Raw genomic sequence first — 62,483 nt, forward strand, 5'->3', positions numbered from 1 at the left:
CCAGGTTCTTTGGTTAAATGCAGTATCTTTTATTACACCAACTAAATAATTGGAAAACAAAATGTTCTTTGCAACCTTTTGAGCACAAACATCTTCCTTAGGCATAGGGTGTTTGTGCCCGAAAGCTTGCGAGGCGGAAGACTCGCGAAGAGGTGCATCGCCGGCAGAAACCCCGCTCCCGCCCGCGGGGTTGCCCCGTATTCCCCCCTCCCCCAGTGCGCATGCGGAGGGGGGAGGGGGAGGGGAACGAACACACGCGCGCGCGCGCGCAACCAAAATGCCAGGCTCGGTGCAACCACTCAGCCCGGCGCAGCGGGTCTATGGTGTACGTCGAACTCAAAGCACGGGCTTCTCCTCCCTTAGTGCGCATGCGGCGGTGTGTGTGCATGCGCGCGCATGCCACGGCCCGGGCTTAGTACAACCTTCCTCTGCCCCCCTGTAGCAAACTCAGGGCACGCTGAAGGCAAGGGCTTCGCTTTCCCCGTGCGCATGCGCAACCGAGGGAGCGGTCCGGCTGGTGACCTGAGCGCCGGGGGCGGAGCTACGGCCCGGCCCGAGTCTGCCGCCATGGTGCTGGACAGCCTGGCCCGCATCGTGAAGGTGCAGCTGCCGGCCTACCTGCGGCGCCTGCCGCTGCCTGAGAGCCTTAGCGGCTTCGTCCGGCTCACAGGTACTAGAGCCGGTGGAGCGGGGCCGGGTCCCGGGGGACGGGCCGGGGCGTCCCCGGGAGCCGCCGGCAGGGCGGTGCGGGCGACTGGGGAGACCGCTCCCGCCGCAGAGGGCCCGGCCCGGCCAGGCCCGCTGTCGCCGCCAGCACACGGAGGGGAGCGGTTATCCCCCCGTCCAGCACTGGGGAGAGGCCGCACCTGGAAGCCTGTGCCCAGTTTTGGGCCCCGCTGCAGAAAGGATGCGGATAAGTTGGAGAGAGGCCAGCGGAAATGGTTAGAGGGGGGGGCACGTGGTTGCTGAGGGGACTGGGCTTGATGGGCGTTTATACACTGGCCTGGGGCTGGAAAATAGCAGTGAGGATGCTTTAATTAAAGCTGGTACAGCGAGTTTTAGTTAAAGTGCTTCCACTGCCATGTTTCAGTGCAGGGACGCCAATACATGTGACACTGGAGTCTGCTGGAGCACAGTAATTGCCACGCTCCAGCAGAATCAGTTAATTGCGTCAGAGCAGCTCGATGCACGTGTATAGGTGCCCAACTTGGTCTGCAGAAGACAAGACTGAGGGGGGATTTGATAGCAACCTTTAACTACCTGAACGGGGGTTCAAAAGAGAATGGAGCTCGTCTGTGCTCGGTGGGGGCAGATAACTGAACAAGGAGCAATGGTCTGAAGTTTCAGCATGGGAAGTTTAAATTAGATATTAGGAAAAAAGTTCTCACTAGGAGTGTGGTGAAGCACTGGAACAGGTTACCTATAGAGGAGTCATGGACTCTCCATTCTTGGAGATTTTTGAGACCCAGTTCAACGAAGCCCTGTCTGGAATGATCTAGTTGGGACTGGTGCTGTTTTCAGCAGGGGTTTGGACTAGATGATCTCATGAGGTCACTGCCAAACCTAATTTTCTATGATTCAGTGGCGGGGAAATTGGGTGATGGGGAAGAATGGCCATTAATACTACCACCTGCCCCCACTGCCAAATTCCCCCCACTCCTTCTCTACTCCCCACACACCAGAATTGGTGTTGGGCCACACTCTTTGTACAGATGGGGTCCTGCTGTGCCAGATCAGGGCCACTGGCTGGATCAGACCCACAGAGGGACTAGGCGCTGCCCATCTGGCCTGCCAAGAATAAAGGTTAAACATTACCTTTAATGTTAGAGGCTGCAGGTGAGAGAGGAACAGTGGTCAGAGCCTTGCTCATACCCAGTTCACTGTCCCTTTCATCATCCACGCTCTGCCCCTGTGTGACACAGGACACTGGGCAAAATGGACCCATGCTCTGACGCAGATGTTCTTAATGTTCGTATCCTCCTATGAGAACACCCATAGCCAAAGACACAGCCAGGTGCACACGGTAATCAGATTGAAAAAGGCGAGGAAATGCTTTCCCACAGAGTCATTAGATGTCTCTTGGACTTGCTAGAGTTATGCCATTTTAAGGATAGAATTGTGCTGTTTGAATTCATGCTCTGTTGAGGTCCTGAATAAATTGTAAATGGGAACTTCATGAATCAAACCTTTTGACTTGGTTGTCATGCAGATGAAACCTGGAAAACACTCTTTCAGCTAGCATTGTTCGTTTGGGAACGGATACAAAGATCATGTCACTGCTTTGGCAGTATTAAAGCTCCCAAAACTTAAGCTGGCTCACTTGCTTACACTGAACACCAGGCTTTTTCAGATTCAGCAGTGTTAGGGAGCATTTGAGTTTTGTCTTCCAGCATGTTTACATTGAGTGTTCTCCCATACTATATCTAACTCTCTCTCCTGAGCACTACCAAGCTATGCTTCCTTCTTTCTAAAGTTTCTCTGGCATGTGGTAATTATTCTGCACCAAGTGAAGGGAAATCTTAATTCTGATATGAAATGGATCAGGTACCATACAGCCATAACATTTGGTATTTCCTGCCTTAAGCTTTCCATCTTGCCACTGTAATGTTGTGTAACAGTATTTTTTTTATTTCATTTCCTAGTTTAAAATATAAAGCTTCTTGACTAATCCCTGTTTGCTTCAGCTGTCTGAGCCTGTATTGCCTGTAACTGAATTGTTGTGCAGTCTACCTGTGTTTATGTACACAAAATATATGTCTTACAACACAATGAATGGCATAACAGAATTTTCTCTTATTAATGCACAGTCCTGCACATGCAACCACACAGTTTTAAAAGCATTTGTGCTTTATATAACTTGAAATACAGACTTCTTGCTGAGACTAAATAGCATTAACTTTGAAATTATAAACTTTAGTCATTTGACAGATTCTGAGAAAACATCAGTTTTTTTATGGTTGGTTTTTTTTTAAAGAGGGAGATGGAAGGGGAGAACTCTTCAGCTTGTTACGTAACTCATTCTGCTTGCACTAAGTCCTTTCTGCCTGAAAGGAGTACGGGGAGCTCACCTCTGGCTGAGTCCATTTATATGACACTTCAGTCCCAAAGGTGAATGTTTCTGTATGTGGAAGAAAGAAGAGATTGGAATGAAAACAGCTTTGTTACTGCTATAGCAATTCACTGAGCTTAGATGGAAAACTCCAGAAATTGTATAAATTTGCTACCTCTGATTCTTACTGTTTTCACTAGTACTTGAGCAGTTGAACTTAGTAGAAAGGCTGCAGATCCAAAATGTAGCCAGAAATACAGAGCTATGGGCTAACAGCATAAATCTGCATACATGATATCCTCCCTCCTCCCCTAGTATGCAGCTAGGCTACTATCCATTGTCACACTTATCTTTTTCTTAAAGGTATAACACGTGTATCATGTTGATAGCACTAAAGTGAGAAAAACAGCCGGAGGTGACATGTGGAAGGCTGAAGTATTCATTGTTAAGGTAAACTTAACATGATCAGCATCATGTTAGCATTAGCATGGTAAACTTGATGTAATGAGTCTTTTCCAAGATCATCCCTCCTTGCAAGCTTCCATCTTGGCCAGCAGTCCTTTCTTTCATAGTAGCAGCCACCTGAAATAACAGAACGTGATAAACAGAATGACCTTGTTTGTGACCCCAGTGGTTCGGCATCAACTAAAATGGATCCTGAAAATACATGACCATATCTAAGTTAAAGACACTTTTTTTCTCCCTATCAGCTGTTCACGCAGCATGAAATGCACACATTCCCAGGCAGTGTTTTGTGTTATCCTAGTAACACTGGTGCTGACATTTCAAATCTCTCGTGTTCATCTCACTACAATATACATAGTCTGCGGTGAAGCTAGTATTTCAGATTAAATGCATTTTAATGGACCTCTGTGATTAAACATGGAGAAGGCCAGATGAAGTTTGGGAGGACTTTGATATAACCCATCCCAAAGTGATTTCTGTGACAAACTTACAGAAAGAGAGGCTTCCTTAAAAATAAAAACAACAACATTAAAGTTAGGAAATGTTTATTTATTTAAGAATAATAATAACAATAATATTTTAAGTAAAGGGAAATATTAAGAAATGTATTATGTTGTTTTATAAAAATAGTCGATAAAAAGGGATTCTCTTTTTAAAGAGGGCAAACAGCCAGCGTGTAGGAAAAGAGCACTCTCAGAGGTGGGTAAAAGGAAAGAGTGCTGTGTTTCTGTGTAGAGCATTGTACTTGGTTCACACCCTCAGTGGACAAGGGCCCTCAGTATGTTAATAATATACTGAATAGTTTGGAAACTGCACGTTACAAAAAAGATTAAAGCAAGCCAAGTGATAGAGCATACATAGATGCAGAGTTCCCAGGCTGCAGTTTCATGCATGCATACGTGAAACTCAATATAAAATGGCACAGCCCCACAAATGGAAATAGTTATATATGTCCATTTCCATATGTCCTGCAAGCACCCAGGACATGGTGGTAACTATAATTAAACAAGTTACTGATTAAGAATTTATAATAGCTCACAAGATACTGATAACCTCATATCCTGTACTATGACTCCATTTTCTAATAATTTTGGTATCATGTATATGGATGTCTGTTTTCTCTTTATCTTTCAGTGCTCTCTCTCTCCTTTTAACCTAACTTCTTTTTAGCCTATGTATTAGTACCTGGAATCAGGGGCAGTCCCTGCTTAAAGTCTGGGAAGTGGCTGCCACAAGTGGCTAGTAGCTAGGCCTGTGTGAATAGGGAGGCATTCGATTCAGATTCAGAGGACAGTGATTCGATTTGGAAATTTGGATCACTGTCCTGAATTGATTCAACCGAACTGGCTTTGGAAGATTTGGCTTTGATTTGGAGAGATTCGAAGATTCGGCCATAGACTATAATGGGGGAATCACTGAAAAACCTATAACTTTGTCATTTTTCGGCAGATTTGGATGAAAATAGGAGGGATGGTAGCCCATTTTGAGGTCATGAAGACTGCCAAGGTTTAAGCAGATAGGTGCAGGGGTTTCTGGGAAACTGCACCTCAAGCTTCTGAAAGCAAAATTGGTGGCGTGACTTTGTGTGTATGTGTTAAGGTGCAGTGGGTTGAAAACAGCAGGGATGGTAGCCTATAACGGGGCCTCACCAGTGCTCAGGCAGAAACAGCTTACAAAAGGGACAGAAAGGCTACAGACAGAGGCTTATGTGCTGTTTCTATGTCCCTCCCCCAGAGCGCTATGATTGGAAGGGAACTTGGGGAAAGATCACAGTTACTGCCGGCTACAGGTGTCAGTCTTTCTCCCACTCTCCCACCCTCTTCTCAGTTTCTGTTCCCCTGCAAGACTGCTTCCTAATCTTTTTCCAAACCAATTCAGAGGGTTTTTTTGGTCTCCCAATTCGATTCAGATTCAGTGATTCAGCCTACGAATCGGGCCAAATCTTATCCAAATCGAATCGGCAATCAAAGCTTCACACACCCCTACTTGTAGCTTGTATGGTAGGTGGTACTGTAACTAAACTGTAACATTTATAAATTGTAGATTAATATGTCATTTTAGAAGCAGGTGGAAGACAAGGCCTCTGCCTTGAAAATCATGTGAGACTCTTAAACATGTGTAGGTCAATAGCTCAAATTCAAGATGGTGGAAATACTGCCAATTAAATTATAATCATTGAAAGGGTGTTATACAATGTAGGTTAGGGTTAAAATCCCATTTATTACTCATGTTCACAACAAAATAAGGAGAATAAATATTTTTTTCAGCAACCTCAAAAGAAAATTTCCAAATTTTGACAGTTTTTTGTCCTGCCTTTGAAAGAATGGCAAGAACGGATTTTTTAATACATCTTAAATGAAAAATCATAGTCTTATTATTTGGGTTGGGGTACCATGTATTGGCCACTCAACTAGGATTAGCATTGTTCGTTTGTCCTTCGGGAGTGAAGATGACTGAATCCGGAGGGCGGGGGGGAGAGACAGGGAGGGGAGAAAAGAGAAAGGGAGAAAGAAGAGAGAGGAAGGGGTATGTGTGGAGGCTAGGTCATGTGGGTACCTACATGACTTATAAGCCCCATCTCTGCCCTGAACAATCTGCTACAGCAGGGGCAGGAGAGTGATGAGGACGGGACATGAGAGGTCCTCGTTTTCCTAGCCACGTGCTTCCTCACTGCCTCTGCCATGCGCCGCTACTCGAAGGCCAGTGCTCTGCTCTGGACTGGTGACTTCCAGGATGGATGGTCATGAGTGATTTGCTCCCATGACTCCAGGTTGATGCTGAAACTCTTTAGGGACACCTTTAGGGTGTCCTTGTACTGCTTCTTCGGTGCTCCGTGAAAGTGTACTCCATTTGACAGTTAGCCATAGAAGATTTTCTTTGGCAGGTGAACGTTGGGCATTCTTGAAAGGTGGCCAGCCCATCTTAGCTGGGAAGAGCTGATCTGCCGAGCACCTCAGTGTCTGAAATCTTGTCTTGCCACTTAATCCTTAGTATCTTTGTCAGTCAGCACAGGTGGAAGTGGTTTAGTTTCTTAGCATGATGCTGGTAGACGGTCCAGGTTTCGCAGGCATAAAGAAGGGTCGGGAGGATGATGACTTTGTAAACTTTCAGTTTTGTTGACATTCTGATGCTTCTGCAGTTCCAGACCAACTTATGGAGTCTGATGAAAGCCATGACAGCTTTTGCAAGCCTCTCATTGATTTTGTTGTCGATGTGGTCAGCACAGGAGAGTATGCTGCCTAGATAGGCAAACTTGTTGACCATCAGCAGGTGTTGGCCTTTAACTGAGGTGTGTGGTTCCTGGGGTGTTGTGCCAGGCGCAGGTTGAAACATCACTTTGGTCTTTTTCGTGTTAATAGTGAGTCTGAAGTTGTTGCAGGCTGACAAGAATAGGTCCATGGACCATTGCATACTGCACAGTCGTTAGTGAAGAAGAAGTCGCGAAGCGCGGCTATCTGGACTTTGGAGCTCGCTCGGAGCCTGAGCAGGTTGAAGGTGTCTCTGTCAAAATGGTACCTGATTCCCATCGTGGAACTGTTGAACCATATTGATGAATTTTCTGGGGCATCTGTACTTCTTCATGATTTCCCAGAGGCCTTCGCGGTTCACTGTGTCAAAGGCTTTGGTTAGGTCGACGAATGTGAGGAGAAGGTCAATTTTTCCTAAAGCTGCCAGGCTGTAAACATCATGTTGGTGGTTCTGTGTACTTTTCTGAAGCCACATTGACTCTCAGGCAGTAAGTTGTTTAGATGGTCGGTCAACCGGTTGAGGAGGACTCTTGCAAGTATTTTGCTGTCAGTTGAGAGAAGGGAGATGCCCCTGTGGTTGTTACAGAGCTGGTGATTTCCCTTCCTCTTGTACAAGTGGACTATAGAGGCATCCTTGAGTTCTTGAGGGACTACCTCCTGTGCCCACATACTGCAGAAGATATTAGTTAGTTTCTCTGTGAGGCCGTGACCACCTAATTTATAGACCTCCACTGGAATTGCATTGGCTCCAGGAGCTTTTCCACTTGACATTTGTTGTATGGGCTTTTGGACTTCCACGATTGTAGGTGGACCTTCAAGTGAAATGTTGATGGTGATTTAAGGCAGCTTGTATATGGTGTCCATGTTTACAGTGGAGGTCTGATTGATTATGACACTGAAGCGTTCAGTTAATCTCTGGAAGATCTGGACCTTGTCAGTTAGCAGCATGGTCCTATTGGCAGACAGCAGAGGGGAGGATCCGAGGACTTGCAGGTTGTAGACGGCCTTTACGGCATCAAAGAACTTCACATTGTTATGGTCAGCATAGTGCTGGATGTTGTCTGCCTTGTTTTTTAACCATGTCCTGCGCCCCTTACAGCTTGTATTGAATGGTCTTCTGTATTGAGCTGTAGGTGTGTTGTGTTGACACACTACTTATCATAGAGGTAGGCTCTGTGGAGATGTTGTTTCTCTTCCAGCAGCCATTGTATCTCCTTGTCATTTTCATCAAACCAGTCTTGGTGCCTGCGGATGGTTGGTCCCAGGGTCTCAAAAGCTCCAGTGTATAATTTAATCGAGCTGTTTCCAGTTGGCTTCGATGGAGCCGGAATGGAGCGGTGTAGTGTGAAGCTGATCTTTCAGATGGTTTGCAAGAGACAGCCTGGTGCTGTCACTTATCAGCCCTGCAGTGTTGAGGCGCTTTGGTCCACTTCGTCCTTGTGGACACTGTCTGGTTTGAATCGTGATCTTTAGTGAGATGATGAGTTGATGATCAGTCCAGCATTTGGCGCCTCGCATTGCTTTGGTTACATGGACGTCATATCCCTCCTTTGGACAGTGACATAGTTGATAAGATGCCTGTGCTTAGAGCAAGAGTGCATCCACAATGTCTTCTTCCAGCTGGGGAGACAGAACACAGTGTTGGTAACCAGTGTTCAGCACATAGTCTGAGTAGGAGAAGACCATTGCTATTGCAGCTTCTGATCCCGTGCTTCCCAATGATGCCATCCCGTGCTTGGCAGTCAGAACCAATCCTGGTGTTGTATTTGCTAAGGAGGATAAGCCGGTCAGACTTGAGTACAGTAGTGATCATGGAGTGGAGGTCATTGTAGAACTGGTTCTTGACTTAGTCAGAGTTGGCATGGTAGGGGTGTATGCACTGATGATAGTGGCGCAATTTTTGCTGAGCAGGGGAAGCTTGAGCCCCATCAGTTGGTCATTCGCTCCCTTAGGCAGGTATTTCAGCTTCTTGGTGAGGCTGTTTTGTATAGCAAAGCCGACACCTGCTTCCCATTTGGCTTCACTGCCACAACTTCTACAGAAGAATGTGTAGCCAGCTTTTCTTGGGAGCTGCCCTTCGTTGGGTAGGGGAGTCTCGCTGATGGCAACAATCTGGACATTGTAACTGCCCAGTTCTCTCCGCATGAGGGCAGTTCTCCTTTCTGTCGATCAATGTGCATATGTTCCATGTGCCCAGCTTGAGGGAGATTGATTTCTTTCTTTTTCGACTGCTGTAGTGGAACCTCTGCCAGCTGCGGTATGCTGGCCAGGGTGAGGTGAAGCAGACAATATTTGGGGCACCTTTTTTAGCCCTTTCCTCACTCTAGGAGGTGAGCAGTGTGGTCCTGAATAGGGCTGCTCAGCCACTCAGGACTGCTGAGTTCTACTGCCACTTCTGTCCAGTAGAAAGCGACCCAAAGCCCTGAGCCACCTGTGTACTTACGGCTACAGCTTCAAGTGTGTCCACACCTGCTGCTTCATTGTTGGCCTGTTGCCACAGGGCTTGTGCTGGATGTAAATTGTGTGAGATTTGGATTTGAGTGAGGAAGAGTTGTGCAGCGTTGGATCACTCTGTCATCTGAGCCAATTGGTAACAACTGGATCAGCATTGTATGCATAGTAAATATGCATTTGTTTGAATATTGCTGTTTTACTCTCAGGTTAAAGGATCCCAACCCCAGAGTCTGGGTAGATATAATATTTTGGCTATTGAAACCTTTTCTACATTTACTTCATAGAGCTTCCTTAGTTACCAGATTGGGGCAGTTTAAATTTACATATCATGGTGGTGAGCAGGGATCCTGGTTTTCGATGATTTAAAAAAAAAATTCCCCAATTTTTGGATATAAAGAAGTAACTCAAAATCCACATTCTTCCGTGGAAGGGTATATATTAGTGGTGGTTCATTTTAATCTTGGAAAAATGGATTTTGGGTTACTTTTTTGCATCCAAAAATTGGAATTTTTTTTTTTTTTTAAATCAGAGAAAACCAGCATCCCTGGTGGGGAAGTCATGTAGAAATAGAGTAAAATATGCAAGATGCTGAGTGGTAAGCATTGTAAATAGAATATACTTTATTCAGGTAAAAACCTTGAGTCTACTATACTAGACATTAAGGCAGATTAGAGTCCATCCATCAGTCCAGGCCTCTCAGCTGTGATGGAGCACTGGTTGCAGGTGTGGAGAGGAACCAACTATTTAGCATCAACTACAAAACCCATTAATCCCTGAAAATACAAGCAGTGAAGGGTGGGGAGGAAGGAAAGGACTAGGTTTTGATATTGACTGTCTGTCTTCCAGTACAGTCCCACCCTTGGCATTCAGAAGTCTCTCTTCCTTTTACTTCGTTGGGGCTTCATTTTTTTCCTCCCCCTTCACATTCATAATAGGCAAAATGTACAGCACCCTCAAGATGACTATGCTTTTTATATTGTTATTTTTTATTAGAGTAGTAGTAAAATATATAGACAATGTTTATCTTTGGGTCAGAATGACTTGTGGTTTTATGAGAGTCAAGATAAGAGAGTTGTAAACTTATTGTAGGAGCTGGCTATACTTGCATTTTCTAGTGGAGGGACCCTAACACTTGGTTGTGGGCTTTCCTTTGTTCTATAAAAACTATGAGATTTTTTGGTAACTGTAACAGGGTGGGGTCACTAGGGATGACCGGGTTACCCCTAGGGCTCCTTAACTGTGCCAGTCTTGCCCGACAGGCACCCTGTATCTCGCCCACCACGTCTTGCTGGTACTGTTAATATAGGGAGGCTGCTCTTTGATCTTTTATGTTTGGACATGGTCTTGCTGGATCTTACTGAGCCCTGGGGTTCGTAGACCCCTTGGCGTCCCACTTCACGGTGGATGTCCCCAAGACACTCTCAGCTTTCTGGGCTATATGCATGGTTCCACACCAACCCTTTACCATGCCCCAAGCCTCGCAGATGGTACTGGCGTGGTCTCACCTAGGCCTTGCTATAATTTGGCCCCCTTGTCCTCCCTGGGCTCTCCGCAGCCGTCTCTGCGCCTCACTGGCACTGGGGCCTAGTTTCCCCCTTGTCACCATGCCCTCTGGCACCTGGGCCTATGCACCCCAAATACTGCACCCACGTTAGCGCTAGGGTCCCCACACTGTAGTGGGCCCCCAATAAGGCTTCCTCCTTCCCCAATAGCCTCACCCAAACCACCAGTATTATCAAACAGCAAACAAACATGAGCCCCTAGGCTGTAATGTAACACAAAAGTTCAGGGTATGCTCTAACCCTTTTAAAAAAAGTAAAACTTCTTCTCTGGTGCTAAGTTCCTAGTAGGCAAGGGTACCTTGTGGGCTCCTGGAGCCCCATTAGCCCTAAGGGCAGTGTATCTGGTGGCTGCTGCGTCTTTGGGCCATTCCTCCCTGGAGGCTCTTCCCCCTTCAGCTGCTGGTAGGGAACTGAACTGCCTGGTTCCAGCCCTGGGGTTTATATGGGCCCAGGGCCCTGCCTCTTCTGGCCAGCTGACCAGGTGCGGCTAATTTCCTCATTAGCAGGTTGTCACCATAACCTGCATCTGGACTCCTGTCTGGCTCTGGGCTCTCTCCCCAGGCAATCTCTGTTCTTGGAGGAGCAGGCACCTTAGTGCCCTGCGACGGTAACCTAAGTAGAACGTCCCACAGAAAGAGGCCTGTCCTGCAGACCCTCTGACAAATGTTTGGTGCTTTGTCAGGGGCCATTTCTTTGATAATATATGCTCTATTTAACTGCACTTGCCATAGAGAAGTGTGAGGGAGTGGGATATACCATGAGCTACAGCCTCTAGCTTACTTGAAAAGTGAATCTCAGACATTGGCAACTCACAAAGCTGTTTGATAGCCTATAGGTGGAATTAAGTGTCTTAATTTATGATTTAAACTGTGATACAGGCACTGAAAGATTTCTCTTCTCTCTACCTCCCCCTCCCCCTGTTGGCTGTTGACCTAGTGAACAGGAATCTGAAATGGCAGGGTAGGGTCTTTGCATTTAGATTGTATACAAATTGTTTGGATATGTTTTAAAAAACCTAAACAGGTCACAGTACAAATATGTTGGAGAAGGTTAACTGCTAGTTAACTGAGGACAGTGTAATTCAGGAAGTAACTTGAATTTTCAGAGAGCTTCTTATGAGAAGCCTATCACAACTGTGTACTTCTGAAGTTTGGCATCCTTACTACCTGATAAGCCATTATATTGCAAAACCACCTCTGGCTGTCTGCCCTTTCCTCCTGCCTTCCAAAGAAGAGAGGGAAAAGAGCAGCAGTTGATGAAAGGTTTGTCTTACGTGGAGGCCATACATTTTTATTTAACTTGACACTGTCAGCTTTGCTTCTTTCTGTGAGCATGTAATAAGCTTCTTGTTACTGTTTTAGGGAGTTCTCTTCTTCTTAAAGACCACGTGGAAAAAACACAGGGATTAAGTCCATCTCCTCAGCTTTTAGGGAGCGTTTTGGAATTCCTGTCATAGTGCTATTCTTGGACACAGTTTAGGGGCTGAACCTTGTTTATTAGCCCCTAGCTAGCAAACTTCTGGTGAGTTTGAAGATCAGCTGATGGCTGGAAGGAAAAAGAAACCAAAGTTTCCTCTCTGGAGGGGCACAGATGGATCTTCATTACACCATGCTCTTCCCACTGCCCATTTTTGGGCACAGTCATGAACAGCTCTTTTGATTGCTCCTATTGCTGCTCAGCTTTCCTAAGTAACAACTAATGGAGTGACCTTATTGTGTCTAACTGCAGTTCTGAATAGCATCAGTAAAAGTGAGCAGTCCTGTTAGTGTTGTTCCATCTGGCTCAGAAAGGCACGAGCAGCCATAGAGGCACAGTAGCTGTTTGTAGACTCACAGCACTGCTTTCAATTTAGATTTTTTTAATACTTCCAAGGGCTACAGCTTCGTTATAAATATTAAGTAAGCATAAAATATTACAATATATAAATAAGAGGTGCGCCTCATGACCCTGTTTTGTTTTGGTGATCAGGAAAGCCTCTGGTGCCACAGAAATCATTGGCTAGTGCGGCAAAAATGTCGCACACGCCAGTGCAGAGCTGATGCTGGAGCCTGGCACAGCTGTTTGGAGCCTCCCGGCTGCAGCCGGCCCCGGCTCTGGGGAGCTGCTGCCAGCTGGGATCCCAGGCTGCTCCCAGCAGGCAGCTGGGATGCTGTAGGCCCTGCTGGGAGCAGCCTGGGCTCCAGCAGCTGCCCAGAGCCAGGGTAGCTGCTGGCAACCACAGAGCCCAGGCTGTAGGGCAGGGGCTTTGGGTTGGGGGCAAGGGGCAGTAGGGCTGGGGGCAGGGGCTTTGGGTGGGAGGCAAGTGGCACAAGCAGGACATCCTGCCATGTACCCCTTGCCCACATTTTTTTCTGGCATGCCAGCACTCCGGCACCTTCTGAGGTAGACAGTGTGGTGTTTTTTAGCACTCCAGCCAAAAAACGTTGCCTACCCCTGCCCTAGGGCCTTCCCAAGTACCCCCAGGGGTATGCCTGCCCGTGGTTGACAACCCCTGGTCTAGAACACTGCACTACGCTCCAGTTATATACACATAATGCCCTTTTCTTATGTACACAGTTAGACTACAAAATGGCTTACATCATTTGAGGCCAACCTTTTTTGGCAGGCTTAAATTTCTCCTGCACGAATTAGCCCTGCATCCTATGCAAGTGCCACTCTGATTGCCTTCTCTTGTCTGTTTTGCTTCTCTGCTTTCTGCTCCCAGCCCTGTACTCCCTGCCAGTTTTGCTGCTTTACTTTGTTTTCCACCTTATCTGCATCTTTGTCTCTTCTCGTGTCTTCTGGGTGCCCCACACGCAAGCTATCTATGCCTGTTGTGACCATCCCTGGCTTCCTGTGTGTCTAGACACAACTCGGTTAGTGTGTAATTCCTAGCTGCAAAGCCCTACTTCAGGATTGCTTTCTCTGAAGTTTTTGAAACTTTGCTTGTTCTGTTACTGGCAATTAAAGGAAAGTGAAGCTATGTCAGGTGATTCTGGAATAGAACGAGAACTTCTTCGTAGATTAAATCAGAGTTTGGGATCAAAAGGAAGCAGTAGATCTGTCCTTAGATAATGCTAATCTGATTATCAAATTGGCAACCCTTGCATTTCAAGCAACTAATCTTATGAAAGGTTTGCTTTGTTTTGGCTTCTAGCATAATTGCTGTGGGCCTAGTTTTTGGCAGTTACAGGCACCCAGCGTACTCAGTAAGAGTAGACTCCCTCAACACCTTGCAGGTGTTGTACATCCTTCTGATGTCGTTTAGCATTGGACAAGTTGACTGGAAAGACATTTCTCTACTGAGAGAATAAGGTGGTTTTTAATAAACATCTTCCCTAAGTTCTGCATACTTGCCTGGCAGAATGAGGGTACTCAAGCCTTCATTTCATGTGGCTGTTGCTTATGCCAATGACAGACTGGTAAATAAGCCATCAGTAGCTGCTGTCTAGCAAGTATAATACATTTTTGCCCACACAGTGAGTACACTGACTGCATTAGAAGTCATTACTGTTGATTTTGCTGAAGACATTTTGCATGGGGGAAGAAAAGAAAAATCAGAAGAAACAGGAACAGCCACACTGCGGGGTTACATATAGGGGTTAAATTCTACAAGGAATCAAAACCCATGCAGATGGAAGATGCAGACAGTTGTGTTTCTAGTGACAATTATGCACTTTATGATGCCTTTGACAGCGAGTGCTGTGGTTTGTACATATGTCCCAGGTAGAATACCATAAACAGAAGTGAGTGATAGTTTTCACTTCAAAGAGTAAAGAAAGAGCAAGCAAGAGAGTATATCTGTCACAGTGCAGTGCTTTCATCGTGGTGTATGCTCTCACATGATAGAATGCACTTCAAAAGAGAAAAGTCCTGTGTTTGTTGCTGGGAAAGTGCACGTTTTTCTTTATCAATCAATCCATTGTCCACAAATGTAACATTGTGCCCAAGAATAGAACTGCTGTGACTTTTGAGTAAGTTAAAACTACTGGGACAGAAAAGGAGAAGTGTTTTCATCTGCTGTATTACATTTCCTTTTTTGTTTTAGTGTTGAAACAGACTGGAGAAGTAGTGTAGCTGCATTTTGACTAAACCAGTTTAAAGAGGAACTTGTTTTGAATACAGGCAAAATAATTTAATACAAGGTCTTTTCTTGCAGTGCATTTATGTAATAGTTTTTGCTCTGTGACAAGTCCATTAAAATATGGTTTGTTTGTTTTTTTTCAGTGAAGAGAGACTTTAGAAGATTACCTCCCTATTTGTATGCCTTTGAAGAAAATCCCAGTAGCAACCTCAAATTAATAGTCAGCTTCTTACTATGCATATCCAGTGATTCATTTTAACAGAAGATCTAGGGAAAGACAGCCAGCTGATATAATCATTGTTCAGTTTACAGAACACAAATGGCAGCTTATACCAGCTGTCTGCTCTGAAGTTCCTTGGAAGCTTCAATGAATGTTACCTCCTTCTGCCACTCTGTGTACAAGCCTTGAAATGTGGTAGGAAGAGGAAGGTAGGTGGGCCTGGGGAGCATCCTCAGTGCAAGCGCAGTTCAAAGAACTTGGGAGCAAGCTAGATCTTTGATGTATTCTTAGAATCGTAGTAAATTAGGGCTGGAAGGGACCTCAGGAAATCATCTAGTCCAAACCCCTGCTCAAAGCAGGACCATCTCCAACTAGATCATCCCAGCCAACGCTTTGTCTACACAGCTCTTAAAAACCTCCAAGCATAAAGATTGAACAACCTCTTTGGGTAGCCTGTTCTAGTGCTTTACTGCCCTCCTAGTAAGAAAGTTTTTCCTAATATCTTACCTAAATTTCCCTTGCTGCAACTTGAGACCGTTGCTCCTTGTTCTGTCATTTGTCACCACTGAAAACAGTCAAGCTCCATCCTCTTTGTAACCTCCCTTCAGGTAGTTGAAGGCTGCTATTAAATCCCCCGTCAGTCTTCTCTTCTCCAGACTAAATAAGCCCAGTTCCCTCAGCCTCTCAGAAATTATGTGCTCCAGCCCTATTTTTGTTGCCCTCTGGTAGACTCTCTCCAATTTGTCCACATCCTTTCTGTAGTGGAGGGCCCAAAAGTGGACACAATACTCCAGATGTGGCCACACCAGTACTGAATAGAGGAAGAATCACTTCCCTTGATCTGCTAGCGGTGCTCCTCCTAATGCGGCCCACTATGCAATTTGCTTTCTTTGCAACAAGGGCACACTGTTAGCTCATATTCAGCTTATTGTCCACTGTAATCCCCAGGTCCTTTTCTGCAAAGCTGCTGCTTAGCCAGTTGGTTCCCAGCTTGTACCGGTACATGGGATTGTTTCATCCTAAGTGCAGGACTTTGCATTTCTTCTCTCCTTATTGAACTCATGGGTGTGTCCAGATGAATTCAAACATGTAGGGGCACACATTTCCCGTGGCACAAAAAACAGTGGCACATATTGGTGCTGCTGGTTGTTGTCTAAGGGCACGCCCCTGCATGCATGCTCTGCCGCGTGACAAAATGACCCAGGTAGGGTAGGGGAGACTGGGGCCAGCACCTGTACTGACCCCTAGCATCTTTACCTGGGGTTCTGGAGGCCTCCTAGGGAAGAAACAGCACAGATCTGGCAGCTTGGAGCCTGGCTGGAAGCCAGCATGGCTCTGGCTGGGCAGGCACCGTTTCTGGTGGCACATGCTGCTGCCATGTGTACTGCACCACTTAAATAAGTGTCAGGTTTTTGACACTGGGATCTCCTGGTGTCAAAAAAAATGTGCGCTGCAAATTAGCAGCACAGTGAATGAGTGCATAAGCGCTGCATGCGGTTTACAGTGCCTCAAACAGATACGAGGTGCTGCAGACTATATACGTGTGCTCATCTGGATGCGCTTCATGACATTTCTTTTAAACTGTTCCTCCAATTTGTCTAGGTCTCTGAATCCTATCCCTATGCTCCAGGATATCTACTACTCCCTCCCACTTGATGTCATCTGCAAACTTGCTGAGGGCACACTCCATCCCATCTTGCAGGCTGTTAATAAAGATACTGAACAAAACCAGCTCCATGACAACTTTCTGTGGCTTAATTTAGCCAAATCTGGAGGGATTTTGAGTGAAATGGCAAAAGGCACCTTTGTTCTTGGGACTCTCCCTGTCAGACTTTTTTACTTTATTCTAACGTTTTCTAACATTATTCTTTGGCAAGGGCTGCACCATTTCTGCTGAAATCATCTTGGAGCAGAAACCAGGAATGGAAAACTTCAGCCAAATGGTGAATTGAAAAGCTGCCAAAAGTAGGATGATATAAAAGGTTCAAGTCTCATGTTCAATAGGCTGCATTGACCCTTTGATAATTTCCTAAATTTAACAATGCCCAGGTTGTTGGAGTGGAGGAGAGCTGGGGAGAAAGTGGAGCAGTGGTAAAAAACTCTCTGTGCTTTCCCCAGACTGGGATCACCTCAGTCTACAGGAGGGGAGAGAGCAGTAGGTTATTTGTCAGACTGGGAACACCATGGTCTGGGGAAAAGGTGGGGAGCAGAGGTGACTGCTCCTTCTCTTGCCTCTTTTCTACAGCAATGCCCCCAACTTGTTCCCCAAACTGGGGATGTTCTAGTCTGGGGAGCAGGCTGAGAGCAGCAGGTGGCTACTGTTCTGCTCCCTTCTCCTGGTGACTTTCCCAGTAGAAATGTGCCTGTACGTGGCCTTCGTTTGCAGAGCCCAATGAATCTCCCTTCCAGTGTTTCCTCTTAAACCTTTTCCGTAGTCCTCTACTAGCCTAGATGCCAAACTTCTCATTCCCCTTTAATCTAAAGCAAATAGGAATACTGCTAATGTTGTGCTGCTGTAAGTCGCTGATACTGAAACCATAACATTCTGGCATCTCTGAAAATTGTGTGTGTTTTGCAGTTTCAGAATGGTTGCGGTTATTGCCATTTTTGGGTGTGCTGGCACTGCTTGGCTACCTGGCTGTTCGCCCATTCCTTCCCAAGAAGAAACAACAGAAAGACAGCTTGATTAACCTCAAGATCCAGAAGGAAAATCCTAAAGTAGTGAATGAAATACACATTGAAGACTTGTGCCTCACAAAGGCAGCTTACTGCAGGTGTTGGCGTTCTAAAACGGTAAGATGCTTTACGGGACTGCCACAGAGCAATGAAATAAACCTGTTGCTATCGTCAGTTCTGTCTTCTGTGAATTGGAGCACGTGCCTTCCACCTGGAGGATGGACACATTAATGTACAATTCTTCTCTACTCTGTCTATATGTGCATAGCAACACTTATGTTCATGAAAGATGCAGCACAAGTCTGTTCTGTGCACAGTACATAGAACTGCTATCCCTTTGAGGTGTGAAACAAGGTTTTTTTTTCTTCCCTGCATGTGTTTTGTTCTAAACCTAGAATAAACTATTCTAGCCAAGAAAAAATGGTTCTATTCAATTAAAAAAAAACCAAAGGTATCATTATTTTGTTTTAGAATGAAAATGAGACTTTTTCAACACTTCTTTCAGAGGAAAAACACTCCACTCACCTCAGAATAGCAGTACAAGTGCCCTAAATCATCCTAACTTTGACTGCAGATGAAACATGGTTGAAGTTGGAGCAGTTTTACTGCACTTCATACTACAGGTTCATGCAGGCATAACAGGTAGCAGCTGCTATCTAGAGTACAGCTCTCCCCTTTTGAAACTGCTATAAGCGTACCTTTGTCCATACCTTCGTAGTTTAGGAGCAGCTGTTTTCAAACTTTGCTAAAGTTTAATTCCTTACTAGCAACCTGCTCTTTGAGTGATCTGCCGGAAGACTGTCATTGCTAGGAAAGAAAAAGAGTAGAATTAAAGAACTTTCAGAAATTTTTCTTAATGAAATCATTTACTACTAATCAGGCTCTAGAATTAATATACTAATCCCTTGTGTATGCTTCTTTTCCAGTTCCCTGCTTGTGATGGCTCTCACAACAAGCACAACGAATTAACAGGAGATAATGTGGGTCCACTAATACTCAAGAAGAAAGAAGTATAGCAAACATCTTTAAATGATTACAGAGCTGAAGTCTCTTTATACATGTGTACTTACAGGACACAATGTTGTGTGTATATGATAGCATTATTAGTCTAATGGTGATTGTAGATTTCCTTTGGGTTTAAGCTGCATTAAGACAGGTTGCTAAGCCAAAGGTCATTCTTTTGATACTTTGTATGTTCTGAAGAATTATGTCTAATATGTAAAACTGTAAAGTAAACATCTCTGTAAATAAGTCTTATTCCAGTAATGACCATACCAATCAGACGTTTAATCTTTTTTAGTATGAACATACAATAAAATAGCCCTACTGCCTTTTCTAAGAGCTGGATGTTTCATTTTCTGTAGCACTGAATTGCCATTCTGTGGCTTGCTTTTCAAAATGTATATATATTACATGTTGTACTTTCTGTCCTATTTAACTTGTAGCATAGGATCTAACTTAGTTGCGTTCATTTCAAGGGCGCTAAGTTAATTTTCCTGAGGATGAAAGTCTGGATCAAAACGTATTCAATGGATAGATATCTTGTCTCTTACTCTCCTTGTGAATCACTGTATAGAATAATCAATATGACATAACTGTGCAGAGGCAGTAGATTATGCCATTTGAACAAATGCTGCACTAGGCTGGCTATCTCAAAGAGATCATGCTTCAGTATTCCAAACAGCAGGCAATTGCCAACCCCAGGCCAGCAATATAAACATACAGATCCTTGGGCAATATCCTGTTGACTGGATAGAGGGCAGCTGACCACATCAGCTTTAATCCTAGAGTAGCTTCAAACTAAACTACTTCTTGGGTTAGCTAGCACCAGCATATCTGTCTTCTATTTCAGGACTCCAGACTTGGAAAACTTCAGCAGTTGTTAAGTTCTCCATTTACACAAGTCAGCAACCTGCCTGCAGCACTCCAGGGAATCTGCTGCATGCTTCAGCCACAGCAGCAGAGGAGGCATCCCCGGTGTCTGAGTGCTGGCCATATTCAGTTTAGTCTTTCTGCTGCAGCAGGGAAGGAATCACTAGGGTCCTACTGCCACCTTTTTTTTTTTCTCCTCCCAAACTATCCCCTTTGCAGCATCTGCTGGTTGTCAGGGGGTGATGTGATGTGGCCTGAGGCAGGTGCTGTATCACAAGCAGCAGCCCAAGGTGGCAAAAGGTTGCCAACCCCTTTTGTAGATGGTAGTCTTGGTTCCAAAGTGAAGCTGCACCTAGTGGTTAAATGATAGTACTAAGATTAAGAGAGGTAAGCTTTATGGCTGTGTGAAACAACACCATTTCGTTTCTACTTCTTGTTTCGCCATTTCGAAGGGACAGTGTTTTGTTTTGTTTCAAAGCACTGCTCCATTTAATTTTGTCAAAACTGTTTCACTGTTTTGACGTGTTTTGATGTTTTGCCCATAGGCTATAATGGGGAATCATGAAAATGCCTATAACTTGGTTATTTCTTGCCTGCTTCAGATGATAATTGCAGGGATGGTAGCCCCTTGTGAGGGCATGAAGTGTGCCATATTTCAAGGAGATGGGTGCAGGGGTTTCTGGGAAACTGAACCTCAAACTGTTCAAAGCAAAACTCATATCACTTCTGTGCATGGGATGACAGCAGGTTTCCGCTGCCAGCATCTGGGGGCCTGTGCCCCCCCGGAAGGGCTGTGGGTCTGTGCCAGACTCTTCCCGGGGGGTGCAGGCCCCCAGATCTGCGTGTGGGATGACAGCAGGCTGCAGCTGCCGGCTGGGGTCAGTGCCAGCACCCGAGCCTGTGTGGTACAGCCCATGCTTAGCGCCAGGAAGAAACCAATGCTGGCGCTGGCCCCAGCTAGCAGTGGCAGCCTGCTGTCCCCTCATGGAGATCCAGGGGCCTGCACCCCCATCCAACATTCCCCCAGCCCCCTGTTCGATTTCCCAGCTCTGATCATTTCACCAGCTCTTCCTGGGGGGCATGGGCCCCTGGATGTTTGCACTGGGTTTCAACAGGCTGCCGCTGCAGTGTCAGCAGCAGCCTGCTGAAACCACATGTACAGATAAGAGCTGGGGGAAGTGATCAGAGAGCTGGGAAATTGGACAGAGAGCTAGATGTCAATATTAGAGAACAGTCCTTCCCACCCACTTCCCCCTCCCTCCTCTCCTTAGTTTCTGTTTAGCTGCAGCACGCCCAGCTTTGAAACTTGAAATGTTTCGAAATGTTTCAAGTGCCCTTGTTTTGTTTTGAAGCTGCTTTGAACACTTTTGTTTCATTTCGATTGCTGTTTTGAGCTTGAAATGTGTCAAAACAGCTTTGAAATGAAATGCCTGTCAAAATTTCACACAGCTCTACCACATACCACATGGCTGCACATGTCTGGATGCGGCATGATCATCTTCCACCCTGCTCAAGTCCCTGAAGAAACAGCTCAACAGGTAGATAGGTTCTCCTCCCACTTGCTGCTTTTTATGACTCAAGGATAAGGTGATGGCATGTTACGAAAGTAGATGTGGTAACAGCTTTTCAGGAACTTGGACAGGATGGAGTAGTATTACACCTATGTGCTTAAGTCTGGTTAGGCCCATAAGAGGTCAGCTTGTGTGATAGGTTGATCTGTTTGTCCTGACCAGCTACACTTGGGGCCTTCTGCCCTTTCCTGGTACTTCCCTCTGAAGTGAACACCCACATAAGTTTTGGGGCACTTGTCAGTGTTTTGGCTGTCACAGCCTTGCACCACCCCCTTTCCTTTCTGGCCATGCCTTTGCCTGGGCCTGTTCAAGGCCTCAGCCTCTGGGGTTGGCCCAGAGGGGAAGTACCTGTCTGTGGCTGTCTCTTCCCCTTGCAATCACAATTCAGTCCTCTGGTAGATACAACCAAAACATAAGCATCAGTCTAGCAACTGTGAAACAAGATTCACAATTCTCCCAAGCTTGAATTAATACTTCCCTGTAAGCTGTGAGTTCCCCTTGACCTCTTCTTCACAGCTCTGGGACTGGTTTGGGCACCAGTCAACCCACCTCCTACAGCACGGGCGGGCAATTATTTCAGGTGGAGGGCTGTTTACTGAGTTTTGGCAAGCTGTTGAGGGCAGCACGAGTAACCTGCCCCTTGACAAGTGCCCTGCCCCTGGTTGCCATCTTGTGAAAAGTCCCGCCCCCTGACCTTTGCCACCAGAAATCCCTCCCCTTGCCCAGCAAGTACTCCTTTCAGCAAGGGGTTTTGCCATCTCAGAACCAGAAAAATTCCAAATTATATTCTAAGAAGCAGACATCTAAAACTTTCCTAAATTTGATTTAAATAAAAATGTTGTCCTTGTTTATATGCATTTGTGTAGTGTACATAGAGGTGATTGTATATATTAACTTAAAATGAAGTCTTCCTCTTGTATGTGGTGGTGGGGTGTCTGTGGGGTGTGTGTATGGGGTTTGAGGGGAGTTGTGTGTGGGGGAAGGGTGGCTGGGGTGTGGGTATGGGACACCCGCCCACACCCCCTCCCACCCAGTACCAGCGCAGGCCCATCCTCCCACAGTCCGACAGTGCTGCTGGAAGCCACATGATGCTGGAGCAGTGCAAGGGCAGGAAGGCAGAGAAAGGACTGGGGGTGGGGCGGGGCTGCTGCGTCCTGCTAACGCTTCCCCCTGGGTCCTACTGCCCCAGACTCCTGTCATCTTTGACAGGCAGCCAGGAGCAGATAAATACTTTCTAAAAATGTGAGGAGCCCTGAATGGCCTGGCAGGCCGGATGCGGAATGGTTTGGCAGGCCAGAGCCAGACTCACCTTTTCCACCTCAAGGACTGGGTTTCTGTTCTTTAGCCCAGCTCCCTTTCAGTCACATGATTGACTCTTTTGCCCCTCTTTCCCTAGTGCCAGGTGCATTTAATTGCCTCAGCTTCCTGATCTCTGTCCTTTTACCTCTTCAAGCCCTCCTAGTAACAGGGGCAGGAGTTCCCAGTTACACCTTGTCACCAATTCACAGTAGCACCTGAATAAGTCACAAGCCTTTTTATGCCACTGATTTATATGTCAAATATAATTGCTGCCAAACCAGGAGAAGTGCTAGGTTTTACTTAATGCTTTTAAAATGTTTTGTGCTTCAATCAGAGGCAAGAGAGGTTGGTTCAAAGCCTAAAGAGACTCTAAAATAAATTATGCCGTTGGTTTGTGTCATAGCATGAAGGTTATACTTCTAGCTAGTCCTTTTATGCATTAGGAGAGCTTTTCACCAGTATTAACACTAATTTGGACAAACCAGTGTTAATAATAGTGGATGCCTACAGTTGGCAGCAGGCAAAGCTGTTCCGTAGCACCCTCAACACAGTCCTGACCATGTAATTATTTGGCAGGCTCCATGATTAACATTAATTTAGGCCCTGAATAAATTAGGGATAACTGCTTATGCATTTCCAGTCTGTCAGTTTAAGGCAGTGGTTCACAACCTTTTTAGGCTCAGGGCACCCCTCTTTAGACTCAAGGCACCCCTTGAAAAATATCAGTTCTTAGCTCTTATTCATTTTTGGACTATAGAAAAATAATAGAAAATGTTTCTATTGCGAGGAACTCAGAAGGACCACAACAGGTCAGAATTTTTATTTAACAATGTATTCTTATGTTAAATCACTTGGTTTATCCTGTGCATCATATTTATGCACCTAACAGTGATAATATTGTATGGCATCCCATGACACCCGAGAACATCTCAAAGCACCCCAGGGTGCCATAACACCCCAGTTTAGAAGCAGTGGTTTAAGGTATTGAGAGGTCTTATTTGCAGTAGAATTTCTGGCATTTTCAAGCATAGTTATAAACATGTTAGGACCTTATGCTTGGTCTAGCAAATGAAGTGATGGAACTAGAGTATAACCTGAAAAATTTCAATATTGATCTATAGTGTTATCTACGAAACAAGGCTAAATAATATTGAAATACTCAGAACACTTTAGTGAAGCAGAGGAACTCTTAAGATGTATTACAGTCTACTCATAATTAAAAGCTGAGCATTATTCTATTACAAGTGACAGTGAAATTGAGCTGAATTTGTATTGCAATATTGGATGTCTTTTAAAAGCTGTGCTGTGAGTTACTGGGCTTAACTGAGGAAGGGCTGGGTAAGATACAGACCTGTGTTGTTTAGATACCATTTTCTCTAAGTCCATGTTATTGAAAGAGGCTATTAAGATAAGTAAGTTGTGTGTACTTCCACCTTTTTATCTATTAATTCAAAATACTTTTGCAATCATGTATTTTTCCTTATTAATTTAGGAAGATTTTATACATCAGCCCTATTTGTACTTCCTTTATTTTGTTCCTACAACCCTTGTTACAGAGCAGATCATATGCCACAGTCTGTTCTTTTTTAGATAAACCTTTGGAAAGGGAACAGCAGCAACACAGCACTGTCATCTGTTGCCACCACACTTGAATACAATTTGAATAGTTAAGAATTTTTTTTTGCAGTTTGAGGTTTCTGCATATGTTTCAAAAGAGTTACAGGAAGAGCCACATGTTCATGGGCTTTTCCTTTTGGGCATTTTTTAAAACTACCGAAAAAAAGAATCTGTCAAGTTTGTTGTTTGCTGTCTCTGAGTATTGCCCTGTGCACTGTATGCATGCAGTCTCATTTCTGTTAAGTTTCCTTTCCTGGGTATTTCTGGAAATACCATTTTAGTTCCAAAAGTTGAAGCTCAGGTGAGAGATTACAAACTCACCTCTCTTTCACTCTTGCATTTCAAAACCCATGAAATTAAAAGTGATCTATGTGCGCCAGATGCAAATCATTTCATTGGGTTTGGGGAAGAGTCTTAATGCATCAAAATTGTACTTGATGGCATGTATTTCTCTGCTCTTTTAGCTAGAACAAGCCATTTCATATGCTGTAGATGCATATCAACCCCTACAGCTGTAAGCCTAAAATAATGAGAAGAGCTCAACAATTCTTGTATAGTCACTCATTTAGCAGTTGTTTTAGCTTATCACCATCTGGAAATTGAAATCTAGTGCATCAATGCAATATTAGGCAAAAAGTAGCAAGCATGTTACCTACGGTGAAGTCAGCCACAGTAGCTGTCATATCTTTGTGCTTCTGGATCTCTACAACTCCTACTCTGTCCTTTTTATTCAGAGAGATAAGACTTTGCTATACTATGCACCTTGTCTAACTAGCTCTTGTGATAACCCAGTAATGAATTCTTCAGCTGCAGCCAACATGCATCAAAAGGTACCTAGTCAAAATAGTGCCTGGACATATCGAAGTTGGAGGAAAAAAAAGACTCTATGATTCCTTTAAAACAATGGGTTTGTGCATGATCTCCCCCTGCCTACTCCCCCATCCCAATTCATGAGACTGAGACTTTGTCATGAATAACTAGCTACTAAAATTACTAGTCTGAAATCATCTATTCATTTAGAAAAATCCTGCTCACAACAGGTATACTAAGACTGCCCCAGTTAATTTTGCAAGGAGACTGATCTTACATCACTGCAGTCAATGGCAGTTTTATGCCAGTTATTTAAATAAGGCAGAATCAGCATCAAAAAGGTAATAATACATCTGAGACCTTATTGCATAACATCATATTTATGTCATCATAGCAATATTCCAACAGCTGAAGGCTATTCAATTGTTTAGTTCTGACCACTTTTTCTGTCATAATATTTGAAAGTTGCCTCTAATTTCTATTGCACACAGTAACCTTATAGATGGAAAACTATTGCACACAGTAACTTTATAGATGGAAAACTACAGCATAAATAACTCTCATGCTGTATTAAAACAAAACCAGTTTATGTCTATCAGAAATAGAAAAAAATGCTTTCAAATATAAGTCTTAATTTAATGGTACATTGGTTAATTCATTTAGCATCTTGGAATCTTTAAGTATCGATGCAAAACTATACATTTTTCTTCACTGAAAAAACAATATTGATGAAATGTAAAGTTTTTAGCTGAAGCACAGGCTACAAACTGATCTCTCACAAAAATCTACAGCCTCCAAAATCCAGTAGTTGGGCAAGTCAGTATATTTGTCACTACCGAGCCTTGTAAATTCAGGCAGCCCATGTGGCTGAGCACTGTGTTTCCATTTTCTGTTCTGATGTTGCCCTGAACAAACACTGCACTAAAGACTATAAAGATCACACAGAGCTGTCAAACATTTCCGTTTCAGAAGTTCTTTGATGAGGCTTCTAGAATTTCACCAGCTTATATTGCCCACCTTCTCATACAATTTTTTATTCAGTTTGCGTCATAAAATACAATGCAAAGGAGTTTTGCTATTTCAAATCCCTCATTCATTATATTTATGGGGACTTTAAGGTGGTTTGGTGTGTCCATAAAGGTTTAATTTGCGTAAGTCAGAATATATTATGAATGGCAGGGCTACAGGTGAGTTATAAAAAGAGCTACATCAATACCAATCAAACCTTTATCCAACCTTACAGCATTACAAACTCCATAAATGCCATACACTTTAGAAATACTTGAGAGAATTTTAAGAATAATTGCTAATACACCTAACAGCATTCTAGAGCCCACTGGATTCTGCTTAGTACAGTGCTGGTTGAAGGCCTGCGGTACTAAGATTATGATTAGTATGGCTACTGCTGGGCAGAACTCAGAAGAAAAGGAAAAGAATAGCTAATACAATCAACAACTGTTTAATAATCTAAAATAGCCAAAAATATTTCACAATAGAGGATAGCTATTGTCTTGTCAAAATATTAGGGGTGTGCAAAGTTTTGGTTACCGGCTTAATTCGGAGAAGATTCGGCCTGATCTGGAGGCTGAATCACTGAATCCGAATCGAACCAGGAGGGAAAACCCCCCCTCCAAATCAGTTCAGAAAAGATTCAGAGATTCGGGAGGCAGTCCTTCAGGGGAACAGAAGCTGAGAAGAGGGAGGGGGGGGGGAAAGACTAACATCTGTAGCTGGCCAGTGACTATGATTGTTCCCCGAGTCCCCTTCCAATCACAGTGCTCTGGGGGAGGAACATAGAAACAACATATAAGCCTCTGTCTGCAGCCTTTCTGTCCCTTTTGTGAGCTGTTTCTACTTGAGCAACAGCCTCTAAAAATGGTACTGGACTGGCTTGGCTTCCTAGTCAGTCTCCTGCTAGTTTCTGTTCTTGGAAAGGATTGGATATAGCTTACTTCCCCTGCTTAGAATCCCTCTACTTATTCCTATCCAATGCATTTCTTTCAATTTATTCTTCCCCCAAAAACCTATTTGTTCTCGTTTTCCCCCCACCCTGCTTTTTAAAAAGAAAGCTATGTTTTCCCTGGCAGTGTGATCCATCACTGTGCAGGAAAGCACATCTCTTACACACACATACACAGAGAAGAAGAGATATTAATATTATTAATTACATACAGTACACAACAGAGAAGTCAAACACATACAGTAATCTTAGATATTAATATTAATTACACACACATACAGTAAACTAAACACAACATGAAAGAAGTCAGACACGTACATACAGTAATCAGAGAAGAAGAACAAATATTACTAGTTACACACACACAGAAAAGAAGATATATTACAGTGGCACACAAGACACATTTTCTAGCACAGGAAAGATTAATATGAAGCGTGCTAAAAGGCAAGTGCCAGGTATTTTGGCAGGGGAGGGAGAGGGGCTAGAGGGAGTAGGAGGAGAGCAAGAGCTGCAAGTTCCACATTCCCTCCCACCCCCCCGCCAAACTTAGATGCATCCTCTTTCCTGGCAGCCATGAGTCTTCTGCTGCCAGTGGGAGCAAGGAGACAGGAGCTGTACTTGTCCCTGCACCTGCACCACCTCCCCTAACACAAGAAAGCCACCAGCAGCAGAATGACAGACAGTTTCCTCCACCCCACTCATCTTCCAGTGTGAGCTTCCTAATGAGAGAGGAAGAGCTGGAGCTGGAACCAGGGGACCCAAATGCCCTAGCAAAAGAAATTCTGGGGACTGAGGGGGAATCTGAGTTTGTGCTCCACACCCTGCAAAGTTCCCCTAGAGCCAGGTTTCCTTCTCCGGAAGGCACCTCAGATGAGGTTGAGGTTGTAGAGGCAAGTGGCTCAGCTGAGTCAGCTCCTCCTGCTGTTTGCCTCAGCCTGCTGAGGAGGGGGATAAGGCAGAATCCCCACCCTCAACCCAGAAGCAGCGGGGCGGGGTGCTGTAGTGTGGGATCATTTTGAGGTGGCAGATGATTCCAAGTATGCTATCTGCCAGCATTGCTGAAGGTGGCTCAGCCAGGACAAGGAGGTGAAACCACCACCACAGGGATGCTGCTGCATCTCAGGAGGCAGCACGCCCTCGGCCTTGTTCCTCCTGAGCCTGGCACCAGTGCGAGCGTGTCCAAAGGGAAGTCCCCCTCTTGCTCCAAAGCCCCTGTCCCCACAAAGCAGAGACAGGTCATCCTGGACCAGTGGTAGAAAGCCACAGATAAAGTGGGGCACATTGCAAGGGCAAGCAAGGTCACCCAGAGCATTGGGGAGATGCTTGCTCAGGAAGGCCAGCCCTACTCCTTAGTTGAGCGGCCAGGGCTTTGGTAGCTCATGGCACTCGTGGCCCCTTCCTACCAAGTGCCCGCACACACCATCTTTAGCAGGACAGTGGTGCCCTTCCTGTATGAGGCATGCAGGGTGTACTTGAGGGAGGAGCTGCGCAAGGCAGGGCCACAGGTAGCCTTGCACTTCACCTCTGATGTCTGGAGTAGCCAGGGTGGAGATCACGCCTACCTCTCCCTCACAGGGCACCGGTGTGATCAGTCAGGCCATTGGTGGACTCTCCTTCAAGCCAAGGTGATGGATGAGTCCCACACGACAAGGGAGATCATGGTGGCCATCATGAATGACGTGGTCCTGATAGCTGATGGAGGTGCTGGTGAACAGTCAGGGAGGCAGAAGGACAGAAGCAAGGGAACATGGAAGAGAGGGATATACTTTCCCATGCCAGCACTCCCAGCACCAGACAGTCTCCTCCATGCCAGCTGCTGCCAATGTGGGTCAAGGGCATGGCTTCAATGTTGGGGTCCAGACCCACCAGACCCCAGCCTCATGCAGGTAGCGCCAAGGCTTCAGTGACTACCTATCTCACCAAGGATGTGGAGCCGCTGGACTCTGATCCCTTGGCCTATTAGGCAACCCACAGCCAGATGCGGTAGGATCTGGCCACAGTTGCCCGGGAACACCTGTCCTGTCCACCAACCAGTGTTCTGATCGAGAGGGTGTTCAACATTGCTGGGGATGTAAATTCCTTAGGACATAGACTGGAGACAAGAATTTTTTTTGTGAGAAATATGCCCCCAACAAGTAGTTGGGTATTCTTGTCTGTAATAGATTTTGGTGCAGTTTGTGGGGGTACTGGAGATACATTGGCAGGTTTTGCATTTCTTGTCATGGCATGGTCTGGATCCATTTGGTGCATTTTGGGCTGTAGGAAGTTTGCTTTCTGGTGATGAGGTTAGCGAGATTCAGTGCTTGTTTGAATTTACAAACCACTTTTCACAGGTGGGCCTATGAACTTCACTTCATCAACCTCCTAGATACAGAAACTCATGGACTCAATATACACATTGGATTTATGACACTACAACCTGCCTGACATATGACTCCCCAGGTAGCAGCAGGTACCTCTCCACTTTTACCTGCTAGATCCCCCTTCCCACCTACCCCAACCTGTCTCTCCCCCTGACTCCTCCATTTCCATTTTCACTGACTGGCTTTCTTGCCTGCATTGCATGCCAGCCTCTGGCTTTTTTTACTATTCCTTCCATCCAGGAAGAGCGCACACACCAACTAGATGCTTCCTCAGCCTGAGGAGGGAGGCCTGGGTGGAACTGCCAGTGGCATGGCAGCCCCAGGAAATTCCAGGACCATCAACCTTCCTGGTGAAAGGAGGAGCAGGAGACACCTGATAACTTCCAGCTGCTGCAGTCCTGGCTGGGGAAAGCCCAGACCTAAGATCTTTGTCCTCTGTATCTGCCAAATCCAAGTCCAAATTGAATACTTTCCTATTCACACAGGCCTAAAAAATATAACCATTATGATCTGAGACACCGTACCGTTACATGGCTAGAAACAAGTGCTGTGTTTCCCATTGGAAGGCAGAGAATCTTCACTAAAGACATGTTTTTAATAACCTTAATGTTTTAGAGCTTCATAGCCATGAGACTTCAAATCTGTCTGTCCAGGATTTATCATAGTTGCCCTAGGTCAGTTTAGTTTCAGTGATAAATTTCCATATTCAACTTGGACTGGGAAGGGGGAAAAAAAACAATTATTAGTTTGCTATGCCAGACTAAATGTAGTTGGTGGGTATTCAGAATGCTGACAAAAGGGTTCCAGAAGAGATAAAATGAAAACGTAGTGAAGTGGTTCAAAGGTGCATGATAAATGCAAGTTATAGGATGGCAATGAAGCTTGCTACATACACACAAGTGCACATAAGGTGATGGCTTACCGAGGCTTACGTAACAATTCCATAGCTAAGGCTGTGTCAAGACTGCACTTATAACTGAAGGGTAAATATTTTTATTTCACACTTTAATTAGAAGTGAATTAACATTTAAAACTCAGCATAACGTCTCTCAATAAGAGCTATTTAATTTGCTATATAACTTAACCCGTTAACTAGGTTTCACTCCTTTTACCAACTTCTAAAATGTTCAACCTTAACTCTGACCACCAACATACATTACTATAAAATTACAAGCTATATATCCTTGTTTTATCAATTATATATCTACAAACTTTGGTAACAACTTCCAAGTGTGATAAATATTTATTTCAATTTTTTCAGTTTTAAAATAATTCATTCCTTTCATTAACTTTCACAATATACAAACATAACCATCAGCTAAAATCTACAGCATGTATACTACCTAATGCAGCACAGTAACAATTAATCATTCCAAGTTAGAAAGCATCTGTTTCTAATCACTCAGTATGGTCTGAGTCTTACACGGCGTTTGGAGGTGAAGAGGAGAACATGTGTTGTGTGGTAACTTGGGGAAGATGAAATAACAGCTGTACAAAACTTGGGTGAAAAGAAATATTTTATGATTTTTAATAAAGCTGTTGTGGTTTGTTCAGAAGGGGGAAGATAAGAGTGCACGTGTAATAGTGTGCAAAGACTATGATTTTGTCTCTTTCTTGTAAAGAAAAAAATATTTATTTCTTCCCCTTTTAACTTTAACATTAAAAGGTGTGAGACAGGAAAAATTATTATTAAAACCCTACAAGAGTTAAGGGAAAGAAAAATGGTATTTTACATACTGCTGTAAAGGAACAATGCAGTATTGGTTGTATGAAGTTCAGCAAGCAGCTGAATACCTGCACAGAGTTCAGAGAGAAGTGTCTTCTCCCCTTATTTAAAAAAAAAAAAAAAAAGTACTCTTCCTGAAGGATGCTGTATTGGCATCATACCTTATGCTGGAGTAGGGAAACAGCTTCTCAGACAGCCAATTCCTTTGTCACTTCATGGTTTTACTGAAAAAGGCGTATTGACAGTAAAGCAAATTTTCTAATGGAAAGCTTAAGCTGGTGGCAAGTCCTGAGGCAGGAATGGATTCTGACTTTGATTTTGTAAAAACTGGTTGTACTGTTAAGAAATTTTCTTCTAATTTTAGAGGTGGTGGTGGTAGGAACATGCAAACTGCAAAAGACTGTCCTGGAAATGTAATCTGTTCAGGAAAGATTTGTTACAGCAGTGATATATCGAGCTGTTACATTAAGGAAAATGAAGAAAAACATGTTTCAGCCTTTTGCTCCCCCTGGTGAGATGTTTCTGAAAAAGAATGAATTGAGATGTACAGTTCTAGTGATTATGGTTTCCCATCCAGATAGAACCTGTATTTCAAAAGAAGCATATCACACCCATGCTTATGATTCTTCATAGGTATGTGCCTCACTTATTAAAAAAATAAAAAAGTGATAAGAATAGATACTGTTGTCTCCAGGTACATCCACTTAGAACTTTAACTTTTTCCAGAATAGTTTTGGTTCAGCAAAGGCCATCTTCCATCCCAGATCATCAGCCAATAATATGCCAGCACTTCATTTTTAGCAATACTCATTTAAAATTCTAATTGCTTATCTTCTGTATCAAGCACAGGAGAAAAATACACAATGCTTGAATCTGACAGGCCACTTTCAACCTTTTTTAGTAGGTGTACCCCTGGAGGCTGGACACGGAGCTGGGGGGGAGGTGGTGTGCAGTCAGACGCGGAGCCTGTGGGGTGACACACAGCTGGACACGGAGCCGGGGGGGGGAGGGTGGTGTGTGGCTGGAGTGGTGGGAAGCAGCAGCAACCATCGCATACAAGCCTCCCCCACCCCTCTGTGTGGCCCACAGAGAGGCACCGCTGCCCTCCTCATCCCTGCCTCCTGTCCCCACCTGCACATACCTCTTAGGACCCTCCCAAGTGCCCCTGGGGGTATGCGTACCCCCAATTGACAACTTGTGATTTACACTACTGTCCACTTGATTAGCAATCACCTATTAAACTGGTCCATATTTCATTTTTCAGAGGAAGGTAAGGACAGTTAAGATACTGACCCTCCAATTTAAATAAATAGTATTTTACCTTGATAGAATATAAAAGAGTAGATGTAGAAAGTACCATTTACAGACCATAATTTGTAAGTCTGTTAGGTACAAGCCCTGAGTAGGTCATCAGGGGATACCCAGCTGGGCTGCATCTCATGGATTGAGGAAAAAAAAGTCAGTAGGCACTCTGGCAGCAACAGGAGCTGAGGACAGGTGCAGCCTTAGAGATACGTAATGGGTTTTGAGGGGGGAGGTTCAGAGAGTCAAATATGCCCAGCAGGTGCCACCCCACCTTTAAGAAACTTTGTCCATCCCCAAGACCAGATAACACCAGGCAATCAACACTACACTTGCACCCACCCCTCTAACAGCCCAAAACCACCTGCTGTCTAGCTCTGATTCCTTGCAGCTACAAAGGTGTGTATACTATTTCAGTGGATCATAAAAGGCAGGTTTGAAGATCCAGGGAGAAAAAGGTAGAAAAATTACTACTCCTTTTCAGGGCTCACACCTACACCCTCCCATTAACAGTTAATTAATGACTCCTCTATCCCATCAGTTATCCTCAGGCCATCCTATGTTTATGGCAGTTCTATGTTTAGTTCATTTTTTTTCTCATAAGGTTCCATCAACAGTTTAAAATATTTTATAAAAGTACCAGGCATGCTGGTCAAGTAGGACCAGTAACTGACTGGTAAAGTAGTTTTTTTACAAATTATACAAATGCTGCTTTTCCTAAACAGCAGCGGCAGCCCTTGTGAGACCATTATACCATACCATTCCATACATTCCTACTATGGCCCAGGAGCTTCTATATCTTCTTTTCCTGCATCACTGTCCTCCTCTTCCCCACTCTTTGTTTGAGCCTTCTGCAGAAGTTTGGGCCCTGCCAGGCCAATACCTAGGGCTCCAGTGGGAGCTGTGATCAGGATTGCGAGGAATGCTATTGTCAGCACATCCATGCCATATTTTTCCAGCTGTTCATCCTGCTGTGCCCTTGCAGTATCTAGGGCAAGGGAACCTATTGCAGCCTGTAGAGAAAGAAAAGTACCATTCCATGTCATTCCTGTTATGACCAGCTGCATGCGAAGACACACTCTTGGAGTCCTGGATGGTTTTCTCTTTCTTCACTTTTAACATACCCAGCCACTTAGGTTCTACCACTACATATAGGATGGATGGTTATAATCACGCTTGTCTAAGGACAGCCCTCAGTCTCTGCTTCACTGAGAGCTGCTTCAACCAAGAGGGATTCTGTAGAAACTGTTGCTGGGCATCTACATTAGTCCATTTCTGGTGTGATTAAAGAGATGGGCCTACATTTTTAAATCAACTAGTGACTTTTGGATGCTATAGTAACTAGGTGCTCAGCTCCACACTCCACTCTTTATTTTCAAAAAGCATCAAGAACCTGCCCTTTGAGGTAGTCAGTCATTTGGGACTTTTGAAAACTCAGACAATCTTACAATAATCCTAGAGGAACAAAATGAGCTCATCTCATCTCTGGGCATTACATACTCCATAGAGGAAGGTCCGCTAAAGCAGGGATTGGCAACTTAAGGTTGCAGCATGAACCTGGCTTGTGAAGCCATTATATCCAGCTGCAGAGACAGAGGGCTTCTGCATCATTTTTGTGGCAGGGGGCTTCTGTGAGGACTTTGTCCATGCAGTGGTCACTGCAGCTGTGGTGCCAACTGGGCTGCAAGTAACTCAAGCTTAAAGCTAAACTCTGCTAAAGCAGCCCCTTGCTCCAAAAAGTTGCTAATGCCTCCTCTAAAGGGGCAGCTTTGCCCTGGAAACTTCACTCAAGGGGAGCTGTCAGCCAAGGCAGTTTGGCTGACAGTCAACTGTTTCCCTGGTACACTGTCAAAAAATGGATTTTAAATTGGATGCAGCTCCTGTGCATGTCATCTCAGCAGATGTAGCTTATCTTACAACAGTTTAGCACAAAATAATTAACCTCATTATTTAAGATGTGCCTTATATGTGAATGGAAAATACAGCCTCAGACTTTTTTAAATCCAAAATTATATTTGTCAAATAGAATTTTTATACTTTTATGCTTTTTAGTTTGGGGTCTCCTCTGGAAAATGGTTCATTTCACCCCCTCAGCAGTGTTGAGAGATGGTCACACTTTTCTCGTGACATCCAAACCCTTTGGAAAGGGAAGGAGAGGTGCAGGTTCCCTTGTTTGATAACTTGCTCACTGGCTGCCTAGAAAGCTACAGCCAAGTTCAAGGTCAGGCCCAAATATATATTTTGCATAGCTCTGCTGTTACTCCCAGGCAGTCACTACCCACTTTCACTTTTAAAGGGCAGATGAAAGAGGGCTAAGATTGCCAAAGCAGCTCTGAGAGGAATCCAGGGCTGACTTCTGAGCTATCTGCATGTCTCTTTTTTTGAGGTAGGAAACCAGCAGAATGAAAGACTGAAAAGAAACCTAATGGATCAAGGAGACAATTGTTTCAGGCAAGCCTACAGACCAGCCAGTCACCTAACTTCATCTGCTCCCTTCTTTGACTTTCTTAGAATCATAGAATCATAGAAGTAGGGTCGGAAGGGACCTTGTAGATCTTCAAGTTCGACCCCCTGCCTTGGCAGGAGGAAAACTGGGCTCAAATGACCCCAGCCAGGTAGGCATCGAGCCGCTTCTTAAAGACCCCCAGGGTAGGAGCCAGCACCACTTCCCTTGGAAGTTGGTTCCAGATCCTAGTTGCCCTAACTGGGAAGTAGTTCTTACGGATGTCCAATCTAAACCTACTCTCCAACAACTTGTGGCCGTTATTCCTTGTTAACCCGGAGGGCGCTGGGGGAAACAAGGTCTCCCCCACACCCTTCTGGTCCCCCCCTAGTGAGTTTATAGATGGTCACAAGGTCCCCCCTCAGCCTTCTCTTGCAAAGGCTGAACAGGTTCAGGTCCCGTAGCCTCTCATTGTAGGCTCTGCCCTGCTGTCCCCGGATCATGCGGGTGGCCCTCCTCTGGACCCTCTCAATGTTGTCCACATCCCTCTTGAAGTGGGGTGCCCAGAACTGAACACAGTACTCCAGTTGTGGCCTGACCAGTGTCACGTAGAGGGGGAGGATCACCTCCTTGGCCCTACTTGAGATGCACCTGTGGATGCATGATAAGGTCCTTGAACACATCCTTGCTGAAGTCCTTGGGCAGTGGTAACCAGCAGCACACTTATAAGATGGGAAACTCCCTTCTTGAGAGCACGGAGGCAGAAAGGGATCTTGGAGTCATCATTGACTCCAAGATGAACGTGGGCCGACAATGCGAGGTCACGGTTGGCAGGGCTACTCTTCATTTTAAGGGAAATATTTCACCAATGACAGAAGCCATTTCTTAAACTTTCTTTTGACTATTTATATAAGGAATTCTGTCAATTCAGTATTTTACTTTTCTAGTTATTAATTTCTATTTGCAAAATGAGCAGTTCATCAGAGACCCATGTTCAAGAGCAATGACATGAGTTGTCCCTTTTCCAGTAAAGCCCTCCATTCACTTCAAACAGGGTGTACATGTATATCACAGAGGAAAAGAAGCTCTATGATAGCACATTAAATCTTCCAGAGAAAATAAAATAAAGTGGTGGTATTTTAGGATTGCTCACACTGAGATTAAAAAATGAGAGAATATTTGTATATTCAAGTAATTTTGATTAAACTGCTGTCCTTAGGAGGCTCTGGTAAGGTTTCCACATGTTGTGGGCAGCAGCAAAGTTTATGGCTATTACGCCCATTACTCTGAAGCACTAGAACTGTACTGTACTGGTTTCAACAAAAAAAAAAAAAAAGAAGAAAACACAGAAACCCAGAATTTACCATTACAAAGAACCACACAGAAGAAATAATGGGCCTGACCCTCCTCCCACTTACACCTGTGCAAATCAGGGGAAACTCTGCTGAAGTCAATGCGTTCAGATTGGTATACAACTGGTGCGAGGGGAAGAGTCAAATCTGGTGTCCTCAATACTACATTTCTACCACCTGCATTTTTTACCTGGACGGTGGCTTTGGGGATCCATGCCAATGAAACAAATATTTTCTCCTTGAAGTTAAATCCGGCAAAAGATACCATCAGAAACGTAGCCATGACTCGTACAACTAACGCAACACCCAGTGTAGCAATACAGAGCCCTATGGTGGAAACAAAAACAAACTTAGCTAGCACTCTTAAGAAAGGTATGTTTTTTAAATCTTTAGATTAATGATTTTGCTTTTTGTTTGTTTGTTTATTTACATACAAAGAATTGTGATACAAAGAATATTAGAAATTAATCCATTCCAGGTGGTTCAATGTATTTTACAGAACTACAGATTGTCAGTGATTGTTGATTAGGCTGTGGAGGAAATACATCAGAATCAGGGCAGTGGCTATTCAAGAAGTTACTCTGATAGATTAATAATCACTTAAAATAAGCAATTGTGCATTTGTACAAATTATATTTTCAGCACACTAAGTATTCTGTAATTCAAGTAAAACTCCCACTGAAGGAAATAAGAAGTTTGTCTTGGTTAAGAGTACAGGATCAGCTACATAATGTATGACTTTACTTATAATTCTATCTACAATACCAATAGGAAAACTTTTTTCAGAATTTGAAGAAATGGTTATATTTCCAACCTTCCATTCCACAAATCAGGGGCGCAGGAGAATGTTTGTTACAATCACAGAATCACAACACTGGAGGGACCACAAGGGCCTTCTACACATACACCAGATTTTCTGATCCTAAAATATCCTAGACAAATGTCTGATGCACATAAAATGAAGGATACAAGTTTGTAGATATGAGGCATAACCTAGGGAATAATGGTCACCATGGCTGTTTGGAAGAGCATCTTATGGCAGAAAGGACACTGAGCAAAATAACTGGTCTTACCAACAGTTTCAGGTCTGAGAGACATAACAGATATTTCTGCTCCAATTAAACCAAAAAGAAAGGGTTGAAAGATGTCCCAGCCAACTGCAATAATTTTTTCTACTGCTTTCTGTAAGGAAAAGAGAAACAATCTGTAATTTACAAAAATTGGTTCACGTAGCCTCAACATTTTATTTATCACAAAAAACAAAACAAAATAAAAAAACCCACCATCAAATCCCAAACTTACAACATGCACTCTTAGAAGGGCATAATACTGTTAGTAATGAATAGCTGCTTTTTCAAGCAAGCGGATAACATCGTTGGTGTATGAACACTCCTCAAGTTGTTTGTAAGTAGAAGAACCACTGTATATGGAAACATCTGTCTAACTGAATTTAGGAATACACGCTTTAAACCTAAGAATGAGGCAGTGTGGCCTGGTTGGCAACAGAAGGGCAGTGGGTCCCAGAACTGCTGAATTAAAAAATTGTATCGATCTCTGCCACTGACTTACTGGGTGACCTTCCGCAAACAACTTAAGCTTGATCCTCTGTTTATCTATCAAAAGGGGATGCCACCACTTATATAAGTGGGGTATCAAATGCGTTCACTGGTGGCTTAAATTTTCCCCTGCTAATTAAGCTCAGCAGGAGTTCTGACTTTAATGGGAGCAAAGCTAAGCCACTGCTGGCTGATTTTTGAAAATCTCATTTTAGTAAAGCATGTTGAACTCCTTCAATGAAAGATACTCTATTCATACAAAGACCGTTTTTACCCATTGCTTAAACTTCACATCTATAATTTTTTTTCTGAACACAGTTGCTGCCTTAAAGAATGCAGTTACCACACAGATATGAAGATATAAACAGAGCATTCCATATTTTTTTATTCAGCTATATTTTATATTAAAAGGCCAGCTGCAGATTATAGACTTTTAAACTGTTTTTCAGGCAATGACACTGATGGCATGTCAGAAATAGAAATGTAATGATCATGGTTAGCAGCTCAACTATAGAGGGTAGAAACCCATGATAACTACACTGTTCTTTTTGGGATTTGTCTATGAAGTACTGGGTACATATTCCACCCCAATGAAGCAACAGACTAAAGGATAATGAGCATTGTAAAAGACTGAGCTGCCTGTTAGAAAATACAGTGAAAACTAATCAACGTTTTTTTACTTTTTTCCTTTATTTGACAACATTAGAATCTTGGACATTTTAGAGTATTTCCCCCTATTAATTTTGTCCTTTAGTTTTAAAGAAAGAAGTATCTAACAGAAGCTAATGTTCTTCCATGTTGGTTACTCCCAACGTAACTGCTTTAATAAAGCGCATGATGTTCTCAGCTCTGTGAACAGCCTTTAAGAACTTATTTTTGCAAGGAACAGTAAGGGAGATTTTCATGGTTTGGTATTGCTCAACCAGAGGCATAACAAAGCAGTCAGGTGCTCAGGACAGTGGCATGCATGGGGCCAGAAGGGACTTCTGGCTGCCACTGTCCCACCAGAATGATCATGTGTGTGGTGGCAGGTAATATTTTTCCATGTACCTCTCTCTCTTTAAATGAGCTTGCTTGTGATACTAGAAACAGTCTAATCATAGTTATAGAAAGCTCCATGTATACTAATTTTCCCTGCCTCTGGGTAAGGCAAGTTATCCTGTGTGTGGATCTTGGTGCTGCCACACCTAAGCTGAAGTAGAGGGCCAAATTCCCTGCTTTTTGTCTTAACAGGTGTCTGCTTGTAAGAATTTCTTCCCTTTCCACAGACCGATTCAGAAACATCATAAATCAAAACCTCCCAAAGTCTTCGATTTCCCAAATCCTAACCCTGGGGTAGACTGTCTCTCATTTATGTTTGTACAATGCCCAGCACAAACCATCCCCCTCCTATTATCAATATTTACTGCTACACCAGACCCACAGGAGAATATATACTGGGGAAAATAATCTCACGTACACATAAATTTCACTTGCTTGCAGGGCTCCTGAATCATTGTGTACAGTGTAACAAAAAGCCTGCTCTCTCTAGTTTCATTTTTGGCTCATACTTCACTGATAAACTGTTTCAAGTCCATCTATGCATGTGTTATATTGCAACATTGATTTTTTTTAAAAGGAAACCTGGATTTCCAAGACACAGATGTAGCTGGTTTAGACTTCACAGCATAACAATTTTAGAGAGACAGTATTGCTGTATAAACTGATGTTTAACTAATTAACCGAATAAATAATTAATGAACTAATAATTCAGTAATTATTTCCCTGCTGACAAACAGGGTGAAAATGTGCCTGTCCTGCTCGGTCCTTTGCTTGTTTTCTCTCTAAAGAAATTTGATGTCATATATGATAACTTGCTAAAGGGAAAATGTGCTATCATGAATCTGCTGAAGAAAACACTAAAACCCAGTCTGTTTATGTTTACCTATGCAGAGACTTGTTACTTAAACACTGCTGGCAAAGATTTTGTATCTAAGTAAGGTTTTCTCTGTCTCTGTTTTCTGTGTGGCAGTGAAGGAGACCCAGAGTTGTGGAATACCCACACACAATCTTTCACATTATATACCTCTGACATACAAAATGTTAAAACTTATTGATAATATCAACATTAAAACAGATCAGTATTTAAGCCAATGCATCCCTTAAACCTTTAAAGTTCTGCAGCTGAAGGATTCTACAGGTTTCCTCCATTACTTCTGCTATTTTGAGATTTCAAGTAACACATCTAATATCGCAATCTGTCTGTCCCATGCATTTAAAGCAGTTTCTGTTGGGCATGAGACATGTATAACTATTTAAGCATTCACCTTTTCATTGGACCATCCCAGACCTGCAACGAAGGCCATGACCAAGGTGCAGAGGCCACCGGATCCAGGGAAACCAAAGTGTATACTGCCAAAAACAGCAAACATGGACAGACCCAATATGAAGTATCCTCTCTTCCATGAAATAGATGTCTAGAGCCAAGGGAGGGAATTAAAATAGGACATTTTCATGTAAAGGTGGAGAAAGAGAAAGAACTGCCTCCCCCACCCCACCCCCCGCAAAAAAAAATCCTCTCTAACTTACATTACACATCCATAGAAAATGCATCAAGATAGAAAAATCAGTTTGCAGGGAGGAAGGCTATTATTTTTTTACTATTTTTTTTTATTAGTTTCAGTAGAATTAAAATTCCACATGTTCACTGTTTCTTGTCTTCTGTCCCTTAGAAAGCTCTATGCAAAGTGTTTTTTGTATCATGGAATGCAAAACATGAAGTTCTATACAAACAACCTTGTTGACCTCTGAGCACTAAAACAATTTATGGAGGGAGGCTGTGAAATCCGTCATTGGAGGCTTTTAAGAACATGACGTACGTTTGTTAGGGACTGTCTTGGTGCATTTAGTCTTGCCTCTGAGCATAGAGATGGATTAGATAACTTCTGGGGGGTCTCTTTCATGCCTCAAGTTCTAGGACTGGCTTATTTAATTAAATGGTTGCTTCTGTAATACATTCTTCATGCTGGCTCTACTGGAAGTTAACGGGAGCTTTAAAATTAGCTTTGATTGTCCTGGGATTTCACTGAGAATGTTTTAGAATATTTCATATAATCTCATATCCAGGTTTCTGCCTACTTAACCACATCTTGGAGCCAGTTACAGCGGTCACATGTCATTCAACATCAGGTAATCTTGGAAGGGGCTGTTGAAGGAAAGAACTATGTACAACTAATGAATGTTAAAGAAGTATTATGGCCATGAACAATTAGTTAAACTCCAAAACTCAAGGTAAAGAGCACTGTCATTCTGCTTTTAGTTCAACCCATTGTGCCCACTGCAGGCATCTGATAATAATGTGCATGTGAAAAACATCAATCTAATTGATGCTTCCTTTACTGACAAAACAGGGATCAATTTCTATTCCTATTAAGTGAAAATACAGGCAGTTCTCGGATTTACGACACAATTGGTTCCTGAAAACTGTCTTAAGTTGAAACATTGTAAATCGGAACTGATTTTCCCATAGGAACAATGTTATAAATGGGGAATTGGTTCCTGAACCAAGGCTGATACCCTATTTTCACCAAAAATAACCCAGAATTTTGTACTCAATCAATTAGAGATGAGTAATATAGATACATTAATGTATTTATTGTAAACAACAATCATATTGGTTTGGAAGGACTTCTTTGAGGTGATTTTCCTGGACTTTTTGAAGGGCTCTTGGTTGGACTTTTTGAAGGGCTCTTCGCTGGAGTCTTCTCAGAAGTCTTGGCTGCAGGTTTTTCTGGAGTCTTGTCTGCTTTCTTAAAGAAAGTGTCCAAGAAAGTTTGGACAGATGTTCTCCAGGGAAATGGGCAACGTAGATAACTTGTTTGCTGGTGTAGCACTGCGTCGGATCAAACGTCATAAAGTAGAAACTGATATCAGAAAGTTGAAATGGGGTGTCAATTTATAAATGTCTAAGTGCTGTTCACTGTAACTCGAAACGTCTTAAGTCGAGGACTGCCTGTAGCCACTGTTAATGAGAGTAGGACTGGTGACTAAAGATCTAAAATCCTAGCACATTAGAGGTTTAGGAAACTGCACAATTTTACCATCACAGAAAACACATTACTTATTATAATGAAGAATAAACCCTTCATGAGATTCAAACTCTACAAACTGCTGGTGCTAGACACATCATTCTCAATAAAGTCATACATGTTCTCACTTTGAATTAGGAAGTGGATCATTTAGTTCTTCTGCTAATAATTCTCCACTCATAGCAAGGGAATTACATGCACCTCAGGTGACCCCCCCACTCACCTGATCACTGCTTGGAAAATATCGAATAAAAATTCCTAGAAGCCCACCAGCTGCTATTCCAACTGCAACCTCTAGCACCCCTCGTAGGACACTGTAAAGAGTGGAACCTGGTCACAAATCATGAGAAGAGGGTTTAGAGATGAAAGCATTCATATTCAGGATCTTTCATGCCACTCCCTAGCCACTATCCCCAATACAAAATATAGGAAAGCAGCCCTACCCACATTTGGGAGAAAAATATATAGGGCTTGATGTAATCCCACATTCAAAGTAATCCTGCATTTTGAACTACATGGGGAGAGGTTCCTTTCCTCTCCACTGAGGGAATACAGGGATGCAGAGACCATGTAGGTGGATGGAAGTAGTGAGTATGTTGCATGCTTTCTCCTCATAACTGAAGACATCCATCCACTTAAATAAAAAGCAGTTGAGATTTTGGCGTTTTCTCTAGGGTATAGCAAGTCCAAGGCAGGAGCAAAGCTGTAGAGCAGGAGCTTTTCAGCATACTAGGCTCTGTTTAGGACCCTGGGTAGAAGTCAGTGTGGAAATTCACACTGCCATTGGCAGAACTGATTTCTCCATTTGTATTTCTAAATAAGAAGTAGAGTACTGAGTGGAGACAACTATGGCAGTGCAGCTCCTGTCTAGGAACACTACCAACAGAAGACTAGGGAAGAGCTCACAATCAAGGTGTTCTCTCACAGATGCCCCATAATCTGCAGTATTAGTACTTGATGTCTCCATAAATCGTTAAGGTCTATGCTGTTGCAAGGCAACATTCTGCCTCTCATATGTGGCTGCTATGGGTAAGAAAGTATCTGGAAACCTGAGAAGATGGAGACTTTATTCCTCATGTGGTTTTGGGGTGGTTTTTTTTTTGGGGGGGGGGGTTTGGAGAGGAGTGGGAGGCAGAGGGAGGGGGGAAGGGAATGATATAGTTCACACGTGAAAAGTGACAAGCATTTTCTGAAACAGATTAGTTCAGTTTGTGAAGAATTACTTAAAACAATTTAATTTCCAATATTTTCTTGAGAGATGAAGGAAACGTATGCCGTATTTATAGGAGATGACTGGTGAAAGCCATCCTTAACCTATCATCAGCACTCAAAAGTAAGAAAAGCTGTTCATAAAATTCTCACTGATAAAAATGACTACTACGAGCTTCAATCTCACCATACTTCCATCCAACTTTCTCTTGAATATTCCAGCACCAACATCTCCTCTTTAGACACGATGATCAGTATCCAGAATGATAAAATACAGACCATGTTATACAAGAAACCCACAGACCAACATACATATCTGCACAGAACCAGCAATCACCCTAAACACACTAAAAAAGCTGCAATATACAAGCAAGCCCTCAGACACCTCACCAATCTTAAAAAGGTTTTTACCCAACAAGGACACTCCTCCAGAGAGATAGATTACACGTTTGAAAGAGCCACCCGGATACCATGTGAAGAATTGCTGCAGTACAGAAGAAAACCCCCCACAAATTGCACACCGTTGGTGATGACATATCACCCCTCCCTCAAACCCATACAGAAAATCCTCAAACAATTGCAACCCGTTCTAGAAAGAGATCTTCCCAGAGGCACCCATCTTAGCCTTCAAACAAGCACTGAACTTCGCTTACCTCATCACCAGAAGCAACCTTCCTCAAGCCCAGAACACACCCAATGGATCCAGACCATGCTATGACAGAAATGCAAAACCTGCCAACACATCTCCACCACCCCCACTATTACTACACCCCACAACAGAGCCATCAATGTTCCCAGATCTTACAGATGCACCTCCAGAAATGTAATATATCTCATCCAGTGCACCAAATGCCCTGATGGAAAATACGTAGGAGAGACCAAACAACAACTGTGCACCAGAATGAACGCACACCAGAAATCTATCAAAGACAAGAATACCCAATTATCTGTGGGGGCACATTTCTCACAGGAGGGCCACTCTCTCTCCAATCTCTCAGTTCTAATCCTCAAAGGGAACTTACAAAACACTTCTCAGAGATGAGCCTACAAACTCCACTTCATCAATCTCCTGGATACTAAAAATCCTGGACTAAATATAGACATTGCATTTATGACACATTATAACCTGCCTGACAACTGACTCCCCAGGTACCTCTCCACTATTCATTCCCCTTTTCTACCCCCACCACCCAGCCTGTCTCTCACCCACTGACTCCTCAATTTACATCTTCACTGACTGCCTGTCTTGTATGCATACCAGCCCAGCCTCTGGCTTCTTTACTTTTCATTCCATCCAGGAAGAGCGCACACCAACTGCTGAAACTTCCTCAGCCTGATGAAGGGTTTTTGAACCCGAAAGCTTGCTTAAAATTTTTTTTCCAACTATTTAAGTTGGTCTAATAAAAGATATCAGATTCACCCAAATAATTTTGTCTGCCTATGAGCTTCAATTAGCATTCCTCTAAAAAACTTCCCCTTAGAGAGTGAGAGGAGCTTTCAAAGAACAGAACTACTAACACCTGGTTAGTTTTCTCCTGTTTTAATCAATTGTAATATTTTTCCCATAAAAATTTAGCTTAAGGCTAAAGAGCCATGGGGCTCTACAGCCTGGAAAAGTGCAGGTTTGGGTGCTCTGGTAGCCACCTATAAGTTTATCAGGGGTGCTCATCAGGATCTGGGGGAACGTCTGTTCACCAGAGCGCCCCAAGGGATGACAAGATCGAATGGTCACAAACTCCATCGCCACCGATTCAGGCTGGACATAAGAAAGAGCTTCTTCACTGTCTGAGCCCCAAGGTTTGGAATAGACTGCCACCGGAGGCGGTTCAAGCACCCGCTTTGAACGCCTTCAAGACACATTTGGATGCTTATCTTGCTGGGATCTTATGATCCCTGCTGACTTCCTGCCCCTGGAGCAGAGGGCTGGACTTGATGATCTTCCGCGGTTCCTTCCAGCCCAAATGTCTATGAAATCTATGAAGGAAAGCTAGATTATAGATATTTGTCCAGCAGAATCTACTTCACATGAACAGTGAGAACACAGAAGTTGGAAATGCTGGTGAATTATTTTGTTTCCATTTACTCAGTCATCACCAGGGATTTGCGTTTTCTGTTTGCCACAGAAAAATGGGAGTAAACAGCTGATTTTACCTTTTGCTGGAGGCAAATGCGGATTTCTTGTTTTACTGGAGGAACCTGCACATTTTCCAGTTTTGCAATGAGTTCTCTGCAGGCTGGCAGAGCTCTGACAGCCTGCAGGGAGCTGGGAGGGAACAGGAGGAGAGCAGTGAGGCAGGGGGAGCCACATACATTTACATGCACATGGCCCCAGGCAGTATGGAGAGCAGCTCCCACAGATAATTGGGGGGGGGGGTGGAGATTGAGTCCCCCATAGGGAGGGAGGGAGGGAGCTGGCTAGGGCTGGGACTGCTGTCCAGCCAGGAGAGTGTGTGGGGCTTGGGGTCCCGGGCTGCAATGTACAGCTGCAGGGCACCAGCAGGGAGTGGGACAGGGCCCCAGGTGGTTTGTCAGGGGGGCGGGGGCTGGCTCCCTGCCACAGCGCACACTCCCAAGGGGGGCTGGGAGGACTTGTGCCCCCCAGATCTGTGCACAGGGCAGGCATGGGCTGCAGATGCGGGCTCCCGCCCTGCTGCCCTCCCCCAGGTCCTCTGCAGCCCAGTGGGCATGACCTGGCATGGCAGGGTACAGCAGGGCTGTGCGGAGAAGCTGCTTGCTGCTGCGAGCTCCCCGCTGCCCTGGCGGTGCACCTGCTGTCCATGGGGCTGCTTTGAGGGGTGCAACCCTGCACTGCTGCCCTCAAAGCATTCCTGCATGCAGGAGGTGCATTGCCAAGGCAGCAGAACTCTCAGCAGTGAGTAGCTTCTCCACGCAGCCCTGCTGTGCCCTGCCATGCCGGGTTGTGCCTGCCAGGGTGTGGAGGCCCCGGGGGAGGGCACCAGGGTGGGAGTCCATGCCTGCAGCCCGTGCCTGCCCTGCTCACAGATCTGGGGGGTTCAGGTCCCCCCTGTCCCCTTCGGGAGTGTGTGCTGTGGTGGGGAGCCAGCCGCTCCCTCCCCGCCCCTGCAGCAGGGGGGTGTGGCAGGGGCTGTGGACCCAGGTCCATAACCCTGGCAACTGGGGGCCCCCTCCAGCCAGGCTAAATAAGGAGGGGCTGTGGGTGGGGGGTGAGGGACACCAGCAAGGCTGTGGGACCAGTGTGGGGGGGTGGGGAAATGAGAGGCACAAGCAGGGCAGGGGGGTCTGTGGGGAGCCTTTCATTTTAATAACGGATTGGGGGGGGGGTGTTTATTAGAGAATTTGTGATCTCTTTTATCAGAGAATTTGCGATTTTATACCAGGGAAAACCAGAATCCCTGGTCATCACAAATCCACAAGAAATACTGATGCACCTTGATGAAGCACCTTAATCTAAGCACCTTGATGAAGGATACCAAGGGCAAGTGTGTTGGGAGAAAAACTCAGATCTCCCAATCATCAGCATCATGTAAACATGTTTTCCTGTATATAAAAGTACCTGTTTAGCACCATAATCTTGGTGAATATAGAGACCATCTGGTACCTTTAGATCAAGAAAGCATGTCAGAGAGATGTAGTGTAATGGGGTCCAGCCACAGCAGCTGGGTGAGTGTCAAGCTGGGGGAGTTAATCTATTAAGGCTGTATAGCACAAAAACCTCAAAACTGGGAATGCCTTGTGCAGGCTCCTCTGCATATGGGAAATTTCACTCCACTGTTGGAGTTACCAGCATCCATCAAAACTCCTTTTGATTCATCAAATTAATTTATAACAATTCCATCACAGTAGACAATAGATTCCTTAAAACATTTCTAAATGTGTCTTGGCTTTTGCCATCTCTGAATTAGCTGGCATACCTGTAGAGAAAGCCATGCCTAAACAGGTATTGAAACCTGTGATCGCCAAGATGTCATCAATGCTTCCAGAAGCCATTAGCAAGGTAGGGATTCCCTTTTCAACACCATATCCTCCTGCCTGCAAAATCAGCATAGAGGGGACTACAACAGCTGGAGAGACAGCACCTAGAACAAAACTAAAAAATGCACAATCCTTACAAATGACATACAAAACTGGGAAAGTTATCAGTCCCTTTTCCTCCATTACAAATATACAAAATTCCCATTTTTAGGTGTTGTCCTTTCTCTGAACTGCTCACAACCAAGATGTGTAAACTGGCAGTCCATGTTTGCTACCCCCACCAATTCAGTGGTGTCAAAATACAGAGCTTGATGGAATAAGATGGAAAAGCAGCCCTCCCTCAACAATACTGCTCCAAAAACAGAGGGCTTGCTGGATGTTTACACTTGCTTTTAATAGCGAGTGCTCTTTAAGTAACATTCTGAACTCTAATACTTACTGGTCCAAGTAGTATGTTTACAATAATATTTCTTCCTGTACCCGAAGACCTTCTGTGTTTCAGACCAAGCCATGAGAATCCTGACCTGATTTACTTATTTTTAAGCCACCCTCTAGCAACCTCCTTCCTAAGACCAGAATCTCTGCCAGAGAATTGTGGCACAGCTAGATTTCCTTCATAATGTGAACATCTTCCTCAAATCAGCTCTAAGAACATGGCATGAAGCACTTTCTTACAGGGCCTGGAACAGCATTTTACCATGAGATAACCAGCAGTGAACCTTCATCTTCTGCTTGGCAGTACATCGGTCATATGTTTAGACCCCGGGGATACCTGTGTCATGCATTAATTCAAGAAAAGATCCCCAGCAGGTAGACAGGCACCATCATAGTAAAAAGTCATTCAGTTTTGTTATATAGGAGAAAGGAAAGTAAGTTACCCTAATATAAATCCCCATTGCCATGGCAAACCCAGGAGGAAATGGGAGAGAATAGCAGCAGCACATGTCTCTGTGATGCAGGGCCCAAAAGAAAGCCTTAGACAGACTGCCTTTAATTTCATAAGTGCCTGAAACATAAACATATTTCCACATTAGCAACAGTAACAACACTTTGATTTCATAAAAGGCAAAAGCATTTTAAGATCCACTCAGGTTTATAAAAGAAGTACTGTCGCCCTTGTATAGTACAGTGAAGTTCATTGTAAAACTTCATTTCCATGTATCGGGGTGTCAAACATACAGCCCACAGAGCTCTGTCATCTGGCCTCCAGGGCTCCTAGAGGGGCTGCGAATTCGGGGATAGGGTCCTGTTAGGGACATAGGTTGATGGCACAGAGCAACAACTGTGTTAAACCCTGTGGCTCCTTCATGCCACTCATCTTGCTGCTGTCAGGTCTGCACCCAGCCCCCAAGGAGCCCTGCAGGGTGCAGCTAGCCAAGGAGCCCCAAGATCCACAGCTGGCCCGGGAGGCTGGGTGAGTTAGACACTCCTAGCATACAAGACATAGTTCAAGCATTCAGCTTGGATCAGAATTTCAAACTCCGGGAATTTTGGCAGTGTTGGGATCCCAAGATTTTACCCTACCTTGTTTGAAAATTTTATTTCTTGGTCTGGGTTCAGCAAATATTTGCTGACCCAATATATGAGAAAAATAGGGTCTAGGGTGTGTTCAGATTCTACAGTGAATGTTGTGGAGACAAAGGAGGATCTGGCTGGAGCAGATGGTGGCCCCAAATGGAAATATAGTTGTAATGCCACTTTTCTGGCAACCTTAATTTGGAGAAGTGGATAATTTGGGACAGAAGAGAAGTAAAGTGCTTAGAGGAGAAACAGGCTTCATTTCAGAAGTCAGGGTATATATGAACTGATGGTATGCCCTTGCTACAAACATTAGAAGTCATTTAACAATGCTCCTATACTAAAACAAGCTCCTGGCTTGTAGTGATCTTCCATGGCATGGTATAGTTTACTCCTGTTTCAAGTAAGAACTACCAGAGCAAATAGCAACTTTGCCTGTCTATACCATAGTTTCTCAACCTGTGGTTCACGTACCCCTTGGGGTACATGAGATATGTAGTGGGTACGCGGGTACTCCAACACTCTCTCTCTCACTCTCTGGCAAAACATTTGATGTGCCGCATGTTGCATGGAGCTTTAAATTTCCCAGTAATAATTTGGCATGCCGTGCTTTGCGTGGCACTGGGTTCAGCCCTCCTAGCTTTGGCCTACATCACCTCTAGCCCAGGTACATACTTGAGTTGTGCACCCCTGGTGTAAAAGGTGGCAACCCTACCCACGCCAGATCAGACATCTGTCATATCACGGCCATATATACACAGCCCTCCTTCCAACATATGGCACACATTAGTCTGTAAATATAAAATCCCCTGGAAAATTGAGTGTTGGGATACTTATTAACATTTTCCAAAGTTAGAGGGTACTTGCTACTTAAAAGGTTGAGAAACACTGGTCTATACCATGGGAGAGTATTGCTGCAATTACACTAATGCCTGGGTACCAATAACTAAAACTACATTACATCTTCTCTGCAGACAAGACTGTACTACAGACCACTAAAATTACCACAGGGAGAAAAAAAATGGACTCAAAGATTTGGTCTGAAAATATATATACTACAAAGGGAAAACAGCGTCTAATTACTGAAGTGGTCATCGAACTGTGGGCAATGTCAAGCCACCTAATACTAAAAGGCCCTTTCAATACAGAGCTCAATGATGCTATAAAGAAAAGTTTAGAGAAAACTAGAATTGGTGTAACCTAATGCTTTCTGGCATTTTCTTTAGCTGTAAAAGCAAAAAAAAAATTTCTGGCCATATTATAAACTCCCTACCAAGCCTTTACCTTGCCTGAAAAAAGTGGTCAGGCTCATCCCACCTTCTCAACATTTAATAGCTTGATTGCAGTTCTCTGAGTTTTGAAAAAAGACAGGAGCTCTCATTTGTTAGCCCCTTCCTTTTTCATGTTGGGAATCTATCCAGCCTCTCTGACTGGAAGAGGAATTATTTTTTGCTCACAGAGACAAGACAAAGGCTTTATAGGAAAAGCTAACTAAATCAATTGAAATGTATACTGCTTGCAAATCAAGGTAAGAGTGCATCTCACTGTGATAACCTACTCCCAAAAAACAAAAATCTTCTTTAGGGGAAAAGAGGAGGGAGAGGATCACAAAACAGTCTGGCTCAGCCTATTTTATGAATTCAGCACAGAGTACTGATTTTATTAACCTTCCCTGATGGAATACTATATCTTATTTTCAATTCTGAAGCAGATGCAATAGCAAAAACCTTTAATACAAAAGTTTATGAGACTGAACAGTTTGATGACACCTTCAAAAATAGTTTGTCATATATTTTGTATTTGTACATTAGTACATCAGAAACACTCTGTACTGTACCTTTGCATCAAGGCCAAGCCCTGCTCGGATCAAGATAATGGAAAGGGCAATATTTCTCAGTACTGCTGACCAGTTTGTCTTTATCTGGACTATGTCACTGATGAAAGGAGTGTTGCGGATGAGAAAACCAGCAAGTAACATTCCTTAAAAAAAAAAAAAAAAGGCATATCTTTTGAACAAGACATAATCATTCCTATATTACAGAAGTGTCTAGAGTCCCAAGATAAGTCCGTGCTGTACTAAGAACTATGGAAACACATAATAAAAAGCAAAGAAACAGTCCTTGTCCTGTTATTATCCCCATTTTACAAGTGGGGGACTGAGGGCCCTGAAATACATTACATTTAAGATGTGATTAACATGTTAACTGTTAAACAGAAACATTAATCTGGCCACAAGTTAATGCCAATGTATGGTGTAATAATAGCAAATGAACCAGAGATATTCCATGTATAACAACTTTGTTGCTCATTTGTAAATGCCTTAAAATGAACATGTGGCATATAGGGACTGACCCACAATGTATTCTGACACTCAGCTGAGTGCAGGAATCCAGCACGGAGCAACCCCAGGGTCCAGAACATAGTCATACCCCACCCAATCCTAGATCCAGTGCCCCCATCTGATCCCTGAAGGCAGAGTGGGGGAGCCCCATGAGCCTAACATTAAAGTACATCTTCCCAATCTCAGGTTCACTGAACACAGCTGCACACCTTGTTTTTAAATTCCCAGGGTGCCCATGGAAGTGAAAGCTGGGGATCTGAGAGCCCTTGGCTCCCCAACTGCAGGTGCTGCTTCAAGGTGCAAGGTATGGGAAGCTGGGAGGTCCCAGATCATAGGGGATTTAAAGACCTCTGCTGAAGCAGCTTCCCTGGGTTTTCCCACTAGGGACTTTAAATCTCATGCCCAGCAGCTCTGGCTGGGCTGCCCAGCACAGAGGTTCAGAGGCTCCCAGCAAGGTGGAAGAGGAGGGATCAAAGGGCTCAGTCACTTGTAGACTTCATTATGATTACGAACCTGAGCTCCCCATGCACTGGCAAGTAATAATGGCATGACTGGGATCTGATCCCTGATTCCACAATCACACTTCCTTTCATGCATGTGCAGAGTGGCAGGAGGCACAATTGTTGGGACTGGGGATCAGATCCTATCCAACCATTAAATGAATGTGCCAGAGTCATAAGGCACAGAGATTACGACACTTCTGTTCAGTGTTATCCCACTGAGCATACATGGCACTTGGATACACAATGGACTACAGAATGGAGATTTTCCATTCATGTGTAGGCCATTATAGAATACACGGCCAACCAGGGGCATAGACAATTTTATATTTTTAAGTGATATATATATTTTTTTTTTTTTACAGAGGAAACGAAGATGATTTAATGGTTGTCATTTATTTTAAACAAAGAAATGGGCAAGAACTGCAGCACTTTGTTCCTTTGAAAATCTGGCCTAAAACATTTCACAGTATAAAAATTAAACTCTTTGTTTTTAGTTCTTTAAGAATTCATGAAAAGGAATTAGGAAAAGAATTTTAGTCTTCTACTCTTATTTGCTAGGTAAGCTATTAATCAAATTCTACCTCTTGCAAATATTTATTTGGCAGTTCTTTTCCACTTTGATGTTTTTGCTGCTTTATATCAGATCTGCTCTATAAATAAAAAATATTTTTTCACCTTTTTATCACAGACCTGCAATGTTCTATTTTAAGGCTTAATCCTGCAAAATGCATACACTGGGGCACAGTTTATTTATATTTTATGAAATTTAACACAATATAGACTTTAAAAAATACTGTACTCAAGTCAGCCACAGAATGCTGGCCGTGCTCTAATAAGCCTTGGCTGTGGCTTTTATTTGACCCGGAATAACATTTTAGGCACTTTTTGTTCTTCAGACACCCTTCAGGAAAAACATGATTCATTTGTACCTTACTATGAAAATTACATCAGCATTTGTGTTGCAATACTGGTCACAAGCCTTATGCCATGCTTGTGAAATGTTATGGTTGTTATAACTATACAGTTTTGATAATCACAGTCTCTTTAGGTCCTTCACTGTCCTATGTAGGGCTGTCACAGAGGGTGCAGAGAGAAGTTATATTTATCATGCAAATGGCCCCCTGAAAGCTCTCTATAGCTGTGTCGTGACAGAGCACTTTAAAAGTGGCCAACTGCATGACAAATTAACCTTCATCTAATGAGGGATCAGATGAAGGCGCTCCAAAGTGGAACACCTCAAGGAATTTGTGTTTCCTAGGGTCAATCCGTCAGTATGATCAGGGCTTAGCTGCATCAGCCCGGCCCCTCCCCCAGTGCTATCTGCAAGAAATGGGATAAGGGGGGAGGAGGAGGGAGAGCTGTGGTGCACGGCCTGAGTTGGAGGGGGGTGGGTGGATTGCAGCTCCCCTGCCTTGTGGGCCTTCCCCCCCCCCCGCCCCTTCCTTCAGTTCAGGCTGGACAAGTCCCAGACCACAGCTCCCCCTCCCCATTCCCTTCCTGCAGACAGCACTGGAGCTGGGAGGGGGAGTGGGGTTGCATCAACCCAGCCCTGACTGAGGGACAGGCAGGCAGGCTTGATCCCCCACCCACCCAACAGGCTGTCTGTTGGGTTGGGTGGGGAGGAGGAAGGCATGTTGCTCTAACTCATAGTTCTTTATGCAAAGTGCAGTGAGTTAGAGCAGGGACCTGCATGTCTCTCAGTGCCCAGAGATCCCTCAACAGCACACAGAGGATGTACAATGTCCCCCCAAGGAAGCTGATGATTCCTTCAAATAGTCTTATCATAATATAAAGCTACCTAGAAGTCATAGGCTAAATTCCACTTAAAAAGGGTAGAAAAGAATATCTATATGCAAAGATTACTTTAGACAGCAGGAGCCAAACTTTTTGGAAGGCTTGTCATGAATTAGCAACACATCCACCCCACTCCAAACCCTTTCCCCTGCCTGATCTGCTTCTCTGCTTTGTTTCCTGCCCAATCTGTTACTGTGTTACCTGTTCCCTATCTGAACTGCCATGCACCACACACTGAGGCTGGCTGTGCCACTTGTGATGCACCTAATAAGACATTTATTTTTCTCCCCTTCTTTGATTCCTAGAGGTTCAGATGTTCTTCAAATATGAGAAATCGTTAGCATGAAGATTGTTATAAGCAGCTTACCAGGCATGTGCTATCCTGCTTAGGGTTTTGTTCTTGCCTAAGATTACTTACCTAACAAGTAGATTCATGCTCACATTATAACTCTTGAATAAAGGACTAATTTACAAAAGACAAACCAGTACAATCAGAAACTGTAGTTCATTAAAAAAAAAGGTTTAAACTAGGAACGAAGGATTGGAAGGAACCTCCTCAATCATCAAATCCAGTTCTCAGTACTCCAAACAACCAGCCTTACATGATCTCTTTGCAAAAATCTTTTGTCCTCTTTCTCTTATTCATTTGAATCTCTTCTTACGTGTAAGCCAAATTAATGTAAAACAAGTGCTATCTCTGAATGGTGTTCTACCTAATGTCATATGCCACTTAATTCATGATCTTGGTAACACATGTATAAATTAAAAATCAATCATATTTATGGCCCAGAATCTAGTACATGCCTTCATGCCATCTACAAGCCCACTTTCTTCAACTACTCAATGTAAGAAGTTAGCAACATATCTTATCAGAAAAATTTTGCTGAACCTTTTTGTTTTGATACAAAAAGCATTTCCCATTATAGGCGATGTGTAGAGGGGACACTGGAGGGCAGGTGCCTTCCCCTGAGATTGCCTGCTGCCAGCTTCTGCAGGCAGTTGCTGCTCGCCCCCACCCACCCTTGCCACTGATGGGGCCAGTGGTGGCTGCAGGCAGTCCCTGCTCACCACCCTCCCCCACTGACAGAGGCTGCAGGCAGTCCGCGCTCTCTGCCATGGTGCCCTCTCAGTTGTGGGAGACACCAGTTGTTCATGCTTCCCAAAAAGTCCAAACACTCTGCGAACCTATGCTGATTTCATTTAGGGACAAACTTTACAAAAAGTTTCCAATGTGGAAAAAGATGAGATTTCAACATCTGTATAACAACCTGGGTTGAATTTTTGTGACAATTTTAATCTCAATTTTTTATTTTTTATAATACAAAAAAAAAGAAATGAAATAGAAACAAAGCATTTTGACTAATCTAAAATAACTTTCTTTAAAATTTTCCATTGCAGGGAATTTGGAATTTTTCAGGTTTTGCTATTATTTGAAAAAACAAAAAAACAAAAACAACCCCCCCACCAAAATACAAATTCCAAAAACTTGCAGGAAATGGACATTCTTTGGTCAGCAACCTGTGACAAAATCTGGAGTCAAGTCAGCAATCACAGTAGAAAGTTTGCATCAAGGCAATCAGAAGCAGTAGCAACAGATTGTTTGGGATAAGTGGTGGAGAAAGATATTTTTAACGTCCTCCCCTTTAAAACATTTTCAAAACCTGCCCAAGATAGATGCAAGAGAGATCAACAGTAGCATCTTACATTATGAATTTATTATTATGTGAACTGTGAACTGGTTGATTGTGCTCACACTTAACAATCCTGGATTCAAATTCTAGGGTGGCTATAGTTCAGGGACTGAGAACTATTGAAAGGATTTTGAACTTTGTGGCTCAGGGAAAAAGCCAGGCCCTGAAAATTAAGATATCAGAATGAGACAAAATAGAACGAGGGGTAAAAGGGTGGTGAGGTGAGGAAAAGAAAGAGTAGATTTTCCTGCACTGGCTTATTCTGGGGTTTTTGCATCTTCCTCCAAAGCATTTGATGTCAGTCAATCCCAAAGCCAGGATTACAGACTAAACAGACCTTTGGTCTCAACCAATATGCAAATTTGCATGTTTCTAACCAAAATTTCTGAGTCCCAAATCTCATCATACTAGTCAAACAACAATACTATGCAAGGCAAAAGTAAAAGAAGAAAGAATATGGAACGTGAGACTTACCAAGAAGAGGAGGTAGAGGTGGCAGTGTAGGTATTTTAATAAGCCCAAATATTTTACCTCCAGCGACAGCAAAAAAATAGAGTAGCAAAACTGCGAACAAGTTTCCACCTGGCAGACACTCCTTCCCTGTAATAGCCCAGGCCACAGCCCAAACTAGAGCCACTGCTGCAACTGCAACAAGAAAGGAGCCATGTGATTAATCCTCTTTCAGAATAGACTTGTTCATTTTTCATTCATGTTTGCAGTTTTTTTTGGTGTGGAGTGATCAGTAATTTACTTTATTTAGATTTAATGCCAGTTTCTCATAAGCTTTCATATTCAGATTGTGAGCTGACCCTCTGCTTTTGCAGGAACTGAAATACTGCAATAAGCCATAAGAGGGTGTTAGGAATGCATATGGGGAAATGAGTTTATAGGGCTGGGAACGGGATGGAAGGCTATTACAGACATGAGGAATCTCCACTACTTGGGAAGCTTTGCAACCATGGGCGAGGTTAAGAGTTTATCATCTTGCTGAACTTCCAGAGCAGCTAATCTTGTTCTAATGAATAGGTCCAGACTGTCCTTGAAGCCAGTATCTTGGTTTGAAAAGCCTTATACATGCAACATTAGGATTAAGCCCAAAGTAACAAAATAAAGTGGTTTATTAATGACCAAATTTCAACAAAAACCCATCTATTGCACCAGAAATATAATGAGATTATATTATTCTTTACAGTTCGTTTGTGGCTGATAACATTAAGCAGTCTTAAGAGTTCACACCACTGAGCAGAATGATTGAGATAATAAGAGGAGTGTAAACAAGGAGCAGTCAGGGAGTAGGGAAAAATACTAGAAAGTCAAGTCCTTGTTCTCCATCAACATTTTTCTTTCAGAGCAGCTAAAGATTAGAAAATCTGGTTGAAAGCAACGATCTTTCTTCACTATTTACAAAAAAAACCCCATTGTCTGTAACATCTAGAAAACTTAGCAGATTTTGCCTACTCTCCTCTTGAACAGGTGACATGCTTTCCCTTTCATACCGTTTGTCACTATTCGGGCAAGCAAGCCTTGAGGAGGACAAACACATCTTTGCCTCAGTTTCCTTGAACACTTGGACTCTGTCTCAGGTTCCTGAGGTTGCTGTACACTGTTATTTAGTAGAGCTGTTGCTTCTGTTTGTATATTTCCATCTGTGCCTTTGGAGTCCAAGGTGGCAGCTTCCTAAATTAAAGCAAAACTCTCTCAGAAACAATATCATATTAATTTGTAATGAGCTACTACATTAATTATCACCCATTGTTCACTGTAGGCCAGGTCTTCTAAATCAGGGCTTTTTTTTCTTGTAAATATATGTAGCACAAAGCACACTGTGAGATGAGATTTAGTTGCAGACAACCTGCTTTTCCATTATGATGACATGGATCACCAGTCATGACTGCCTAACTTGACTGTGGAAAAGCAACATCAAGGATGTAAGCAAGATATTTTAAAGTTGTATTTTAATACAAATACAGTTGCTGGAAGAAAACATCCTGTTGCCCATAGTTTGAGAATCACCAAAGCAGTCCTAAGATTTACGTATGGTTGTTTGCAACACCTAAACCAACTGATTTTCCACTTTAAGTTGAAGTTATGATCACTATTTTTGAACAGTCAAACACACTAAGGAGAAAAAATACAGTATACATAGTAACTGAGAGGGATGTAATCTCTGTTAAAGTTTTAACGAATCTGGGGACCTAAGAAAAAGGAGAGCCTGAATACAGGTCGTATTTGCAATTACCTGAGTTTTCTGATACACAGGAATAATACCATTGACCGCATCAATAGCTGGCTCTGGATCTTCATTCTCATCTACAATATCCTCCTCCTTCACCATGCTGAGATCTAGAGCAAAACAATAAAATGGTTATGAAACATGAAGAGGAAAAAAAAAATCAAACTATATCATGTTCACCCATTTCAGAACTTTTCAATGTTATTTTTTTCTTTCCCAATTTAAAGAAAAAAAAACGTAATGGAAACCAGCATATATGCAATGAAGATTTTGTATGCAAAAATCACCTATGCTTGAAAAAGTTCGCTACGGTTGTAAAACTTGAAACCTGCATGGATCACAACCAAGGTTGTCTTTAAAACCTTAACATACACTCCTCAACGCCATGGTCCAATATGTACTTTTTAAGCCTAGCAGGAACAAGGAGGAAAAGAATCTGTTTTGTCTGTTATTCCTGGACCATGAAACACAGATGCATCATGAGTAGATGATGCAGGAAAGTCAGCAGGATCTGTGGACACTGTAATGCAACTGGAATGTTCAGAAAATTAAGAGCAAGCAATTGCAACTTTTACAGCATACATGCAAATTGAGATTTTCCATAGACTAAGACTTGGGCAAGTCTATGCTGATTTTTTCAGGGTCCCTGGAAGGTGCTTCTCCCAAGGTCAAGTTCATACCCCAACCATGCTGACAATAGAGCTGTACAAAAAAGTTAAATGACACTGAATGAAGTTCTTAAATATGTATTACTCTACTGTTTGCATCTAATGTGTTAGCTGAACATCTTATGTCATCTAATACCAACATATGTTCAAAGCATTCACTGACCAAAGCATGTCATCTCCTCTGCCTCTCAGAACAGTCAGCCATCAGTGGGACTGTTGCACTTGGCTTCTAGCCTGGTGAGACATTTAATTAGAATATTCCCTCCTTCAAAATAAATTAAAAAAGACTGTACAAACCCTGGTGAGCTCTAATGAGCGTGAGAGAATTCTCCCAGTGCTTTCAGCAGAAGCGTTCAAAACAGTCCCGTCTTTTCTTTCAGTCTGTTCCAGTATCTTGATACTTTTTCCACTTCTAAACCTAAGGAAGGAGGAGGGAAGCATCTATCTAAAACTGACTGAGTCCAGCAAATATCACCACCTCACCTCAGTGCTCAATGTCCACAGTTCCTTACAGACAGCGAGTCACAGCCTGGCTTTAGTCACTAGGGAGGAGTCACACTAGATACCCAGCACTCCTCCTTTCCAAGGGGCTGAAAACACTGCTTCAAAAGACTACCCTGAAGGAAGGGTGCCCTGCAAAGAAGTCAATTCTAGGTACACATTATATTTTTAGGTAAGGATAAGACTGCGATGATCCAGAGCGCTCTTTCCTTTTCCCAGCCAAAGTTCATATATGGCAGAGAGACAGTACAGAGCATTCAAGAACTCTGATTCCTCTTTCACACCCATTTCCCAGCCAGATGCTGCTATATGCTGAAGTCTCTCTCTATTTAACCCTTAATTGCGTTACCCCTGAAATTAGAGATTTGTCATTGCTTCCTTTGAGAGCAGAATCAGGCTCCCAGATGCACTTACCCTAGTTTCACATATCTAATTCTTTGGGGGTTGCATACGTATTCAAGGCCAAGTCTGTGGTTCACGTTGCTATCCTTCTCTCACGCACAGCAAACTCAGTCAACTCTACTTTAGCTCTTCAGGCGTGAGTAGCGTAGCTTAGCAATCACATTACTTTGGCTGAATTTCCACCTTATGCGTGCCACCCAACTCACAGCAGGGACTTTGAGCCAAGATCATCTCATGGTCTTGATATAAGTGTCTGGAAAGGGAGCTGGAGAGCCAGTTCCCACAATTACCAAACCCTCACTTTGTTGTGATATGCTTGATAACACAGGGCGGACTGCTTTGGCAAACAAAAGGAGGCACCATTCAATTGCCAGACTGAAAACTGGGCGTTTCTGTTTAAATTCTTCTGATGTTAAACTGATATTAATGTACTAAGCGATTCAGCTACCCAAGAGGTGGCAAAGGCATAGAAAAAAGAGGAGGATCAGAGTCCTAGGGATGCAGGGCTGGAAGGGGCCTGAGGCTGGATCATCCCTATGAAAACTGTCCCATACAAATGGTCTTCCAGCCCTAGCACCTACCAATCTATGAATCTAGATCTTTTTTCTTTTTTTTTTAAATAAAGACATTTTTCGTGTTCCCAGCCAAATACGTGAGTCAGTCCAGGGCTGTAAGTGGCCTGACAACCCGCAAACATCCTCCACCCCCACCAGGGGCTTCAGATATTTCCAGTCTTTTGCCAGGCATCCTACATGCAGGCCCAAGCTAGGAGCTCAGATACCCCCAAGTGTGGCCTGCCCTCAGTGAGCCCTGTGGCTGCAGGAGCCTCTCATTTCCATCAGGTGGGCTTTAAGCCCCAACACCTCGGGCGGTCCTGAAACGCGCCGGGAGAGCACTTATCCCCGGGAGCGCTGAAGAAAAACGGCCTTCCTGGCCCCACGCACGTGGTGGCTCCCCTGCCAGGTACGGATCTCGACTCTCGGCCAGGGTGCTGCCAACCCCACGGCCGCCCACTCCCACCTCCACGGCAAGGAAAGCGATGTGAAAACAGGCGCTTGTTTGGCCCTTCGCGCCTGAGGACGCCCGAGCCCCGCTTCATCCTCCTTCCTCTTGCGGCTCCTTACGGCCCCGGCACGGGCACCAGCCCCCTAGGCCACGGGGCAGCTGAAGCCGGACTGGGGCTGGGCGGGGCAAGCCGCACCCCGCCACGGGGATGCAGGACGTGGCGGCGGGGAGCCAGGCCGGGCTGGCCGGAGGCGTCCGCAGCAACACGGGGTCCCACCCGCCCCCCTGGCCCGGGACCCCCCGCCGCCTACCTGGGCCGCGCCACTCCTCGGATGCTCGGCCGGGCCTGCCCTGCCCTGGGGCCAGGGGCCGCGCCAGGCGAGCGGAGGCGCCGGTCGTGCCCCCCCCCCCCCCCGGCGCAGCGTCATCCCATCCGCCCGCGCCGCCCTGCTCGGCCCGGCCCGGCCGGCGCCTTCCCTGCTGCTGCTGGTTGCGAGCGGGCGCCCGCGCCCCGGCCCCAGCCGTCGAGCAGCAGGGCTAGAGGGGTCGCCGCCGCCTCGGCCCAGCCCGGCAACCCCCCCGCAACCGCCATCTAGGCACTACATAAACGCGGGGGAGGCGCCTCCTCACGCAACACCTCGGGGGGCTAGCGCAGAGGCCAGGCCGGGTGTCCTCTATTGATACGGAATCCCACGTCTTTATGTCCTTTTGTTTTCTCTTGAAGAGACAAATCATGGACAAAGGCGTGATAGAGTAACAGAAAACCGGCATGTGCTCTGTGCTGCCCCTTCCCCCCAAATAACACCCCACCTGTTTGTCTGCTGGTAAAAAAGAAACTCAAAGCTTTACGAATATGCCAGCGCCCGAGGCCTGGGTTATTCAGGTTGCCATTGAAGAGAAAAACACCTAGCTGGAATCGCACTGGGATGAGTTAGGAACAAGATGCGGGGCTGTGAAATAGGAGCTGCCTTCATTGGGAACAGGCAGGCTCCGGCTGGGGAAACGGCAGGACCCTTTAAAAAAAAAAGAAAACAAAACAAACCCAATGAGAGGGGGCATTAACACCTGGGAAATTAAGAGTTTAAAATGAAGTATGAAGTCCACTGCTGCCCTCAGCACTGCCCAGCTAGAAGTGCTGCTGCCACTGCCAGGCACTTTGATTTCTGCTCCACTCAAACTTTAAAACTAAGGGGCTGCAAGTGCACCATTGCACCCCTTTGGAACCACCTCTGGCTCGAGAAATCCCAGGTAGAGGCCATGCCCCAGAGGAAGGCAACCCCTCACACCCAACTATGACAATCAGTTGGACAGAGAGGGGGCAAGAATTTCTGGGTTTAAGTCCCAGCAGGAGCATTCGCACACCCCAGTCCATGAGGGGCCATCCTGTCTAACACAAGGGCTGGAGAAAAAAGCCATGCATACCAGGCTAACATTTCGGTGCTGTGGCCATAAACAACCCAACAACAACGAGCTGAGCATTCAAGAGATGGATGGATGACACCCGATACTTCTCAACCTCTGTTTTCTAAATGGATAACACCAAGCAACAAAAGGCTACCTCTCCACTCTTGCTGAAATGTGCCCTGGTAATTTTAGGCGAGGGTCTTTAAGCCCTTTGAGATAAACTCTAAAGGGAGGAAGCTATTCTGCCAGACTGGGTTTTCAACATTCGCATTTAGGTCAGTGAACTGACACTAACATTTTGGCTGATCTTGGATTTCCACCCCAAACACTCAGCCCTGATGCAGTAATCATTATTTAGAGGTATCAGGGAGATCTCTCAAGTACCCATATACATTATATGCATACTACACAACACGAACCATCAGATGTTTTGTATCAAATGCTCGTATTTTATACATCTACTGTGCAGAAGATTTCTCTTAAACCACAGATCATATGAAAAGCAACAGCTCCCCCCCTCACCAAGCATAACTCACTTCTGTAATTAGATGATAAAGTCAGACTGCACAGTGCAGCTGTATTTCCATTGGGTGACTGTTTTTCCCCAGAAATATTTTTTCCACTTTACCCCCTCCTCTAGATGCCACTGTCATCTGCATACACCCATGTATACTGCCAATCATCAACGTGCAGTGGAACTATCCAAACCTTAGTGACTTTGAGGAATCGAACCTCTACATTTCCCCAATTCAGGGCTTGCAAATAAGACCCTTAGTATTTGATTTCTCTGACTTTAATTGGACCCACTAGCTGTTCCATACCTTTTGCTTTTCCAAAGTCACTTATCTTGGCATATAAATAAAGATTAAAAGGAGCATTATGAGACAAAGGCAATTATTTAAAAAATCTTGGCCAGTGTGCCCCATATATTTATAGACATTGATCTTAACTTGTCTGGGCTTTCAAGAAATAAAAAGGAAAAATTGCTTTGGCTGTGTATATTTAAAACCTACCTGTTTACAGAAGGTGCTCAAGCATGTTTCTTACGTAGCCATATTTGCAAACAGACAAGCACCAGCATTCATGGCTATCAGCATGCTGGCATGGCTGGTTTTGTTGGAACTTAGATTGCTTAGGGCTCCTCTATAGGTGGAGGTAAAGATGCTATGGGATCTAATGCGTGATCACATAATCATGCCTCTTGCCATGTCACGTCTGTGACAGGAGGCATGATTATGAGATAGGACGTAATGGGATCTCATGTGCGATCTCTGCTGCAGGGAGAACCTGGGATCACAATCTTGGGCTCCTCCTTGACTGGCTCCTGCAGTTGAGTCCCACAGTTGATTGGGCTTGGAGGGGTTTGCAATGCATTGGGTGTAGAATTCCTTGAACTGCTCCTGCTGTGAGCCCCACAGCCAATGTGGGCTGCAGGGCTCCCAGTGGGGGCAGCACTGGGAATGGTGCCCCTGCTACAAGCGTTGCCCACTTCAGCGCTTGCAGCAGGGAGAATGCTGCCCCTGCTCCTAGTGTCTTGAGGTGTGGGGCTCGCAGCAATGGCAGTGTTTTCCCCATGCTGCTCCTG

At 44.1% G+C, this 62,483-nt stretch overlaps 2 protein-coding genes and 1 long non-coding RNA gene across 4 annotated transcripts; 1 reads left to right on the plus strand and 2 right to left on the minus strand.

The window, feature by feature from the left end:
- Positions 1-487: 487 nt before the first annotated feature.
- On the plus strand, positions 488-19,078 carry CISD2 (CDGSH iron sulfur domain 2). The gene is made up of 3 exons (XM_006272725.4): positions 488-670; positions 17,640-17,854; positions 18,664-19,078. Exons 1-3 carry the CDS (start codon positions 490-492, stop codon positions 18,751-18,753), a joined length of 486 nt encoding a protein of 161 aa, XP_006272787.2. The 5' UTR covers positions 488-489; the 3' UTR covers positions 18,754-19,078.
- On the minus strand, positions 2,770-15,839 carry LOC132248636 (uncharacterized). The gene is made up of 2 exons (XR_009459951.1): positions 15,569-15,839; positions 2,770-3,631 (listed from the first exon to the last, which is right to left on the minus strand). It is a non-coding gene; the product is annotated as an uncharacterized LOC132248636 (long non-coding RNA).
- Positions 19,079-30,453: 11,375 nt separating the features above from the next.
- LOC102558797 (sodium/hydrogen exchanger 9B2) lies at positions 30,454-60,154 on the minus strand. Of its 2 annotated transcripts, XM_006272724.4 has the most exons (13): positions 59,806-60,152; positions 57,884-58,004; positions 56,925-57,028; positions 56,182-56,362; positions 55,160-55,330; positions 50,194-50,336; positions 47,717-47,844; positions 46,778-46,953; positions 41,899-42,005; positions 39,915-40,064; positions 37,126-37,234; positions 36,243-36,379; positions 30,454-33,270 (listed from the first exon to the last, which is right to left on the minus strand). In XM_006272724.4, exons 3-13 carry the CDS (start codon positions 57,018-57,020, stop codon positions 33,034-33,036), a joined length of 1,635 nt encoding a protein of 544 aa, XP_006272786.1. In that variant the 5' UTR covers positions 57,021-57,028; positions 57,884-58,004; positions 59,806-60,152; the 3' UTR covers positions 30,454-33,033. The 2 variants fall into 2 exon arrangements, with proteins under 2 accessions (XP_006272786.1, XP_019343593.1); XM_019488048.2 differs by lacking the exon at positions 57,884-58,004 and having other exon boundaries at positions 59,806-60,154.
- Positions 60,155-62,483: the final 2,329 nt, after the last annotated feature.

Source organism: Alligator mississippiensis, chromosome 2 (genome assembly GCF_030867095.1).
Source record: "Alligator mississippiensis isolate rAllMis1 chromosome 2, rAllMis1, whole genome shotgun sequence".
NCBI lineage: Eukaryota > Metazoa > Chordata > Crocodylia > Alligatoridae > Alligator > Alligator mississippiensis.

Coding starts and splice junctions, on each gene's coding strand:
- CISD2 (XM_006272725.4), top strand. CDS start 490: ATGCGCAACCGAGGGAGCGGTCCGGCTGGTGACCTGAGCGCCGGGGGC. Junction 671..17,639: donor CGGCTTCGTCCGGCTCACAG/GTACTAGAGCCG, acceptor TGTGTTTTGCAG/TTTCAGAATGGTTGCGGTTA. Junction 17,855..18,663: donor GGTGTTGGCGTTCTAAAACG/GTAAGATGCTTT, acceptor CTTCTTTTCCAG/TTCCCTGCTTGTGATGGCTC.
- LOC102558797 (XM_019488048.2), bottom strand. CDS start 57,020: ATGGTGAAGGAGGAGGATATTGTAGATGAGAATGAAGATCCAGAGCCA. Junction 50,337..55,159: donor ACCTCTACCTCCTCTTCTTG/GTAAGTCTCACG, acceptor TTTTTTTTTAAG/GAATGTTACTTGCTGGTTTT. Junction 40,065..41,898: donor ATTTTCCAAGCAGTGATCAG/GTGAGTGGGGGG, acceptor CCTTGGCTCTAG/ACATCTATTTCATGGAAGAG.